Below are 72,089 nucleotides of genomic sequence, written 5' to 3' on the forward strand. Positions count from 1 at the left end.
ATTAGATAGCTGTTCCCTGAAAGTTCTTTAATCAGATTTAGTTTTAGACAGAAATCAAATGAGATTCCTTCTTTGGCATGAGCTGTTCCACACTGGGATTGCTGGATTGAAACAATATTTTAAGACAAAATTACTTCTTGCTTAAAGAAAGCCCCCTTTTGCCAAGAAGGACCTCAAAAACTGCAAGTATTTAAGGAGACCTAGTCAGCATCTGTAGCCATGTCTTTACCTAATTATCCATATGGAGACTGTAATAACTGCTAAGCTTTTTTACAGAGACCAGAGGCTTTTTAAAGTTCAATAATAGAAAAGAAATCAACGTTATATACTTTTGTTTCTTTACCTGATGTCCATGCTGGTTCAGAAAGGAACTCGGAGCACTGAGTAGAATCACATCATCAAAGGACATCCAGATCTTAAAAGAACAAAACAGTCCTGCTCTCAAAGGGGCCAACCATTCCTCCAATACACCCATAGAGGGGACAACTGATATAGACAAGTGGAAAAGAAACCCAACTGTCTAAACAGAAAGTAGGTTGCACAGAATTTGGGCAGTACTGTACATGAGAGGGGACCACAAAATAAGCTTCTGAAAAAATAAACTTCATACTGGATATTTATAAACTGGAGAGTGGTTTTGCAAGACACATGATGCAATCCTTCTGTTCTGCTTCTAATCAGATTTGGGGCATTTTTTAAGAAGCGTATCAAAAAGCCAGGACACCTGAAAATACGACAGTGAAAAACAAGAAAGGTGTTTTGGGCCTATAATGTGTTACTTACGAGAATAAATTGATACTGGATTGCATGGGAGGAAGTGATACATAAAAAATAGGTCTTTAAATATGTAAAAGGTTACCACAGAGCTTGGCAGTGAAGTATTGTCTGTGTTCACTGTGGATAGGATAAGAAGTAATTGATTCAAAGACCAGCTAAAAATACTTCATGAATTAGGGAAATTCCTGTCTGTTGCTGTGATTGAGCATAATATCTAGGGCAGTTGTGAAATTCCTTCTCTGAAGAACAGACAAAGAAAATAATCTCTCAGGAATGGGTTAGATAGAGGCTGTCTTGTCTTCAGGAGGAAGCATGGATCTGGATAATGGATCTTTCCTATTCTACAGCAATGATTTGATATAGAATAAAACTATTTTTCATTGAAATAAAAGCAGCAGACTCTTGAATGACATGATTTTTTTTCTCCTAAGTATTTTCCTACCTTTCCCCCTGAATGCATATTTTACTTTTAGCTGTATTACCATAGACAATTTCAATGTCCAATACCATGAAGGAAGATAAATAGTCTAAAAGATCTTACCTGCTAGAGGACAAACTAAACTGATTCCTCTCAGCTTTTCAAATCCTGTCTAAGACTTCTCATTAGATACTAATGAGAAAGAGAAAAACCTGGCATTTGGGAAAATTGTGCTCTGTTCCTCCTTCACCTTCTGTGAAAATCTGGGGAAATCCCCTTGACCTGCCTGTTACACAATTCTCCATCTGCCCTTCTCTTCTCTCATGACTTCCACACAGGTCTGAACATGTGTACCTTTAGTCTATCTTGGGCACTTAACAGATTTTCCAGGACAGCAAAATGCACCTCAAACTGTGCTTGTGCAGTACCTAGCAAGTTACCCATTGACTAGTACTAATACAGAACAAAGGAATTGCAACTTGGTTTTGTTTATTTGCTTTAGTTCCACATGAATAGACAACTCATGAAGGTTCTGAAGTATTTCCCGGGACACAGGCAATTCTGTGGGCACTGGAACTAATGACTAGCTTCCAATGACTCTTTCAGCTGAATTTTCATTCCTCAGGAGCTTTATAAGACATCAAAGAAAAAGAGATTAGAGATCTGCTAATTATGATGAAAGATTTCAGTCTTTTTGTAACTTACTAGAAAAAAGAGAGAATCCACATGGAAGAGAAAACTTAATCAGTCCTATTGGCACAAAAATCATATGTACTTTATAATCTTCAAAATATCTGTCAAATTTAGCTCTGTCAAGTCAATTAAAAAACTTTCCAATGAGCTTAAAACTTCTGGTGGTAAGTAATTTACTAGCAGATGATAGACAGATGGAGAGCATGGTTGTGCCAACTTAATTTCTTTGAGCAACTAGGATTTGTAAGAATCCTACTCCAGTTGCTAGTTAATTTTTCACAGTAAGATGGATACAAAGGATGTTCTGTATCCTTAACAGTTTACTTCTTTTGACTGTGTTTATTTTTTTCTGGTTTTAACTTTTCTTATTTCAACTGTTCTCAAAACAAATTATTTTCAGTCAGAGAAATAAAGAGATGAAAGCCTTTGCAAAGATGCATCATCACTATTCTCTCCAAGTGTCTAATTTTCTGATGGAAAGCAGGTGTCTTGGGACCACTCAGGCAGTTCTGTTGGTGGTTAAAGCCGGTTCCAGCTCTAGACATCTACTGGTCTAAGTAGGACTGTACTCACTTCCTACATCTGTGTAAGAGCAGTCAGAACCCTGTCTTCCTTCCAGATCTGTGTAATTTGATAGTCTGCATGTGGTACTAAATACAGGTTAAATAGAAGATAACTGTACAGCCTCACACATATCACTGTCTTAAACTCAGATTTAAGTTCACCACTGATTACAGATTTTCCTGCTCAGTCTAATTTGCTGCTGAAGTTTTGCCATTAACAATGAAGCACCTGAATCCAGTGCTTCTAGGAGTCTGTGTAAGAGCTCCTTTATTTTTCCATCATTTTCTATAGGGTCACAGAGCAGCTGAAGTGGGAATGGACTGCTGAAAAATGTCTAGCCCAACCCCCTGCTCCAAGCAGAGCCAGCTGGAACAGTTACTCAAAACTGATTTTTGCTGTAGTGATGAGGTTTCTTATATCCAAGCAATGGCCTATATATATCATAACAGCATTACTAAATTTCTAGGAGGTGACTTGTATCTATTCCAATATTGTTAATAACTCTAAAATTAGCAATGTCAGGTGAGTGCAGCTGTTAGGATCCAGAATCACAAGCATTTGGGTCCTTCTGTCTGATCAGAGATTTTTGCTTAAGCTCAGAAATAAGTCATTAATGAGTCATTCTATTCAAATGCCTTAGTGCAGGGATGTGAGTCAAACACAAGGTCAGCTTGGATGAAGTCACTCCAGTGAACACAGGCAGTGAATCCTCCTGATTCCACATAGTCAAACAAACACCTGCTCTCGTCTTCCTGGATAAGATTAAGTGCACCTTGAAAATAATGATTTTATTTATATCCCACTAGGAGTTTGTAAGATAAATTTTCTCACTTAAAGGTTGTACCAGGAAGATATGGAATAATTATGATTTTATATTCACTTTTGAGTAGATCACAAGAGGAATGTTGTTTTCCCTCTGCATCCAAAAGAACAGTTTTTAAATTCTTCTTTTAAGTCTTCTTTTGGCTTGGACTTGAGCTTTTCAGCTTTACTTGTCCTATCTTATACATCTAAATTAAAAACAAAAAAAATTGTTCCAAGAAAAGACTGTTTTTCTACACTAACTGAAAAGAATGCATAAGAAGTTAAGCCAGGTGTAGGTATCTACTCAGATTAAATGGTTAAATGCCATTTCTGGTTGGGTTTGGTAGTTGGTTTTCTGGCCTTCTCCGTCCTCTCCCCCCCCCCCCCCCCCCCCATTTATTTACCATAACATCTTCTGTCTCACACATCTGGAAATAAATCTTTACTAACAGCTATATCTGCAAATGGGCTGTTGTGGTACACAGACCAAATGGAATGGCCAATCCTTTTTGAGCTGCATTCCTTTGGGAAACTTAACAGTTGCCCTCAGCTCAGCATTAACAATCTCCAATCATTTCTGTTTTCATCTCTAACAACCCTCAGTATTTCCTAGCTATGAACATGGATCAGTGGCCTTCATACTGTTCTGAAAGTATTAAGAACAGTAGAAGAGAAAAATCTCCCAAGCAAAAGGAATATAAGTGAAGATTGCCATCTCTGCAAACTCACTCTGAGGAAGATAACGTCTGTATTTTAGGCATACATCAAACTCTTCATTCTGCTTTTGCACAAGGGAAGCAGGAATTTGGCTTTCTGGTTTTATAGTTATTTAATAAAAAATGCACAGTAACAAGGAAAGCACACAGCACAGCAGCTCCCCAGGGTATCCTGCCAGGCATCTTAGGTGGTTCAGACACTGGCTGATAGTCTCTGCAGACTAGACCATACATTTCTGCAAGTACTGAGTATGACCTGGGCAGAGGATTTTTCTACCTCTGCCCACCTCTTTTGTGTGGTTTGTCAGTTGCTATAAAATTTCGCGCAATTTTATGGCTGCTGCTTTTCCTGTACTCGTTCCTCTAAGCCACATCTGGAATGTTACATGTCTGCATCTGACAGATTTCTGCTGGCTTTTCAATAGATTTAGCAAAGTGATATTGGCATAAATACTATAAAAACGTGGAGGCCCCTTTGCAGTACAAATCATCACAATATGTCTCCATCTGCCACTGAGTCTAAAAGTTTAGTACTGATATTTTTTGTCTGTGACAATTTTGAGTCAGCAGCTATGCTGCTGTTAACAGGAATTGTGCAATAAGTACATTTTTCATTGTGAATTGCATGCTAAGCCCTGTGCACGGGAGCATTTACTTTGAATATGTCAAAATACAGTTTTGTCTGTACATTGTCACAAGTGCTTTTTGACTGACTCACAGGGTGAGTAAAGTGAGTACAGTTAGTATCATTGACTCAGTAATCAACATAAAACCTATATTAATAGACTTTATTAATTGAGTTTCCCAAGGCTTTATGCCTCAGAGTTAAACCACACAAATTCAGATGCACTCCCTGCTCCTCACCGTGCATTATCTTAGTCTCACCACAAGGGTTGGACTTTTCCCTTCCTCCATGGCAGCATCTCTGGCACTCATGAAGATCCATAACAGCTTCTAAATAAGCAAAAAAGCTCTCTCTGACAGTTAAATAATTCTCTTTGTAGTACACAAAATGTGTACAACACAAATGTGTGAATATTAATGTGTTTCATTTAGTAGGAAAATAAGGAGGAATTTTTTTTTGTGATTTACTCCCTGAAGCAAAATATCATCACTAGAAAGGGAATGAAAAAAAACTTTTGATATATAAGGTTATATAGATTATACAACAGATGTACTTGCATTCACAGTTTTACAAAAAACCCCTTGGCTTAATATACTTCAGGAAATTAAACTGAAGAAAATTTAGAAATCCCTAAAAGCTCCCATCAGGAACTATTTTTTGATGCTATTGGACCTGGCCAATAGCAGTAGCAATTCCTACCCACGGCATTTTTTGTCATAATTTTTTCATTTTTTTCCTTCTCAGAACCTGGTGGTCTGTAATGCTGAATGATTCCCACCACCTTGGCATTGCTATGCACTTTTGAGATTTGTGGCAGGTAAAAAGGGGGAGGATTTTCTGTCTTTTCTATATGTTACTCTAAGAGAAATGGAAAAACTTTTCTTGCAATAGGAATGTCACAGACATAAATCTGTGTCACAGCCCCAGATGATGAGATAGAAAATTATGGTTATGGTAGGAAATTAAAATGCTCTGAGATTGTTTCCTTTTGAATGAATAACTTTTTCACAGTTTCAGTTTTATTTTACATTTCAAATGCAAAACATTTGCAAAATAAGTGTCAAGCTTTTTGCTAAAAAATGATGTATGAGTCTCAAAATTTTGAACATGTCAATGGAAAACTGGCAGTCATGATAAGGCAAATTGCCAACACTGGCTTATTCCACAAGGACACTTGTATGTAGACTATTGAATGAACAGTAGAAGAGGTAAAGATACTTCAATTTATTACCTTATTAGTCACAGTGAAATGTTTACAGTTTCTTGCAAAAATGAATCTTTATTCTTGAGAAATACCAGTTCTGTGTCTTGAATTGTTTAGATGTCACAGCCCAAAGGTTTTCCAAGCCATTCCCCAGTGTTAAAACTTTACTAGAATATGGCAGGAAGGGACACAAAAATGTGCATTGATAATGTCTTTTCCATATCCATATGGAAATGCAGCATCAAAATTGGACAGAAAAGTGAACTTGCTCTTTATAAGAAGGCCATATGTGCCAACACACATATTAATTTCTTTTGAAGCTATAGAAATTAATGCAACTGTTTTACAAAAATCTTTTATTTCTGAAAGTACTACAAAAAACTAGTGGCTGCAGTCTGTTTTGGGAATTGTGCATGACCTAAGAAGTTGATATGAAATAATAGCTGATATGAAATAGGTTGTGATTTACCAGCCTATTACCTGCATTGGTAAATCACAATATTTAATGCTTTGTCAGGAGGAACAACAGAGGGAAGAAAGTATGTATATAATTAGGGAGCTAAACAATTCACACTCTTTGAAAAATAGGACCCACCACATGATGAACTTGTCCTGGACAGGAATGCAAATGCTCAAGCAATGATCCTCCTAGTATTATAACAGTACAGTGGTTTGCACTGGAGTTTCTCTAAGAACACTTTCAAGTCATTCCATGCTCTGGGAGCACTATGAAACCCCAGCTTGTAGAAGGAAAAAAAAGCAGTGCTGGCACAAATGCTCCAGAAATAAGCAAGTAAGACTGTTTAATTTTAGTCCGTATGCATCGTTAAGAAAATAAATAAATCTTAAGTGCAGTATTCAGGTGCTAAATCTGTAACTAGATTGTACACAGATGCATTGGCGTAAGGCTAGGGGAACGTATTTTTAGTACAGGCAACACAGGCAACACAGAATCCATGGAGCTGATCTGCAGACCTCAGTGGGTGAAGTGACTCTCCGTGCCCTTGGCACAGATTCCCCCTTCTCTGTAGAAGACTGTACCCAGGACAGTGTAAGCAGGACTTCTTACCTTGGCTATTTCTTTGGCTGCCATGGCAGGTTAAGTGGATTCGTGCCACAGATGCCAGGTTCTGATTTCAGTAACTCAGTTGTATGTCCCTCTCATCAGAAGGCTGTTAATGCCTTCTGGAAGAGAACTGGGAGAGAACAGTTCTTCCCCTCCACAGAAGAGTCAAATGGTTCTGGATAGAACATTCCTGCCCAGGGCATGTGATTTCAGTAAAAAACAGACTTCATATCTGCAGTTAAGAATGGTTGCTAATAACAAAAATAATCTCCTCATTTTTATGTTACTGTAGATGGAAACAGGAAAAAAAAAACCAACCCTAAGAACTGAAAAGATTACATGAAAGACCCCTCAATCAATGCAAAAAAGTGGATATTATCCATGCATCGTCAAATAATATATAGTAAATATTTCACTCCCACTTTGAAAATATTCAATAGATACTATTTGTCTCAATAATAAACTCAGATAATATATTGAATACCAGGGTCATTTTTTAAATTAGGCATTAGCTCCAGAACATTTTTCTGTACTGAAAACTGCAGATATGTTTGAAAGTCTGGACCTAACAGTGTATTGGTCTCAACCTGCCAAATAGAACAAGTTAGCAGGAAAGAGTTCTTTTCAACTATGCCTCCAGCACAGTGCCCCATGGCTGATTGAATAACTAGAAGGTAAATTAAGATTGCCTGTCTTAATTTCTCTTAAAGGGATGTCGATTCATTTTTAGAGGAAATTCTGAACAGGAAATAGCAGGAGCTGATTTTTTTTCATATTGTTGTCATAATGACTTGTGCCTTCATGTTTTAAAACAGATGGTCTTGTGATAAAGTCATTGCCCTAGTGTTCAGCATCTCTCTGATCAATTTCTGTTCAGCTACAGCTTCCCTTTTCTTTATGTTTAGGAACAAGAGGATATTATCTTCTCACACCACAGCAATGGCTGATGCTAGGCATGAAGAACAACAAGTTTCTTGATTGTCCAGTGATGGACAATAGAGTTTCTATGCAGAGTTGAGAAATTCTTCTATCTATAACCATGAATGGTTTAATTTCTTTCCATTTTATGATTAATACTGATTTAAGGTGTATTTCAAGTTCGTACACCAGTCTTTGGTGGAGAAATAAAATAAGTTGACCCAAAAGGATAACTTGTCATTGTTGACCATTTTAATACTGTTAAATAAACAAAGAAAACTATAAAGTCTTCAACAAAATGCAATTAATTAAATCCTATGGAGGAATTTGGAAGTGTAGAAAAAAATAATTGTCTCAGTGTCCTCTGTGTAAAATTAAATTTGTTTCCTTCTCAAATAAGTGGGAGCTTTACATTGATAGATAACAAATCTGAAAAAAAGAGACTCTTTATATCTGTATTTAAAAAAATACTTAAAAGGAAGAACTTCCAAGAAGAAAAAAACAAAAAAAAAAAAGTGACCTGTTGCCATTTTACTGCCTGTATATGCTCCATTTCTTTGAAAATTGGGCAGATCTTAATCTGAGCATTTAACTATGTTCTGGTTTCCTTCCTTCTGCTTTACAAGCATTGGAACTTTTAAAATGGAGAACTGTTGTTCTCTAGAGCAGTGATAGACAATATCTTTGGAACTTAATCTCACTTGAGAAGGCAATTGATCTTCCAGCTGTCACTAGTTTCAGCTCAAAACACTGTCCCTATTCCTTCAGCATCCAGGGTGAGCTACTGCATATAGTTAAACCCCCTGGATTACATCCACATCCAGATGGGTGGTCCTTTGCTTCTGGCTGCAGAAACCTAGACACTGAGCTGAATCTTTGAAAACTAGGACAGATTAATTTTCTTGGGCTCTAGCTCTGAGTACTCCAGAAAGGAAGTACTCCAGTCTCACCAGCAAGGAGTGCCTTAACAATGTCTTTCTAGTGGAGGTTATTGCTATTTGCAGGAAGGCAGAAGCAGCAGCTCCAGGAAGTACACTGGATTGAATGATCAGTCGAAGACTCCCTTGAAACTGAAGCATGAAACTGAAACCATTAGGTTTCTTTTTCTTCACTAATATGAAGAAAAAGCATTGACCAAAAATTATCCTTTCCAGCTGCTAATGGTGCCTGCAGCTTGCTATCCTTTCATTTGTTTTCTTTTCCATCAACACTATTTAAAGAGAAAAAATCAGCTCATAAAGGGAGTATCACGACTATCTGCCAGAAGTTACTGAATGACTTGTAATCTCAATTACTAAAATAATTTTCTAAATTAAAAGTTACCTTATTACAGCTGTTTCTAAGATTTGAAGTGTGGTTTGTAATGCAACCCTCCAGTTTCCAGAGGCTGGTGCATTTAACAGAGCTGAAAAGAATTCAGACATGACAGCAGTGTCTAAAAAGAAATTCACTTGCTTCTAAAAGAGAAACACTTCTAGCTCTAAATATATTAAGAAGAACAGGTAATGCTCAGTGATAATTGACAAGGGTAAAGGTTGTAAGAGGTCTGTCCATATCATTTGCCTGATTCCAACTGTGGCCAGTAGCAGCTGGCTAGGGAAGCATTAAGAACAAGCCAAGCACAGAATGATACTTAACCTTTGCAAAATATGTAGATTTTTCTCTCTGTGTATGCATGTGCATATACGTAACATATCTGCACGAGAGCTAAAATGATAAATTTGGAGAAGGCCATAAACATGGGGAGCATCTTGTACCTACAACAAAATCTCAACAACACAACAGCTGATCTTTTCAGTAAGCAGAGGAAATTCTTCTACCTTTGATGTACCACATGAACCCATTACAGACACTTGCACAAAGCAGTAAAAGCAAAGTAGGATACTGTTTTTCTAACACACAGCTTTATGATGAACTATATGCTATTAATTTCTTTCCAAAGTCTGTGAGAAATCAAGCCTGTCAATGAAATTAAACAGCAACAGACCTGAAATTGGTAAAAAGGAAACTTACACCATACAGAATGTATAATCAATCTCCAGAGCTCTCAATAGAAGAAGAATTGGAATTAAAAATCTGGGATATTTTTATGAATAACAATATTTTCAGTTATGTTAGTGCCAAATAAACCACGCAGGCACAAAGGCAGACCCACCCATCTTCTGCCTGGGGCTATTATGTTTTCCTTCTAGGAGTGCTAATGTATGGTTTTTAATGATAAATACTTGACACCTTCTTCTAGTGAATTTCATATAGGCATCTTTCAAGAAGCAGGATAATAGATTAGAAGAACCTTTGATTTAATCAGCACCAGGTTTCTTTTCCTTCAAAGCCCCCCTTCCTCATCTACAAGGGTGGTCTTCTCCACAATGGAAACAATGCTGTGCCAAGTTATTACATAGTTATAATTTTTTTCAAGTGGCTTTAGAGAGCAGATGTTCCCATGCAAGCATGAGAGCTCTTGCTCTATGGATGTCTGCAGCACAAACCAAAGACTGAATCTCATCCAGCTATCACTCAAGCAAAACTCCCACTGAGCTGACCAAGATGAGGGTTTGGCCCTCTGACCGTGACAGTCTGCGCAACTCCTGTCCCGTCGTGTGGCCAGCAGGGAGTACACACGTATGTTAGTATTCATGATATATTATTTGTGCTGCCTGAATGCAAAATCCCAGGTATAATCCTTGGGTGGAATTTTTTTCCTTTCTTTCTGGAAGAAACCATGGCAAATTTGCTTCTCTTATAATGGACAAATCCTTAAATATTGTGAGTTCATCTTAACTTTTCAGGATTCAGTGGCTTATCCAAAGTTTATCCAAAACCCCCACATTTTAGAAGGGGTCAAGAAGTCTCATCAAAACTTAATTTTAGGAGGGTTTCAGGATTTCATGATTTCCTGTTTTTCCTGACCCAAAACCAGTTAGATACACACAAGATATAACAAGTATTTTAAAGGTAAGCAAATTATTTTAGTAGGTGGGAACATGATGCCCAGGGAAGTGAAAAAAATTCTGCCTAGTATTACTCATATATTAGTGGCAGAATCCTCACCTGCTCTACTCAGCTTCCCCTCATGAGAAAAAACAGCCTCTCCACAGGAATTTCAGACCTTCTTCCATACCCATCTCTTTTTGGGAACCAGAATGTGCAGACACTGTATAATTTTTAAATATGTATTTTTACCAGATTATGCAAATACTTCCGAGTACCTTCAAAAGCCTTAAAAAAGGTGGCTAGACCAATGGACACAGGTCAGAGGATGCCACTGCTTTAGGTGAACCTGCTCATTCCCAGAAATTTTGCTTTTTTTGGTCCTTCCTTCTGTTTTTCTGAGAGACCCTGTATTAGTGCTAAAGTGCTGCTGTTATGTTTTCACACATTTCCTGTCATTTTATTTCCCTGTCGTTAGTTTTGTGGGTGGTTTTTTGGTGCCATGAATTGATTTTTTTCCCAACAGAATCATAAATAAATGCTCATGTTCAAAACTCTCATGAAGATCCGTACCAGAGAGCTTACAAAACTCTTGAGAAAGTGGAGAATGAGTTCTTGGTCACACTCTATTAGCTAAATAATGTCAATAATTGATGTCCTTGCAGATGCCTACAAGACTGAACATTTGTATCGTTTTAAAGGACTTACAAAGAAATGTACTGAAGACTACATGGCTTTCTTGTGTAATGTTTCAAGTACTCTCATGGGAATCAAAAGCCAAGGAAACGAAATAGTTGGGATATTTGTAAGGCCAATAAAAGTTAGAACTAGTGTTCACAGTTCAAAACTGGCATTTGACATGCTCGGCATTCTTATTTTTCCTAATGCAATTCAAATTCCCCTCCCTGTGAGTTGTTTATATTCATAGGAAAGATGTCGCATGCTAAGAATTATTTTCTTGTATTTTATTCTCTTTGGTCTGTGATGATTCATTGGTTCCCGAAATTCTCCAGCAGGAAGGCAATCCCCACTCACACCAACAAATCCCAATGACTCAGATGGGACTCAGAGAAGCAGCAGTTGCAAAATAAGATATATTTGTTCAAACATATGGGCCAAGACACAATACAGAGAAGCAGGACCAAAATTTCTCATTCACAATGCTATAAATAAAATTTGTGATTGTTTGCCAGATAAAGACTTCATGGGGAATGATGTCTTGTCAGAGATCCTAGGAAGCCTGCTGTTTACAAACTTAAGACAGTTAGTGATTTTTTAGCAAAGCAAGAGATTTCTTGGTTTGCTTGAAATGAACTGGTTTCCAGCAAGGCAAGAGGCTTAGCTAAGGGCTTAGCAATATGGAATATTTTCTTTAAAGAAAAACTGTAACTATAAAAAAGGTAAAGAGATTTTGGATTATAAAACCTTTTTACAGTTTATTTCCTATTACTAATTTCTTAAAATATATATATAAAAATGAGGATCTGACTAAATGACTCAGGACGCCAATTGATAAATGTCTGTCCTTGTAAACAAATAAATAATTATTTACAATCTTTGGCAAAACAAAATGAAATTTCATCAGTCTCACTCTCTCACACACACTTGCAAGGAAAAAAAAAAGAAAAAGAAATTCTAAAAACCCATCATAAATAATTTACATAGAATAGGAAAATTATGATACAGTCCAAATATTAACATCTTCATCCCTAAACTGATGTCTCTGTCTGACAAAACAAACCCTACGCAGTCACTACTCATATTTAATGAAGTCATCCTCCCTTCCACTTGGAAACTGGGGATGCCATTTGAAACACCAAAAAGAAACTGAAATATTTAAAACCTCATGAAGAGGATTTGTGAAAACAACAAAAAATCCAAAAGAAAAACCAGCAACAGAACAAACGGAAATAAAATTAAAAAATATTTGATAATATGAATACTATAAAATGTGCAATAAAGCCAGCAACTGTTGATTCCTTTCTAATGAATGTAGCCACAAAATCTATTTCAAAGGAGAAAAAGTTGATTCAACATTTAGCTCACTGTGCCCTAGAAGAAGGCAGAGGTACTGTATTCTTCCATCAGGTATTGCATCTATGAATAAAATTACACCAGCCTGTGTTCTTTTTGTTAACATACTCATACATCTAAAACAAAACAAAAATGTTAAACATGTCTATACTATTGTTTATCTGAGTAACTGTTGTATCTGTTTAGAATAAACACTGGTACCCCTTCAGCATTATTTAAGAAGTTCTATATACAGCAGACATAGGTAACAATATAAAAATATTAAAATTAGGATATATATTAAGGTTCCATTTGTAAATTCCTTATTATTATTATTCATTTAACTTTAAAGTATACATGACTAAAACCCATGGAACTATACTTAAGTGTAGGCCAAGCTTTGACAATATCTACATATTGTGATATGCTTTTGAAATTAGCTTTAAAATACCATTATTTGTGAATGTATTATTGATGGATTATATGTTTTAAAATCAATTATCAGAGAGGGTAGCTTGGTGTGATAATCACAATAATTACTAACAAAATATTTATAAATGGAACCTTAAATTCATATGTTACCAAATTAAGTAATGGCATCGTTGCCACCTTTTCAAAAACCCACATCAGGATTCAGGATGTCAAAGTGCTTTTTGCAGCAGAGGTGGAAAAGTGGTTCAGGTTCATTTTGCTCCACATAGTCACGGTATATTCTTTATTACAAGGCAATGCAGAATATGATGAAAACAGGGCAACTGGAAATAATTTTTTGGAAGTCAGACAATAGTGATAGCTTCAGATGTTTAAATGAATCTTCCCTTTCTCCCACATGAGAGTTTCTAGTTCAATTCTGTTTGGCCAAAATAAAGCCCCTACTAAAGAATGCTTTAGGTTGGAAATTTGACACTTTTACCAATAATAATTTTAAAGAGTGTTACTAAGAGCATCCTTATCAACTAAGCACCTTTTTGAATCAAGCAATGTTTAAAATTGATCTTTAACAGCCAAAGTAATTTTCACTGTTGGTGGGGCTCTCCATTACTCTGCTAAAATTAGACCCAGAAGCTCTGTGTTACTGAAGTCCAGTCTTGATCAGAGCTAGGAAGTGTCAACCATGCACCCAAAAAATTAAGACACATTTTTCCTCACTTAAACATAACAACTGACAATCATCATCCCCCCTCTTTTTCTCCATATATATAAATACATTAAGTAATTACATTTTTATATGTAAACGTCATTCTTTAAAAAAGACAAGTAAACAAACAAGCATGTTTTGCTAAGTTTTCACTCTACAAAAGTGTTGTAATCTATCAATCTGCTTTTGCTTCAGTGGTGGGTCCGACGTTCACGTTTAGGTTTCATTAGTCCTGGCTGTGAGAAGGCACTTGGGTGGAAGGGTGGCTGAAGCACTCCTGGCAGCTGGGAGGATCCCGGAGAGTGGAGCATGAGGAGAGAGGACAGGAGGCACACAAAAACAGAAACTGGGAGTACCAGGGTGTACTGAGGTGTCTGGGTTGCATAGCATCTACAGTACTTTGCTGGTAATGCAGCAACCACTGCTCAAGCATCTGAAAGAAATGGGAAAAATATATTAATTGTGACTGGGGGCTTTTTGGTTAGGAAGTCAATCAAAAAAGATTTCCACCATGATACACTTAAGAGATGCAGCACAACACTTTCTGTTCTTCATTTTCCTGCAAATGGGAGGACATTTATATAAAACAACATGTGCCTACATAAAGAGACAAGCATGTGTATGTGCAGCTATGTATCTAGCTGCACAAAATAATACCAGAAAACCTGGAAAAGCATTATCTGTATTTCAAAACATTTCAGACAAGGCATTACAGACAGACATCCTCATTAAAGATATCTGCTCTCTTTTCCGTGCCTCTTGAAGGAGGGGTGATCCAGAAGTATCTTTCTGCCTGCAGGTCATACTGAAATAGCCTACAGAGGACAGTGGATATATAGAGAGAATTCTAAGCAAGTCTTTCTCAGAAATTTCTACCTCATTTTTTCCAGGTGGATAGTATTAAACATCTGGGGTTTATTATTCAAATTGAGATTACTCTACGGGCAAGGGGCATTCATGGCATTTCACCAAAGGTCTTTGCCATGCTATGATATTACAGATTGCTTTTCATTTACAGGATACTTTTCATTTAGACACTTTTTGCTTGTTCCACAAGTTATGATGAAAGGCTTAAGCGTCTCCCAGACATTTTTTGTAACTAACCTCTGCATTCATATTTGAGGTCAGAGAAATAGACCATCTCTTGAGAGAAGACAAAAAGACCTAATCGTCCACCAGCAAAAGTTGTATCATAGATTGGTCCAGAATCCACCATGACTTGTTTCCCTTCATAAACCAGAACTCTGTAAAGAAGAACATAAATTAAACAAAGAGGATAATACAGTATCCAGTATAAGAGCTGGTAACAGTCTGTAAAACCTGGAACAGAATTAATTTTATAAAGACACCAGAAAACCCAACCTCATTGCAGGGATCAGTTCTCATCTCTATCTCACACCCACGTGGCTGGCAGCCATAACACATTAATCAGAAGCCGTGGGACTGCTCCTTTAGTGTTTTCATGCACACCATCTGCAAAAGATTTCCCAGTTCTTTATTTAGAACAGTCATTTCTCCTGGAATGAACTATGTCATGTACTAGCATTCACTGATAAGCCCCTGTCCCAGTGAACTCAGGGGTTAGCACATGGCCTTCTTGTCACATCACTGAACAAAGCTGTCTTTGCAGCTGTGTGAACAGCTGATTTATTTATCTTTAGGTTCAAGGCCAGCATGAGAAATTGGAAGAACCATCCCTTTAGATTCAAACAAAGCATTAAATGGAGACATGCTGAAACTCAATTTCAAGCATTTTAAGAGCTTAATGAAAGCTGGAAGGATTCGGACACAAAAAGCTACACTAATCATAAATTGGAAAAGAAGAACTTGGTTTTTTGGGTTTTTTTTAGTCTTCCAGGCATGGACCCTGGAGACAAAAGACCTCGAAAGTCAGCACTTCATTTTCTTTCTTTATCAGAGACTGCATTTCCACAAACTTGGATCCTCTGCTTCTCCTGGGAGACCTTGAGATAGTCTAGATTTTTAGGCTCTCAGTCTCCTTGGCCAAATGAGAAATTACTCTATAGTTTATTAATTAGACTAGCTTTTGGAGTCAGGGATTACTGTCCTGCTTCAACTGACAATACATTAGTTATATACAGCAAGATGGCTTCACATGAGGATGACAACACTTGAGCAGCTTCCTAGAACTCAGCAGTTAGGTAGGGGCAGATTTCTGTTTAGACAGAAATACATGTCCAGCACTTGTAATAAAGTGTTCTTTTCCCTGAAAAGTGCACAAAGACAATTATGGAACTGCTCCCTGAGATCAGTATTTAATGGATGGTGAAAAAAACAGTAAAAAAAAATGACAGATTTTCAAGTTCATGTAATCCTATTTAATATAATTCTCAAAATACCAAGAATGCAAAACATATGGAAAGAGTTTAATAGTTCATTCAACCCATCAAAAAAATTACATAGCTCTTATCATGTTCATATGGAATTGATATTTCTGTACAAATAAATTGTTTCACAACTTCATTAGTGAAAAAAAAAAATTAATTCATTTTATATCAGAACACCCTAACATATGAAGGAATTTAATGCCCCAAGCCACAGAATTTGCCATGCTAGATTTATCTAATGTGACACCAGTGGTAACATCTTTTGTCTGACACTATGTAGATTCTGTAAAGGAAGTTACAGGTAACAGCAACATGAAGGAAAAAAATAAAGTTTCTTTTTGACCTTTATCAGTCAATGCTTTGTACTGCAACACACTGAAGCATAAAGAAACTCTCTTTACAAAAAACAGGTAACTTAGTCTATCCTAATTTGTCTACACTTTGTCTTTCACAGACAAATGAAAACCTCCTGCACATAAGCCCAAGAAAGACCTTTGGAGGTAAGGTCTGACTCTACCCCATGAAAAATATCCATTACAGTTCCAGTAGTAAGGAGAAGATAAAACTGACATGGGCAGTTAATCCTCAGTCTTTGGAACATCAGCTAAACAGCTGGGCTATACAGAAAGTCATTTGCCACATCTCCCTGTGTGCATTACAGATGTGCTCATGGCCACCTCTGCAGTGTCTTGTGTAAGCCACTACAGGAGACAGGATGCTGAAGTAGACAGGCCCTTGGCCTACTTCCCTGAGGCAATGCTCATGTTTATAATTATTTTCATTCACTGAAATTCCTCAGGCTGGGGAGCAATCTCATGTTCTAATCTTGCTTTGAGTTTTGCTCAGGAATTTTTGGTCTCCTTACAGAAAAGCTATTGAGAAAGAGGCCTATGTTTTTTTCTTTAATTAAAGAGTATTTAGCTGATGTAAATATTGATCCATCCAGATTAAATTAAATACATCTGAAAAGAAAATTATTCTGAAGATAATAAAATGTTCCCAAAATGTTGGACAAACTGTCACACAAGTAACAATTATCAGAAACAACAATGAAACTGATAACATAGCTTTTAAATCAACAGCGACAAAAGCATTGCTACTAGAAAATGTAGAGGTACAGAAATATTTCTTACTTTATTAATCCTGTTTTAGGCCTATGAATCAAGTGCCACCTGTAAGCAGTATAATCTTTCCAGCCAATGTTCTTGGGGTCATGCCACAAAGTACGCACCTACAGTAGGAATACAAATGCTTTATTAGAAACACACCATGCCCCAGTAACTCCACATCTACCACTGTAACTGCCAAAGCTTATTTTCTGCAGGGTATGAAACCAAAAATAGTTTAACATTTGACTGTATCATCAAAAGGCTTCTTTTATGGGGTGAAAGTAATGGAAATTTCTGTCTTAAAGTGTTGATCAGTTAATCACCTGCAGTTTCATAGCTAGAGTCACTGAAGACTGTTACAGCATTGAACCTTGACTTCCCTTATGGCGTCACAGAATTGGCCAAATGGGAAGAGACCCACAAGGATCATCAAATCCAACTCCTGGCCATGCAAAGGACCACGCCCAAGAGTCACATCTTGTGTCCAAGAGTATTGTCCAAATGCTGTTGGAACGCTTTGGGTTTGCACATACACACAACCAGGCTGACAGAGCTGATGCTGAATGAGTGCCTCCAGTGAGGGAGAGGAACTGCAGCTTGTACAGATGTTACTGCCTGTGGCTGCTACTTGAAAACTTCCTCTCAGTGACAGTCCTGTCAATTCCTATCCACAAGTGAAGCCCTACTAACCTAATTTCCAAAATGCACAAGTTTCTTCCATGCTTGGACCCTATTTGGAACTGCAGCTGTTTTTCTCTCTTTTTTCAATATCTTTTCTCTTTTTCTGTCACTGTACTCTAAACCATGTATAATTCAAACCAGCTGGAACACCAAAGAAGCAAGTGCCAATACAGAAGTAACAAAGGATTCCTGCATAACTGAGACATCTCTCTCATTTTCCTTTTGATCATACCTCATCTTACCTTTTATGTGATTGTCTTTAAAATACAATGCATGTGTTACTATTGACACTACTAATAAGGGAATTAAGGAAAAACTGATAAACAACTGCAAAAATTGAGGTGTGAGAGGGAATTATTTTTGAAAAATGTTCCTTATTTTTAAAACATTAGTCATGCACTGTTGGCCTAAAGTTTTAAATCTCTCACCTGTCCAGGGGTGTTTCCTGTGTGCCAGAGAGCATTTCGTAAGTGCTCACCAGTACCAGTTGTTGAATTCACTACTTTGAGTGACACACCAGAATAGCCATAAGCCCTGGTGGGTTTGTCCTCCCAGTAGGTCTGAGTGACCTGCTTCCACATCAGAACGTAAAACCGACTGCTGGACTGGTAGCCAAACACAAAGCCGGCGTAGTCATCGTCGCGGTCTGTGTTAACGTAGAACGTCCCGCTGAAGTCAACAGAGCTGAACTCATCGTAGCCTGGAGGAGGACAAGAGGGACAAACCACTGAGTTACAATGCTGGATCCAGTTACACACACCCAAGAGTCCCAGCTACAGCCTGAATTTTGGCAGGAGGCATAAATGGTATTTCCCTGTTTCCTCACCTGTAGGAGAGGAGGTGATTACACTTGCCTGCATGGAGGCTTCTGGAGAGAAATAAGTGGCTTACAAAGAGCATTGAAGACAGCAGGCACTATACCTACAATTTTTTTTTCAATTGAGTATTTTATTTATGTTATAGTCAGTGATGAGATGAATGGACAAAAAATGCAGACAGCATTGAGCTGTATATACTTAGGGCATACACACTGCCTCCATCATTAGTCCAACGTTTCCAGCAGCAAAAAGGTGCATTTATGTACCCCTTTTCCAACCTTTTCTATCATTTTATCTACTTTTTTTCCTCTTTCCTTATCACAGAATCACTTGTTAATTTTCCAAAGATGATTACATCTGATACTCACCTACAGCTATTCCAGGATCAGAGTTAGCAGTCTGCACCAGCTCCTTGCCTTGGTGGCGAATAACCCAGTTGGGATCAATCTGTGCTGTTCCCTTGGGGTCCAGAGGGACCATCTGGAACTTTCTGAAATCAGTTTCACTGATGGCATTGTTTTCAGGGCACACATCATAGATATCTGGAACATTGTCGTTGTCAAAGTCATCTTTGCAAATATCACCTCTGCCATCACCTGTAAGCAATGTGAATAAGCAGAGGCAATTTTTAGCAATTTATCTGGCCCCAGTTTATACACCACTTTGGAATCAGGGTGGGAGAAGCTGGAAGTTTGCTGTGTCGATGTAATTCACTAATGCTTGCATTACATTTTCAGTTTGATTTGTTCCAGATGTGGATACAATACCACATTTTAATTTGTGCTGTGCAAGTCAATTCAAAGAATAGCATTAAAATCTTAATCTTCCACACATCACTAAATATCATACACTACTAAATATTATATATTCTTGATCATATTAAACTATTTTTCAGACTCTTATCACTGTCTTAAGATTCTTTCTGCAACAACCCATCTAAGATGCCGCAGATTGCAGATGTGTCACCTCTACACCAAAAGAAAGGGAGGAGAGTGTTGCAATAAAATATGCTTAGCCACTCTTTCACTTGTAGGTAAAACAATTTGGCTTTTAAATAACATAGTGCTTCAGAAAAATGCATGAGAAAAGAAGGCAGCACTACATCCAACAGGACTAGCCTCAGAAGAATGAAAAAATTACGTTTTGTTATATGGATTGCAGGAAGTTTTTTAGAGAACAAAAAAGTACAGCTCATCTATAGCTGTGCTTCTGCTCAACACTTTTACTACACTAAATATTTTAGAAAAGCTAAAAATTATTTCCTTTCTTAGTTTACCTATAATATTAATGGACACCAGGAGACATGACTTGCCTCAAATAGCAAGAAGTGAAAGGAGGCATCTATTAAAAAAACTCATGTCAATGACTCCATTATTCCATGGCATACAACAGCAAAAAGACCTGAAAATAATGTAGAAAAGCTTGACTAGACAAGCATAGAAACAAATTCCCAAATGGCTCCAACTTTTACAACAGAAACCACTGGATATTGGATTGGGTACTAATGCAAAACCAGTGCTGCCAACTTTGTTTCTGTCTTCACATAGCAGAGCACCTGTTTTTTGGGTTTTTTCCCCCCAGTGTTTATGACTGCCCTAAGAACATGGGAATTAACACCAACTCATTCAATGCTGACCTATTACTAGATGTTTCACAGCAAAATGGAAAGCTACATTACCATGAGCAATCAACACAGCATTACCCAAGTATGGAGCTTTCAGACAGAAAGCAGAATGGGTTTTAGGCAACAGCCAAAAGAGTAATTAGAGAAAATTGAAACATCTAGTGTCTCAGGGCTCTCTGCAGCTCAGATATGTGGTAAAATGGTCCCATTTTCCACCCAGGATATCTGCCATAGACAACTCCAAATCCTGACCAGCTGTGTGTTCCTCCACCTGTTTGTTTTAGCACTCATTGGAGAAAAGGAAATTAATTTCCTATTTTGTTTCCTTTGCCAAATCAAAGAGATAATTCACAGAAGAATCTAATTATTCACTAGAAGTCCAGCTGATGTTCATTTGGTAGTGAGTTGCTGCTGACAACATTCATTCCCTGTCAAGGAAAGTTAGAAAGTGTTTGTTTATCCAGTCACATCCAACAGCTCTCTCCAGGGCCTCATCTTTACGTGCAATTCTGGGTTTTATTTACCCTTTTCCAAGATTTCTGTTGGACCTGCTGCTAGTGACAGTGATGAGCTGGCTAAACTGATTAAATATTTGCCTTTTCTGAATCATTAATCCATACATCAATGTAGTTTCCTTTACAAGAACCAGGTAATGGATAACTTAAACTATCTCAGCTTGGGGTCACCCTTATTCTGGATTTATGAAATTAAGGGGCTATTCCAGGGACTACCAAATACAAAGATATCCTGGACAAATATTATAGGACTGTAGGTTATATAAATTAAGAGCTACTACTGACTATCAACCAGAAACTTCCTCCTGAACAGCAGTTGTCTTACCAGGAAATCAGACAAGGCTCAGCATTTTATCTTTCTAAATGTACATAAAAACATATTGTGTAGGTAATAAATTCTGCTCTCAATTTCTACAGCACAGCCATGGAACAGCTCCAGCAAGTTGTATAACTTGGACCAGAAATTGCTTACCTGCATTTATTGCAAGGGTCATTATTGTAAACATATTTGGTGGTTTTTAAAGGATCATAAACATTTTCAAAATTAAAATTGTAATTGTGAAACTATTTCATTATTTAATAATGCCAAGCACAGAGAAGTACTGTCTGAGGTGACCAAAAACATTTTACCAAAAAAAAAAAAAAGGCCAATTACATATCCCTTTTTAAACTGCGACATGTATATCATCAAAAAATATTTAAAGCAGTCTGTAAAAAAATTTTTGAGAAAAGCTGCTCAGAAGTCAATTAAAAAAAAAAACAATTGACTTAAAAAATCCTGAAGAAATAGTCTGTTTTTCAAAACAAAACCGTAGTAAACCACTTTTTTCATTTTAATTTTCAGATGGAAAGTGAAACAGCTTACTTTTTCTTTTTTAAGACATTAGTATTTCAAGCTATTTGAAATATTTTCTGACACTTTTAATATTTCAATTAAATGTAAAAATAAGAATATTAACAAAAAACATGGATTGTTTTGGTTTTTTAAAAAAGGTTTTCTCCTGTAATTAAGTATGTGCATGTTTGAGCTCTTGTCAAAGACATTTCCTAATGCTCTAACCCTTGACCAAACTGAGCAGTTCAGTTCCATATAATTCCTGGTGTCTCAAATGTCAAAAGCAGCTCAGTTTGATGTGAAGCCTCTCTTCACCAGATGTTAATACTCCAAGATCAAAATCAGACACTAAGAACTAAATGAAATTCATATGACCTTGCTCTTACCATCTGAGTCCTCCTGCTCAGGGTTGTATCTGAGGCGGCAGTTGTCCCTGTCATCTGGGACACCATCATTGTCATCATCAGGGTCACAGGCATCTCCTTTACCATCCTGATCGTGGTCAGCTTGGTTAGCATTGGGGATGTAAGGGCAGTTATCCTGGTTGTTCTGGTGGCCATCTTCATCTATGTCCTCATTATTGTCACACTGGTCACCAACAAGGTCATTATCTGCATCAGTCTACCCCAAAAAAAAGAATTGTACAGAGTAATTTTATTATTTTTACTCAATACAGAAGTACAGCATGGTACTTAACTGCTCAACACTTCTCTTCAAGGGCTTCTGTAGTGACAAATATCACAATGACAACTGTGCTAAAAGCACAAGCACAATCTCAAGCTAGTATGACAACTTAATTTTCTATCACTGGGTACGACCTTGTCCCTGGATACTTGCAGGGCAGGGCTTTACTCGCAGATGGATTAAAGCAATCATCACCGTACTTCCCTTTTATCTGATACAAAGGGATCTCACAATATGAGATGTAAAAATCTCATATTGTGAGCAATATGGATCCAACTTTTCAGCTGTTCAGTACAGGGAGTGATAGCTATCCCTGTGGTCTTTTCTCTGCCCTTGTTTTGATGTTACCACTAAGGAAACTGAATTCATTTACCTGGTCTGGATTATGCATCAGTGGACAATTATCACACTGATCACCAACTCCATCACCATCTGTATCACTCTGGTCTGTGTTGTAGACGTAAGGGCAATTATCTCTTTCATTAAAAATGTCTAGGGGAAAAAAAAACAACAAAATATTGAAAAAATCAAAATAGTACGGGATACAACGCAGACAGCTATAGACTGTAGGAATCACCAGTGAAGAAGCAAGGCTCTTAAGGGGCTCTTAAGCTTTCTGATTGCTACAACATCATTGCTACAAACAATTAAAACTAATATTAAAAAAAAAAATTATGGTATCAATTCCATTTTCTTATTACAACAAAATTTTCTGTATGTATTTACTGACGGAAAAATAAGGGCTGATTATGTCTTAAGAATTTAGGTTTTTTTAATTGAATAACAGGTAAAGGGGTGGGGTAGTTTTCTTTTAATAAATTGTTTGGGATTTTATTCCCCTACTCTAAGAAATGGCATAGAATGCACAGCTACATCAGGTTCAAACTTCTGAACTTTTGTATAGAAACAAGTGTATTAATATTCAGCTGCCTCACCAGTAAATAACTTAATTTTACCAGAACATGTGCATCATTAATTGTATAGTGTGCCAAATTTTCAAAAGAAACTGTTCCTCCTCAGGAAGCTTCATTACAAAGCCAACAATCTACTTCAAAATTATAAGATGAAAAGAAACAAACACATGTTGGCATATCTTTCTGGGAAAGATACAAGGACTCTTCCCTGTATTACATGGTCCCGTAAATTTGCATAATCTTTCAGCCAATAACATATGATTGGATTTTTCTTCAAATGCAGAACTACCACAAGCACTAGTATGAACCTGATGGTCAGAAGGAACCTGATGGTCAGGAGGATAGAATATCTTCAAAATGTTCAGAACCTAAAGTCCGATAAGCATTCAAATGTTTAAAACATTGAGGAAAACCCAAAACTAGATTTCTTCAACTTTTAGTATTTCTGTCTCCTCACACATTTGAAATGACACAGGGATATGATTTCTGAACAATATTTAAGTGGTTTTCCCCCATTCTTATTCTGATCAAAGTGGGGTTATATGGGAATATACTGGTGGAGGAAATAAGCACAATATTTTAAGGCATAGTAAAAAATGTGTATTTGGATTACTGTGGATTTTGTATACTTATACATACATAGAAAAGCAGATTACTTTACTATGGATATTGTCTTAACCTTGTGAATGTTCTGATGTTCTTTTCCCTCCCTAAATGGAAAAGCAAAACTCAACAGAAGTGTCATATTAGACCCTAATTACTTTGGAACACAAATGAAGGAAAGATTTTTTTTTTTTAAGATTACACTGATAAAGAAGTACTGTGATTTGTTCTTTAGTAATATTAATTGTAGTCATTTAGGGACTGCATGGGCAACCATACTACACAGGGCAGATGAACCTCAGCCTTTTCTGTCTTGTCCAACATTTTTGAGCTGCTAGACCCAATTTTATTCCACCTATAAAAGCAAGTAGCTGATCTTATTGGCCATAAAGCAAAGTGCACTTGTGGAACAGCACCTAGTTCTCAAAAGTGCAATCATACCATCTCCATCAATGTCCACAGCACATGAGTCACCCTCCCCATTGTTGTCTGTGTCAATCTGAGCAGGGTTGTGCACATAGGGGCAATTGTCACAGCGGTCACCAACTTCATCCTTGTCATAATCAAACTGGCGAGGGTTGAACAGAAGAGGGCAATTGTCCTAGTAAGAAAAAAAATAGGTTTCACAACGTAAATCACAACTCATTAGAGCATACTATGAAGTGGTAACTCCTGTTCATCTTGGACAGAATTCAAAAACCAAATATTAATCCACTATTTTTTCAATGGGCAAGCTGTACTGAAGGCCTTGGTGGTAACAGGATGGCCAGCCTGTACAAAACTGTCTCTTTTGTACAAAACATGTGAATTGTGCTCCCTATCTCACAGGGAGAGCAACAGGCATTTGAACTGGATCTGTACTCAGATCTGTATCACTGGTACATGTACTTAAAAAATCAGAACATGTTGCAAAATCAGGTCAACTTCTGCTGCATTTTATAACTTTCGAAAAACAAAAAAGAAACAACTAGAATTATTACTCTGACTTTTCTGGAACAAACTACTGTGGATATTTTCAAGTTTATATCACATATGTTGATTTTTCAATTTAAACAAATATTGAATTTTTATTGATTGTGTTCTATTGAACAAGATAATAAAATGTAAAGTTTTTTAAAAATGTTAAAATTAAATACTCTCATTTGCCAAAAATCTTTTTAACTGAGACCTTTAAATGGAATTTTGAAAATTTCCTATCATTTTAATTGAAAAGTCTGCCAGAAAAATAATTCTTATATTTCACACATTCCCAAATTGCTCATGAACTTTTTCACATGCACAAGAAAGTACTTAGTGTGAAATGCAAAGAAGAAAGAAAGAGAGAAAATCAAAACAGTAGAAGTGAGGGCTACATCAGTGGCATGGAATCTGAAGGGAGGTCATAAGGAAAAAAATCTTTAAACTTCTTTTTTCTCTGCTAAATGAAAAAACCTCACATTTAATAGGAAATCATTTTTTAGCACAATACTGTAAATTCCCCAGAAATACATTTCATATAACCAATGGCAACATATAGAGGCAAGTCAAAATCTCATGCTGTTCATAAAACAATTTCTAGCTTCAAAAACTACTCATACTAAATATTATTTCTTCATCAAATTATTTTTGTTGTTTTTTTTTTTTTAAGTTTTCCAAATAGAGACCAAATGAGCACAGCTCTTACCCAACTTTAACCATCTGAAGCTCTAGAGCATCTAGGTTGCCTCTGAAGGAAACAAAGGGGAACAGTAAAATTCTAATAACAATTCACTCATCCTAAACATGTTCTGAAAAGCCAGGGTGAAGCAAACTCTCAAAGTGCCTCTATCTTTTTGTTGATTGTACAGGGCAACAGTTTTAGACTAAGTGGCTATCTTTTAGACTCTGCAAGTAAATTAATTTGTCTTCTGGGTGGATCTGAAGGAAAGTATAAACCAGGCTAGGTATTTTTCTCCCATCATTTTCCTTTGATAATGGCTGTGTTTATAGTTGTTTCAGAAAAAAGTTAGAATGAATACAAATAACATCATATATATAATATTTATCAGCTTTTCAAATACAGTAGACTTGTTATTCTCCCATTACAATATAAAAAATCCAAAACTACTTTCCATTAAATTGTTTTCACGTACATAACTGAACTCAAAACTGATACAGAGAACAGTGTTCCTGGGGTTTCCCAGGCTGCTTTGCTCTGCACAGTACTACTCTCCTTTGACTGAACACAGCTTCACTCTGCACTACCCATCATTCAGGGAAGGAAGTGCAGAATAACTCAGTTGAAGTTCTGAACAATAAAGTTCACATCTATTGTAATGCTTTTCTTTAAAATCCGATGTTTAGGTCAAACACACTGCAGACAGCTTACTTTGTCATCTTCGACACCATCATTGTCATCATCCTCATCACAGGCATCTCCTTTGCCATCTTTATCAAAGTCTTCTTGGCCAGAGTTAGGCAGAAGAGGGCAGTTATCCTGGCCAAAAGAAATAATCAATACGTTATGCTTACGTTATGTCAGGATAACTTGCCTGGGCAGAAGAGTAGATACGGTACACCAGAGACTATAAAACCAGAGCAATCAGCAAAGTACTTTTGAAAGTGCCTGGTTTTTTGTTGCCAATTCATTTGCTGCTTTCATATTGTAAAGTAAGTGAAATGCAGCTGCAAATCATCTTATTTCCCAGCTGCTATTAGTGTGACATTTCTAGTAAATTTTAGAGGGAACTAGCAAAGAACAAACACACCACACGCACAGACATGCACTCTTACACCAACTTTTTGCAGACAATTCATGAGATATGTTTGAAGATTACAGAAAAAACCACCAGGTTTTGTTGCCAGAAAAATAAAAAACCAAGCCAAGAGAAAGTCTTCAGAAACAGCTGTTCATATGGAAAGTTACTACACAGCAATGGAAAGTACTACACATCAATGAAGGGGAATACTCTAAGAAAGGATGTTGAAAAAAGTGTCTTTATACTGTTCTGCAAAACAGTACCTTTGCACTCCCGTGGCTTTAAAAATAAAAGTCAAACAGATCTCTTTATTTTGTAACACAGCTTTGAAAAGAATGATTATTTTATATAAACAATTCTTAAGTTACACTGAAAAATAAGTAAAATAGCTTGCCAAACTTTTAATATGCTTTTTTTTTAAATACTAAAATCAGCTAAAATGGACTTCAACTCTACCACTTGCTATGAATAAATACATCTGTGAAAATACACTGTTATTCTCATTTTTACTCATATTCCACATCTACCTCACCCAAAACTGAATCTGTCAAAAGAGTGCACAAATATCTCCTTTGTGCACTCTAAAAAACTATTATAGTAAGGTGTTTTCAATCTCAGTGGTTCTAATAGTGCAGACAATTTAAGAAAAAGAGTACTAGAAATATTGTGATAAATATCAAATCCCCAAAATTTCTTATCAAATGCCTGTGAATAGTCTTGACTATCCACCTCAACACTGGTTACCAGTAATACAAAACCTTTTTTTAAATAATGAAAAAAAATAATCTCAAAAGTAAGTTAATTTTCAATCATTATCAGCTCAAGGAAAGAAGTTTTTTTAAAATCAAATTACTCAGCTAGGATATTTTGTAAAGAACACAAGGGCCTGAAAATTTGCGGTATTATTAAGGGGGTTTTTTGGCAGGTGGAGAGGTTCTCTTAATGAAGTACTTGTATCTATTAGATCAACACATATTACACAAAGCATTAAACAATCTTTGGAAACATGTTTTTTTCTGAATGGGTTCAGCATGTTGTGTTTAACCAAAACTAATGCTTTGTGTTACATCAAGAGTGAACACATGCAAATTCTGATGACAGGAACTGAAAGAAATATATATGAAGTGCAACAGCTAAGTTGGCTGAATCTACAATGAACAGACATCAATTGCAGTGATGAAGACCAACATTTGAGGCCCAAATTTCCATCCATATCTGAAACTCTTTGGCTGATAGAGCCCAGATTCACACAAGTTACTTATTCTCTCAAACAGCCTGATTTCAAACTTTCCTAGTCTCTTGGTCTGTATTTGTTTTAACCACTATAGTAGTCTAGAGTTCAGTCATTTTTGCATTTCTTTCTTTTTTTTTTTTTTTGTAGAAGTTGTTAGAACCTCAAGAAGATTTATAGGCAGATCACTTTAACACAGAAAAGGAGTAAGAAAAATGTTTCGGGTCTGGGAAAATTTTCTCAGAAGAGAAAATCTTACCCTTACAGCCATGACTAATTTAGCAAGACACTTGAGCTTCTGCCTCAAGTGATATGATACGATGATCATATGCAGGTAATCCAGTGTTGTCAGTGGCCCCATAGGTAGGCATTTAAAACTGAATACCTGCACATGCCTTCTGCTCTGTCAAAACTCCTCCATCCCACTTGCTTAATTTGCTGCAGCAAACAGTGTATGCGCCTCTGTATTGTGCCTGTCATTCAGCCATCAGCAAGGCCACCACTTAGAACTAGGATCCAGGGAATTGCCTGTCAGGGGGTGCCTTCACCCCTTAGCTATTTGAGCCATTGTTAAACTGGTAGAACAACTTTCAGTCTGGTTTCATACAGCATCAGGACAAGAGCTACAAGGAGGCTGCTCACCATTTTTGAGCAATTCCCACTGGAAGGAACCTCAGGCCATGAAACCAAGAAGGACTTGGTGTGCTTCAGATGAGCACAGAACCAGGTCCCAGGGAACATATCTGGTGAACACAACCTACTAAACCTACATGCCACCATTTTTAGGCTCCCTGATGCTGTTTTTTCTCATTGGTGTAGTAACCTTTCATTGTTCACTACAACAGAACAGCAAGATTGAATAGGTAGCATTTGCCAGATGTAGAGCCAATGGGGGCAGGCAGGTCAGGTGATTCCCCTTGAGAGGGTGAGAGTTGGGATTTCACATCTCTGAAGGGCAAGAGAGGCTGAATCTCTCATCCTGTTCCTGTGAGCCTTTGCAATAAGGAGAACACCTCTAATTAGTCACATTCACCCCTCTCTTAGGCTCCTATTGTTAAAAATTATCTCAGGCTCTGAATCCAGTTGTCACAGTGTGGGGTCTGCTTAACTCTTTAAAAGGAAGGGTAGTCCAAGACAGCATTTTGAACTCCAGCCCTTACATGGCTGTCAGTGTCTTTTTACAAGCCCTGCAGGTAGGATTTCACACTGGCCTGGGCCCTGAGATCCCTGTTTGGTTCTCACTAGCTCTGTGCCTCACACCCATGCTTTAGGCAACTCCTGCTCAGTGTGCTAACTCCATTCACAAGCATCACGATTGTCCATGTGTTCTGAGTAGGAAGAAATCCAAGGCACAGGACTCTGGATTTAATTTTGAGAATTCCTTACTGTGTTTTACCAGATTAAGTGAATACATATTTCACAATCTCTTAGAAAACCAGCATGCTGTAACAGTCAAAGCTTACAGAAAGCACCAGCTTAATGAATTAAAAGGGTTACTGACAACTATCTAGGAAAAAGTGGAAATGTTGTTAATACATAGCATTTTTATCAACCTTTTTTACCTACCTTCACACAGTGGTACGTTGCATTGGCAGCACAGACCAAGTTGTTATTAGGCCAGCCATCCAAATCTGAATCCTCACCACAGATGCGGCCATCACCAGCATAACCTGTCCTACATTCACATTTGTACATTGGATCACTGAAATGGCCCAGATAGATGCACTCTGCAGACTTGTGACAGCTGTGCGTCTTGTCCTTGCACGGATTCTCAGGTTCACAGACCTATAAATGATGGAGCACATTCAATGAAACCTGATAATCACAGCCAGCTGTATGTGCCTCAGCTTTGTCAAAATCAGACCAGTTATTTAGAGCTCTGAAGACAGGAACTTTGTTTTGATTGTGGTTAGTAAATCATACTGCTCTCTCAGTTCACAACTCCAACAAATATGTACAATGAAAATAATTAAAACAAACCACTGGAAAAATTGGACATTATTTAAAAAGCAATTAAAGTGGTTAACAATTTCAGAACTTTATCTGCCTTCTTCCAGATGTCATTAAACCCCAGAAATTAACTGCAACAGAAAGGAGATTGTTGTACTCACCTCTCTTCTTCAGTGTTTTGCCTGACAGTATAAAAGGACTATCTTATTTTCTTAAATCAAAGAGACCCTAAGTAATTCTTGTGTTCACCTCATGTAGGTTTTTTTACCTCTTCCTTAACACTATATTCTTCATTGACAGTATTTGAGAATCTTACACAGATGGTTCACATGTAGAATTCACAAGCTGAGTTAACCACAGATTGATTCAACAGTAACAAAGAGAAGGCAAACAATGACTTCCACTTTAACATTTTTTGTCTTTTCTAGGAAACTGTAGTCTTCAACCTCACTTCTACTTCCTGCTGTCCTTCACCACTGATAAGCTTTGGCCCAACGGAATTTAGGGAGTGAGAACGTCAGACATGTGTCTGATAACACTGAAATTAACAGTGTCATACTCATGAAAAAACAATCCTGATTCTTCAGTTTCCATTCTCCAGAACAGGTATGTTAACCTCAGAGAAAGGAATGCAAAGCAGGGAAATGTTTGCTCCTGGAATTTTAGGCTCATTTGGTACAACTGTGCAGATGCCTTCAAAAAAAAAACAACAAACTCTTAAAAAAGCCAATCCCAAATTCAGTGTTTTGTTACTCAAAACAAGAATATTCTGAAACAACAGTCAGTTATTTCAAGCCACTTTTGTTTGGTACCCAAGTTTATCTTATGCCATTATTCAAAGATCTTTCAGATAAGAATTACTCAAAGCCTTCAAATTCCCTTCAATATCACTTACTTGCTTCTCTGTCTTGGCAACTTCAAGCCCTACTCCATATGGCTGACTTCCTTTATAGCGTGGAGGACACGGCAAGCAGTGGAAGCCCGGATTTGTGTTCACACAGCGATGGACCTGATTCACTTTAAAGCAAACATCTGACACAGCTATACACTGCAGGTAAAAAAAGAAAAAAGGAGAAAACAATTAGATGGCTGTGTAATTCACAAATAATGACATTTTCATGGTGATTTCCTGATGTTAATGGAAACAAAGCCAATACCTCATCAAGATCCTCACAGAAGGTACCATTGCCAAGGTATCCTGCTGGGCATGCACCACACGACCAAGACCCATCCGGGTAACTGTTGCATTCTGCTCCAGGAAAGCAAGGATTTGACAAGCACCCATCTGGCAAAGACACACAAAATTAAGTAAGGAGCATAAAAGGCACATAAAACTTAATTTAAGAAACCAGGATTCTCTGATCATTAGCTTAAATCACATTTGATGCAATGGACTCTTATGAAACCCCTAAAGTTAGGGGTTTTCAGCGCATTTAAGACTAATTACTATTGATTTAATAAGAAAAAATTACAGATTGCTACATCTAGTTGAATACATTACAGCATACTCAATCCCTATTTAAGAAAGGCATACTTGTTCAAGAAAGTTGGTATTGCAAATACATAAAAAATCCCACTAAACAGCACTTAAAAGAGTTCAATGTCCAATGAATGTCTACAATGTCTACTGAAACAAAGATATACTTAACAGATTCCTGTAGTGTCACTTCATAATTACCCATTAAAGAGATAACAGCAATAATAGCTACTCAGACTGAGTAAAGAATGAACACCAACCAATTGGGCAATCCTTCTTATTGCACATATCATGCTGCTTGGTGTCTCCCACACAGGGCTTTCCTCCATACTGTGGCTCTGGACTGTTACAGAGGCGAGACCTCTCACGAATTCCTCCTCCACAGGTGACAGTGCAGGCAGACCACGGAGACCAAGGACCCCACTGGCCATTCACTAAGATGTGCGAAAGAGCAGAGAATCACAGGCAATAAAGTGGGGACATCTGGTGCCAATGACAACAATCCTTCATCAGATCCCTGACTAGAGACAGTTCCACACTATGTACAGTACTGCCATCATATAAAAATGATGGCAGATGTTTGCACTGAGATAGCAATACTTCAGAAACAAACCAATGAAAAATACCCAACTGCTTCATAGGCATTTTTGGGCCAGTAATTCAAAACAGCCTGCCATGCCCACTAGATATGCAAAGAGAAAAAAAGGAGGAAAAATTATATGAAAGGAAAGTGAAAGTGTATGGAATGAAAGGTCTCTAAAAAAGGTTTAAAAGTGTAGATGAATAAGAGAATTATAATAGCAATTAATTGTGTTGAATATGTAAAAAATGTATTCACAAATATCAAAGAAACCTGACTATTGAGGGATTCTATGTCTACTCCTAACAAGTACAGAGACAGCTTCCTTTTGGAAAGGAAGCGTTTATTTTTGATATGCAGAGACATATCAGTAAATAGGAAATTTCTCAAACTCTTAGTATTTAAAGCCAAATTATAACTTGGGAGGTTTACAAAACCTCTGACTGCCTTGTTGCCTTCATTTTCAAAACACCCTTATGTGTTATTTAATTCATAAGATAAAACTATTTTCCATCATGGAAATTCGCTGCCATTTAGATGTGAACAAAGAGAAGGAATTCAGCTGGAATATTATTGTGTTGCTTTTGATTCAAGACCACAGACACACCTGGACATGGAGCCTTCTCACACTTCTCTGTTTCACGCCCATTTCCCACACAGTTTTTCCCACCCATCTGGGGAATAGGAGAATTGCAGAGGCGGATGCGGGTGATGTTTCCCACTCCACAGGTCACTGAACAGGAAGACCAGGGAGACCAGTGACTCCAGCCACCATCCTGACGTACTGCCAGAGAAAAGAGCACAACTCAAGCAAACAGCCCACCTGCAGAAGTAATACAAACTCATTTGTGAGGCTAGCCTTCTAATAAGCCTCTCACCACATCTGATCAATGTCCCATCTCTTTCCCACCATTTCACTTACAAAGCCCAGGTACTGAAGAACAGCTTTCTTAGGAATTTCAGTAACCAATGTGTGACTAACAATTATGGCAGATGTTTTACTTAAAAATAACCTTTTCCAATGAAACAAATACTTGTTCAAAATGCACATTTGGACATCTAGCAATCTCAGCTGCTTTATATTGCTTTAGGTACTATATTAGCCTGGATACCACAGGTAACTTGCAATAGCATTAACTACACTTCTGGAATATCATCCTTGTAAGTGCATTAAATATAAAAGTAGTTTGATATTTTTCAGAAATCTTCCATGATTACTGTATTCCTAGTAAGTTAATGGAATGGCCCAACAATCATTGAATGACAGATGTAAACAGCCTTGAATATCATGTTTACAAACTAAGTGTTATCTCCAAACTGAGTTCAAACAAAAGACTCTAGTTCATAAGCTTAAAGAAAGGATCACTCATCTTTTTTTTTAAACATAGCTAAGCCCAGAATGTACATACCTATTAAATTGCCAGGAAAGGAAGGAATATTTGAGAGGGGAAAATTGGCAAAGAATCTAATGACAGCTACTTTAATTGTGCATATAGGATTTCTCAAGTACATACTGTCCTAACTAAACTTGGTTTTGCTTTGAGACGTCTGAAGAAGCTTTTAAAATGGAACAAATTTATTACTTACTGCGATGGTCACATTTCTTAAAGCTGCACATCCTTGTTTGGATGTGCGGACCTGTGCAAGCACTCCTGGTGACATCACACGACCTTCCTCGCATCTGTGTCCCAGAGCCACAGGTAACTGAGCACTTTGTCCAGTCTGACCACGGTGACCAGCCCTCCTCGCTGTCATCAGCTGCAGAGCAAAAGGTAAAAAGTGCTTAGCTTTGAAAGTTGCTCTATTATCCTATTTAGAAGATATTCTCTTCTCTTTTTCTGCAGACCATGTACTTTAACATTTAGATCTCTCCTTCCCTAATTTTGCTTTCCCAAGCTGCCACTGATGTCACAGAATTCTGGTGTAATATAATGAGAGGTTAGTTGAAATAAGAATCCTGGATCTTCATGAACTTGTGTGCAGTGTGTTTGCACAAAGCACTGATCTTTGAAGGAAGAATATCTTGCCTCTAGAAAGGACCAAGCCAAAACCTGAGTCCAAACTGCCTTTGGATAAGGTCAGTGTGACATGTGGCCCCATCTTTGAAAGCTGCGTAATGGTGAACATGACTAAGAGCACATTGTAAGCATATGCCCTAAGCTCTGAATGGGAAAAAAAAAAGTGAAACATGACGGGGGAGAAGCATATTTTTAACATTTTATGCCCAAAGTAGCTAAGCAGGTTATCACCACAATTCTAAGTAACCAATATAATCAATGAAGACAGACCAAATCCTTCTGAGGCTAACTTCAAGCACCCAAGTTATTTTGTATGATCTTTGTATACACACAAGTTCTATATTTGATCTTACCTGCCTTGACATCTTACTTGCTTTGAACTTTCAAAAACACTAGCATTTATTTTAAATAATGCCAAAGACTGACTATCTTTCTTCTCAGCCAAATACTCACAATGAGAGCAGACTGGACAGCATTCACCTTCAACAAAAACTGGATCGGCACAGGAAACTGCTGGACAGGTGATTTGATTGCACACAATTTTGGAATCCTAAAGGCAAAGAAATCAATTTACTGATTTATGCTCACAGAGAGGTAAATTAAGGTGGGCATCTGGGGAAGTTTCATGTGGAAATGTTTTGATTTATTCTATCATGGACATGAAGACTTTATAAACATCATTAAGTCCAGCCAAGCTGTAAGTAAATAAGATCTGACACGGACAGTTGAGCAGGAACTCCATTTCTGCAGAGAATATTTCCAAAACCTTACCTGGCAAATGCACTTGGTGCAGCTATCCACAATCCAGCTTTCATTATCTGCAAAGACACGACCATCCTGCCAGCAAACCGGCTGGTTCTTCGTTGTTTTGTTAGGCCCAATCAGTTCCCACATAATTTGGTTCTCTTCTGACTAGAAGATGAATTTAATGAAATCAAACTGTGTATTTCATAAGCAAACTGTTTTAAACAGACAAAACTAAGATACGACCAGACTAAATTCTTCCATCAAAAAATTTGGTTTTATATCTGTAAGTAAGATGGTCTTGAGTACTGCAGTCCCGCATAGCAATTCTTCTAGGAATGGTACAAACACAGCCACACAACAATTACAGAAATCTGCTCTTAGCCATTTTGCTTTACTCTAACACAGCTCATCTTTAGGTGAGAAGATTTCAGCCCTGACACATATGACATACTAAGAAAATTTCTTCAGAAATAATTAGGTGATTCAGAATAAGAAGAGGGGAAGACTTCAGCAAAACATCGCCATCATACTACAACTATAAAAGTCCCATACATTTACCTGCAGTTTAGGTACCCCATGCAACCACTTATTGAGGTATTCATAAATGGTGTAAACATGGTAAAATGGCTTTAACAGTATGCAAGCAAGGTTGGGATTGCTAGCTTTCAATTTCCAAACCTGTAGAAGGATTTCCTCTGTGTATGAGGGCATGTGTGTGTGTGTGTGTGCTCTTTTAAACCCAGTGTGTGAAAACCAAGACTTGATCAAAGTGCTATACTCAAGAACTACCAAACTAGTCTCAATGAAAAGAGACTCTTTACATTACCTGGATATACTAACAGGTGTTCATATGCAATACAGAAATTTCTATTAAATACCCCAGCATAAAATAAGGAAGGAAAGAGCACAGCACAGCAGACCTCCATCAGCCCTCCAGACTCGCAGGTACCTACCACTTTCTGGAGGTTGTCAGCCAAGTTGTTCACCACGATGCGCAGGCCGGTGAGCTCAGTGAACATCGACCCCAGCTCCTCACAGGAGCGGTCGCAGAACTCGGCCTTGCCTGGTTTCTCACCCACGTACTCCGTTGTCACAGCAGGGCTCAAGTGAAGGATTTCAGTGCTCTCGTTGATGGTGTTCACTTCAGCTAGTGGCAAGAGAATGAAAGAGAAGAGCAGCATATACAAAGCTCTTCCACAGATTACAGATTCCTGTTGAAATCACAGACTGGCACCCATAGGTAGGGTTTAAACACATCTATTTTGGCACAGCTTCATGCTTATTATACCCATGAATAAAAGAGGGGTTAGATGTCAGCTGGCTCCAATTATAGGCTTTCCCTTTTCAAAATTAAGAGCCAAGTTGTGTCTCACATGGCCTTCACTTTAAAATTGTTGGCACTGCAACACATTCATTTATGAAGAAGGCTAACAAAAGGATGAAGTATCAAAAAAGCAAACCCATTTTATCCACTGAGACATAAAAAGTTTCAGATTTTTTCATGACCTATCACATTTCCTTAAGGCAGAGAAAAAGGCAGGAGAAAGAGTTTCCTTGCAGAAAGTCATTGTCCTTGTTCTTCCATAAATTCCATGGTTGGATCAAATTTGGACCATTATGCAATGTATACCAAACTGGGCTGCTCTATATTGCACTGCCCAGTGTTAAGCTCAGAGAAGCTGTTATAAAAACAGTTTCATTCTGAAGCGAAATGGAGGTCAAACTAAGATCAGACAGATTATTTAATTTGTCACTCCAAACACTCCTCCAAAAAAGCAGATTTTAATTAAAACAGAATTTTGCATGCATTAGACAGGGAGAACTGGACATGTTCTAATATAATTTTGAAATACTTCCCTGTCTAAATTAAATTCCTGAAAAATAACATAGCAGAATGCATGGTTTTAATTAATAAAAAAGCACAAAGCACTTAGATAACTAAATAAAACAGTCTGTGTTCTATTAACCATTTGAATCTCCATCAGGTAAATAACTTATGGATTCCATGGACACTTTCTCTAAGGACTCCATGAGAAACTCAAAGTTGGTATCAGCTATATAGCAATCCATACTTCTCCATCTCTTAATAAGGACTTCTTTACCACATTTAGGGGCACCGGAATAGCTCAAGGTTACCAAAGAGGGAAGACAAGCAAAGGATATAGCAATTTAAAAAGAAAAAATCAACACAGGAACATGTGCCATAAAACATGTGTCAAAACCCCAATATCATTCAGTGTTGACAAATCACCAAAGGTGGCAAATCTTCAGAAATGCTAAGGGCTTCATTTGATCCTTTACCATACAATGTAAAGTGTTATATATAAATATAACAGGAAATGAAAGCAGGAGCAAAGTATTCTTCATTCATTTGGAAGGCTAAAAATAAAAGCACAAAGAACCAACACACAATATGATTAAGTGATTACTTCTCGACCAAACTTAAAATTATTGGCTTGATGTGCCTTTAAACTAGCTATGAAACATCTGCCACTAGCCAAGGCCTACAAAAAATTGTTCTCAGTTTTCCAAAGTTGAAGCAATTGTCCAGCTTCACTTACAGTATGGGAGAAAACCACATAGCAGATCAGAACTCTGTCATAACAGCTTATTTCAGCTGCTTTTTGATTCCCTGGAAAGAATGCAATTTTCCTACCACATTGGAACACTAGATTTTTCAGATACCCCCACAGCACTTCTCAGATCATTAATTTCATATTTTTCAAGCCAACATGGAGTATGCCTTGACCGGAACATTCTGAGGACATTAATAAAGTTGCAATCTCAGCAGGAAACATAAACCAAAACTATGTTAGAAGGACTAAATCCTCACTTCCTACTGGTACTTGGCAGTGACTGAAAGAAGATGCCTGGGGATCACTGGGAAATCAGTTCTCTGCTGCTGGCTTCCTGCTAATTTCCTAAGGATCAGATGATTAAAATGAGAAGCCAGGAGAGTAAAATGTGCATCCTCTCACATATGCAAATATCATTCTATTGATATAACTCAAGAAGGGATTTTATTGATGTTCCTATTTAAGTGTGTTTTTGTCATCTTTCCTATCCAGTGCAGTGTATAAATCCTGCCTAAAGGATCAGCAGTCACCACACTACAGACATACTTTCCTATCCTCAACCAAACAGCAATCCCAAGCCACCATTTCACCATATGTCACATTCCCGTATTAGGCTTAAAGATACATTGGGAAAACAGTCCTGTCTCCTTTTGTGTTCTAGGGCTGAGGGAACTTCATTGGTAACATCAGCCTTGCTGTCATGGGACACTAACACATAAATATGTCATCTTAATGCCTGTACTTCAGCTCAATGAGTCTGCCATCAAAATGGGAAAATATCTTGTGGTCAGTAACATCATTCATGGCTTTTCAACTGTGGAAATTATCATTAGCGGCATCCCCCAAGTTTCAATACTGGGCCCAGTCCTGTTTAACTTATCCATCAATGACTTGGATGAAGGGACAGACTCCTCAGCAAGTTCACAGATGACAAATCTGGGAGTGACCAATACCCCAGAGGGCTGTGCTGACCTTCAGAAGGACCTCAACAGGCTGGAGAGAGGGGCAGAGAAGAACCATTCTGCCCCTCTCGTCATCCTCAGCTATATCTGAAGTGCTGTGTCCAATTCTAGGCTCCGTACAATATATGGAGCTCCTGGACTGGGTCCAACCACAGATGACAAAGTTAATTATGGGATTGGAGCCTCCCCATTATGAGGGAAAGCTGAGGGAACTGGGTCTGTTCAGACTCAAGGAAAGACAACTGAAAGGGGATCTCATCAAGGTGTATAAATATCTAAAGGGGATGGAGCCAGGTTCTGTTCAGTGGTGCCAAGCAATAGGGCAAGAGGCAATGGGTAGATCCTGATGCACAGGAAGTTCCACCAGGATACGAGGAAGAACTTCTTTACTGTGTGGGAGACCAAGCACTGGAACAGCTGCCCAGAGAGATTGTGGAGTCTCCCTCACTGGAGATATTAAAGAATCATCTAGACACAACCTTGTGCCACATGCTCTTGGATGACCCTCCTTGAACAGGGAGGTTACACTGATAATGCCCTGCAGTCCTTTTCAACCTGACCCATTCTGTGAGTGTGTAATTAATCTGGATAGGCAATGTCAGACTCTGACATGCACATAAAAAATGCACTCTCAAGTAATTTTGATGGCCTCACTGTGCTATTAGTTCTTTTCTGTTACTGCACAAGAAATTTCAATATTCTATTATTCTCTTGGTGTTGCAAAGTAAAAGAAGAACACTGTGAACTGAATTGTTTGCTAAATAATTCCCAGTAAGGATAAAACAAAAACTCCAAATCTGTATAATTAATAGCACTGAAAACTTGGCAATTGACAGATGTGATAGCAATACGTTAAGAAAATATTATCTGTTGGTTATCGGCAACTTACAGCTGTGCAAGAATTCCTCCTAAGGTATGCATTAGCATGAAGTATTCAATTAATCCTTTAGCATCCCATTGGTTTCCTCTTCATAGTAGAGGTATAATAACATTCCATTTCTACTTGGTGATATTTTAAAACATTTAGTACTCCTTTGAAGAAGTCAAGATCTGCTATCATTTAATTTCTGGGTTTTGCATAAACAAGGAAAAAATTAAGTTCAAACTGCTTAACTGGTTTTCTATATACCATGTATTTGAGCAAAGTAACAGAAATAATGGCTTTTCAGGTGGCAGGAGCTTCAAACAAAACCCTGAAGTCCTGTCTTGTGCACCCACAACATTCCTCTGACAGACTGAGCTGGCTCTGATTCTTGACTGAGTTCTTGTCAGCTACAAGCACTGGGAAGTAAAACAGTCAGCACCGCCAATAAACTCGAGTACAAAACCTTAGCACATATTTGACAAATTATCCTAATTCTTTTATGGGGAATCCACTACACACCCACACACAGAGTGCTCCCCTCCTGGCAGGGTAAGCATGAACTGGACTAACAAGAACACGTCAGCCCGTAAGATACAAGCCTTCCATCTCTCTTCCTTTGATTTCTTATTTTCCGGAGACTGTTTTGATTAGCAATACTTTGGGAGTCAAACCCAAAGCCTCTTTCAGTTGAAGGTATTGCCAAGGAATTCAGTGTCTTTAAGAATGGCAGACAAGTTTGTGGGCTCATTGACAGTCAGCAGGAGAATTCAGAAGCAACACCACCTGTCTGGTGTGCAATGAATTGCAGAAAACTCATATAAGAAAATATGTATTTTCCTACATATGCTTTTTTCCCTTTCATTTCTACTAATTTATTGCTCAACACTTTTTTTCCCAGCTTTAAAACAGAGGTTCAGAGTTATAAACCTAAGTAACTGAACTAAAATAATAGGCTAGAGAGTAGAAATGACATAATATAAACATATAAGTTCCCATTACTACCAAAAAGCAACTTGTTCTCCTTTTCATTTCAAAGGGATCTGTTGCCTGGTTTTAGGATAATATTTCACAACTGACATTTCTGATTTTCAAATTCAACTGAACAGTATTAACAAGATAACAAAAGCCTTACTTGACTGGCTTCTTTGGCATCCTTTCTTACGCAGAACATCCTCTATCGAAGTATCAAAGATTAACTGAATATTTTGCAAAAGACCCTGTAATAATAATTTTAAAAAGCAATTAAAAGCAGTAAGATCAATTTTTGAGTAACTAATAATTGATCTGTCTCAATTTGATGCCACTGACTGGATTCAGACAAAAGCAAATACATAAAAAACAATCTACAAGCATTAAACCTGACATACAGGAAAAAAAAAGTGGTATAGCTTTGTTATATACGATTTCAGTATTATAAGCCACAAATATAGGTATGTTCTGAAACATGCAATAATAAAAGATATTAATCTGCTACAAGCTCAAATCTTGATTTTCATAGTGAATTTTAGATTTGTCATGGGGTCAAAGCCAACTTTTCTGCACCATCACCACCATCACACTTTCATGCTTAGCCAGTCATCTCCATGCACCACAGTTCACTGCCTGCTCAGTTGTGCTGACCCTACTCTGAGACAACACTCTAAATCCAGACTGGTATCAATTTCACTTGGGAAAAAACCCTCAAAAAAAAAAAAAAAATTAAAAGCCAGATTGTTTCAATGAGCCACTTAGCAGTACAGCTTCAAAACCAGTTGTATGAGCACCACTGGTGGAGTAACATAGTCATGGAGGCAGGAATGGAGAGGCTTTGGGCAAGAACTTCTGAAGTCCCCGCCAAGATTGGTCATCCCATGGAGCCAAACTCCAGCAGGTTCAGGCTCTGGCTGAAAACTTGATGGCACAACATGATGAGAAAGAAAAGGCTTTTTGAAATTTTTGGAGCCATGAGTTCAAGTCTGACTTCAGCTGTTACTGAAAAAAAGCTATCCTTAAAGCAGATAGGCCAGATCACATCACCAGTTAATGGGGCAGAAGGTTGCTTTCATTTGATAGGAAAACCAAAAAGCTTGTAATTGCTTCATGTCAAATGTTTTCCACAAAAAGAAAAATAAACTCATTTACAGGACTAATCAAAACTTTTTGTTATATTTCTTTTCTCAGATTTTTCCTCTTTAAAATTTAAACTGAAAAGAAACAGTCAAAATGGTAAAACAGGATGCTCTGTTACAGGATGGACCAACACCACATGCTTCAGCTTCATTAAAAATTTTATTTTTTTCTTCTTTCAAATAGAAAAATAAAAATATTGACATGTTCTCATTATTTGAATAGATTAATTCAATGTAAAAACAGTTCTTCAAGAAATTTGCAAAAAATTCTACAAATCACCAGAAAAACTCAACATCTCTAGAAGTCTTACATCTGGAAGAGAAAAGGGATGGTTGCACAGAAAACCCAAAAATTGGTTTTGCACACTTTTTCTGGATTTAGACTTGGCTTTGTCCTTGCTTTCAGGAACCCCAAAAATCATACAACACAGATCCAGCAATTAATAAAAGCACACCCTGAAGAAAGTCTGCTTGGGAACACCTGTGACCCCATCAAATCCAAGAGGCACTGGGACAACAAAACTGCACCCACTGCATCTTCCCAAACTACCTGCAGTTACCTTCTTACCACAGCAGAGACCCGAGCTTCTGCAGGTCACCTACCCTGAAATGATTCTCCCGAGTGGACCCTTTCGCCACGTACAGCCTGCTGCTCTCAGCTTTCAGCTGCTCATAGAAAGGCTCCTCCAGGATGAAGCTGTCAATAAGGTCACAGCCAACATAGAGGTTGTAGTTCTCCCCCGTTATCTGCACAGTGAGGTTCTTCCACTGGGAGTCAGCAAGGTCCACATCTTCCAGGGAAATCACATTCTGGAAGCCATCCACCCAATAGATAAGGTCCAGGGTGTTGGCCCGGCCATTGGAAATGATCTCAAACTGCCTCTCACTGATGCCGGGACCCTCTAAAGCAAGGATAGTGCCTCTAGATTGCCTGTCCTGCCTCAGGGTGGCTGAGAGGATAAAGCCCTCATTCTGCCGTATTAGTTTTAGGATTTTTTTTAGTTTCTCGGGCTTACATGGAGGTATATGGTCAAACCGAATGAACCGGTACGCTGGCACAGTGGGGTCTGGGCCCCGGAACACCTTTGCTCCAATTGTCTTTCGGTTTATGTTACTGACTTGAAGTAAATCAAAGGTAGTCTCCTCTTCCTTGTCACCATCTGAAAAAGTTAACAGCATGTGACAATGCGCCTACAAAAAGTTTTACAAGAAACAGCACCGTACAGTACACTTAGTAACTGCAATTGTATGACAGGCATTAAGGACCAGCAGAGTAAACCCAGCACTTTCTGGCCTCCACAAATGGAACTGCTCCTACAAGAAGGCAAGTGAATCGTATTTTCTACCTGACATTTTCATTTACATGAGAATTCTCCCCATGTGTACAAACTCTTTTCATTATACATTTGCTGCAATAGCTTCATACACTATGGCTTCATATTTTATAGCACCATATGGTACATACTCTTACACATCAATCTATTCTGTAGGCCATGTATATGCCTAGACATGGATTCATGCAGCAATTCATTAATTAAATATTTTTTTATATATGATTGGATAAGGAACTTGAGGCAATTTCTACATTTTGATTACCAGATAATGGAAAACCAAATTATGAGAGTCCATGTGCCTACATGACGACCAAAAAAAAAAGAAAAAAGAGATTTACTTTTAAAGACTGTAACCAAGAAATCAGATGTAAATGAGGGTCTGGCACTGTGCCATGCCAATTTGTAATCTACTTATATTTGGTCTGTAGATGTCTATTTCTCTATTTTTATCTTTTTAAATTATCAGTGATTCTGGTTATAGTACTTTCACCATACATTTCCACCACACAGAAAAGTATAACATTAATTATTTCTGGGATTATATACATTTTCATAAATAATTTCTAAAGAAAGCAATTTTGAGATATATTGAGAAATCTTCATTTAGCACTGGCAAGGTATTTTTTCTACCAAAAATATCCCAGGAACTTCTAAAAAAAACCTTTATGATTACTTTGCCCAGTGTAGTTCAGGTAAACCAACTCTTTACAATTTTTAACTTTGGGAGTTAGTCTGTATCCAGTTAAGAAGTGTCGGAACTTACCCTGAGCATTTGAGGAAACCCACAGGGTTATCAAGACAACAAGCCACAGCAATCCTCTCCTCTTCAGCATAACTTCTATGAATAAACCAAAAAGTAGTAAGTATTAGGGAAATTATATTTATCAGTTATAAATAGTGCCATTTTCCTCATGAAATGCCATAAACAGCAACTATATATATGTATAAAATGATTTTTTTAAATTTTGATTGATTCTTGTAATGCTTATTCTGGGTCTATTGTTGATGGCCGAAGTGAAATGTGACATCAGGTGAAGGGAAGAGGAATTATGGCGATGTCCTTAATAAAAAGGAAAGGCATACAAAAAATATACATTATTATTTTCTTAATGAAATTTCAGTAGCTGGCATAGAGACCATACAACACTACAGGAGATACAGCTTATTGCTAGCACATCCTTACTTTGGAGCACAATATTCAGCCAAAAATCCTTGTAGGATAATGGGATCTAACCTGGATGTCAGTTTCGAGTAATAGGGGTACTTCTCAGTACCTTTTTCAGTGCCAGGATACGAACACTCTCTTCCATATATATAAAAATAAGTACAATCCTCTGTACCCAACCACAGCTGGATGAAGTGACTCTTAACGTGATGCCGGGCTTGCCCTGTAGCACTGTGCAGTTATAAGCCACATAATTGCATCTCCATATGTGTCTCACAATGAATGGAGCAGAAGCATTCCCCGGAATGTGCAGAAATCCAGTTCTCTGGGTACAGCCAAATAACTTCAGCACTGCCAACTCCACACATTACTGCAAGTCCAGCGCTTCGTGTCTACATTTTCTTTGTTCTACACGGAACTTTTACTACCTGGCATCATCTCCAGGGTACCATCGCTACCGGCAGCCGCCAGGATGCCTCTCTCGCCTCTCTCACCTCTCGAACCCGGGGGCTCCCGGCGGGACACACCGTGCCTGGGGGCGGCCGCGGCAGGGCTGCTCCAGGCAGGTGCCCGCACGCACCGCCTGCCCCGCGGCTGCTCCCCGCACCCCGAGTTTCTGCGGGGCCGGCAGCCCGGCTAATGCCCACGGGTTGCTCCGAGCGGGCTGACAGCCTCCTCCGCCCGCCGAGCGGGCTCCACGGCGGGCACGGCGCCACCCCGCCCTGCGCCTACCTGGCATCGGGGAGCCGACGGCTCGCTGGGCTCTGCGGGACGAGGCCGGCCGGGAGCGGAGCGGGATGGACGCGCTGCTGCCGACGCCGTCGCAAGTCCCTGCACGGCCCCGCACTCCGCGCCTTTATGGGCTGCGGGCCGGGCCCCGCTGTCAATCAGCGGCGCCGGGGCGCGCCCCCGGCTCGCCCCTCCGCGGCGGTGACACAAACCCCGCCGCCCCCTCCCCACCTCGCCTACCTGCGGGGCCATCGCCGGCCCGGCCCGCCCCCGGCGGGCGGTGCAGGGGCGGTGCAGGGGCGGGCAGGGCGGCAGCGGCCTCCCCGCGGGAGCGGAGGGGCGGGCAGGGGAGCTGAGGGGAGCCTTCGGTCAGTGTGGCGGGGGCCGAGCGCGGCGGAGCCCCCGGGAGGCGGCGCCAGGCCCCGCGGCGGAGCAGGAGCGCGGCCCGGAGCCACCGTCAGGGCGAGCCGAGCTCGGTTCCCGCGGGCGAGAAGCGCGTCCGCGGCCCCTCCGGCCGGCCCGGCTCTCCCGGGGACACTTGTCGCTTGAGAGCTCGGTCGGTGCTCCTGCCGCCAGCGCGGCAAAATCCGGCCTTCTCCAGGGTTCTGTTATCATATTTTTATCCTTTTTACTTTTAAATTGTACAATAGCCTAAAGTCGAGACTTGCCGTCCCACGGTCAGTTGGCAAAGTGCTCTCTGGATGTCAGCCAGCGGCCCCTCAAATGAGCACAAGCACCTCGGTGCCGCTGTTCTGCGCGAGAAGCCCCCTCCCCTTTTCGTTCCGTGGAGGGCGATGAGGGCTTACTGAGGCGTGCGCCGTGAGGAGGGAGCCTTAGCCAGGACTTGTGAAAGAAACCTCACTCTTGGGCTGATCCTAGACACGTTAGGAGAGCTGGCAACTCTCCACAAGCAAGGACAACCATTGAATTTTAAAGGTCAACGTCCTGAGGAGCAGCCAGCACGGCTTCCAGCATCACGCTCCACAGAGAGCAGGAGGATGCATCTCTGTAGTAGGTCTACACACAGAAGCTGCCGTGACACGTGGATGCATTTCAGAAGTCAAAGTAGAAGACCATGATCCCAGATGCTGAGTCCTCAGGTGGGGTTGCAGAGTATCTGTGAAAGAATTCTGCCGCTGGTGTGAAGAGGTATGGATTTGGCTCAGTTGCCCACAGAATCCAAGAAATGTAGCCCTGTCAAATGCATAGGTGGACAAATTTCACAAATCTTAGCACACAAAAAACCAAAACTCAAACAAAACCAAAACATTCCCCCCCCCCAAAAAAAACCAAAACAAAACAAAAACCCAAAAAACAGAGCCCAGAAAGTCATTAACTTCACCCATCACAATTTGAAATTCCAATAGAAAAAGGTGTTGATATTTCAGAGCTCAGAAGACTTCAAAAGGCTCAGTCTGTCACTACAGCAGAAAATGCCAATGCAAGCACTGCTCCCTTTCCGTTTGCCATGGAAGCTCCTTCCAACTTGGCTGGCCTTGGCCTTTCAGGGTAGCAGGAGCCAAGGAGCCTTCCCCTTTCTCACAGGATCCAGGGGACTGAGCCAAGATAGGAGGGAGAGGGCTTTTTTGTCTTCCTAAAACATTTGGTTTTCAGTTTTGCAAAACCTCAAGAATTTTAAAAAATAGTTAATGATGTTCACAAAACCTCAAATTCTAGTGGGTTTACTCATTCCCCCTGCTATATTAAGACTTAGTCTTTATATCTATATATGTAGCTGTGCGGTGTGTTTTCCACTAGATTGAACTGTGCTGGGATAACTCTCATCAGGACGCTGCTCTGGGATTACAGCTGGAGAAGAGAATGCAGCAAAGTGTTCAAGAGACCAAGAAGAAACAAACATCTTTGAGATAATTTCATTAATTACTTTTACTTTTATATGGAAAGCCTTTTTACAATAGAATTTTTTACGTCAATAAAATAACAATAAAGAGACAAATTTTTTTTGTCACTTTCTAACCAGCTGCCTCATAGCAAATCTTTCCTTTCAGTCTCTGAGTGCTCTAGGAATGAAGGATCGATAGCATATTGTTTTGAGCTGAGTGGTTTATATATAGGATGATGACCTTTGAGAAGACAGTTTTGATTGTAGTCTTTCCACAACCATAAAAATGCTTGCCTTGCTCACTTTCCCCCTGGCCACCTTGGAAGAGGTAAACATTTTCTTTCCAAGATTCCTGATGGAAAGTCTCAAGGAAACAAACACACTCTGCTTGGCGCAGCAAGCCAATGTACACATGCAAGCATTGGAATAACATTCACGTGTCTCAATTTACCTGATTTTTCAGTGCAAAGAGAAAGTGAACAATGGTAATTAGAGAGATTGTAAAGTCAGATTTGCTAATATATGGGAACACAACTGAGGTAACAATAGATCTCACACTGATGGTTTACTGTGTTATTTTACCCTTCACTGCTTCAGACCAGCACATCGGACATGAGCACAGGTCCTTAACTTCTCATCTCCTTATGCACCTCCCTTTGCCTTTTTCAGTCTGCTGTTTTCCTTCTGTACTAGCCCTTGGGACTTTCCATTATGGATCATGTAAACATCATACAAGGTAACATACATTACTGAAAATCGCTGGAGAATGTCAAGATTCTGGTATGGCACTGTCTCAAAAAGAACTGTAATTTGATGGATGCCCACCAAATATTCCATGGTTTTGCCTAGGACTTTATTGCTGTTGTTCTGACTGAGCTTGACTTTGAGGAAGACTTGAACTCTCTTACATTAGAAGGAATCCCAATAAAGTGGAATATGCTTTACATGCTATTTTTTTTCTTTTACTGCTTTTCTGATAAAATTGAAACTTTGTGCTTTTGGCATGATCCAAAAGACAGGTTCTGTGACTTTTACTGGGTGAAATTCTGATCTTTTTTTTCCTTTTCTGACAAAAGCACCCCCACTTGCTGAAATAGATCTGTTTGCATTAGCATGATAAGATCCTTCAGGTTTTATCCTGCAGTCCTGGATTTCATCTCATAATCATTCTTACAGAAAAGCTGTCAAAAAGCCATGAATAATTTTTCTTTTTTTTTCTTCTTGTGGTGGAATTTGGTTTTCATAATTCGCTGTATTGAGGTTCCAAAACTGAAACAGGTAACTTTAGATTAGTGTGCAACTCAGTCACTGAGTTTTTTGAATGAGCTAGTAGGAATGAGGAGAGAGACCTGAGTGCTTCCTCTGATAACATGTTGTAAGCACTTCAGCTAAATGCATATTTTGAGTCCTGGAATGGAATACACAAGGGAGAGTGAATTCATCTATGATGAGGGAGAGAGGTAGTTTTGACAAAGTTTCATGTATGCTTTAGTTTAAGTTCTGGTGCCAGATAAAAATGAGTATCATAATTAGGTACTTAATCTTCTGCTCTTTGTTTCAGAGGAAGAAGTGTTTTGCTCTTGTTTTAAACCTCCCTTAAGTAATTTCCAGGTATAAAATAAATCCAGACACAAATGCTAATGCATTTTGTCAGAACAAATGGCCATCGACTGTACACAAGCACCAGTTGGTATGCTGTTACAATAAACTTGTCAAAGAGGGAAATACTGCTACCACCCGTTTGCAAACTTCTTCTTTAGTTTAAAAAGGGCTGTACACAAAAACTTGTGCAGTGTTTCAGCAGGAAGACTTTGAATGTAAAGCTAAGTCCATATCTGAGTGTTTTGCTACGTTGGTTCCTACATGATTTAACTGGTGTCACACAGTAAGCTATGGAAAGAGCCATATGTAAGTGGAACCCAAGACTCTTAACTCATGGTCAGAAACTTGGATCTGGAAACCCTTTTTATTTACTGATCATGCAGTACATATGACAAAACAAATATCCATCTACAAACAGTTAACTGTGTCCTTAACCATTTTGCAGAATTTTTGTACTCTCTCCCCACGTGAGCTGCTGAACATAGTAAGAGTGCCAAGTATATTCAGCCTCCAAAAAGGAACATTCCTCTACCAAGTGCAGTGCAAATGACCATTGAAAATGCTCTGTAAATCCCATGTTGCTGCTCTGGGTTAAAAAAACCCCAAACCTTTTACCAGATTCAGGACAGATTTATTACCCAAAGACCTGCTTTATTCAACTTTGTTACACAGTTTCACATTCTATCACAGAAGTATTTACGTTTTCAGTTACAACAGGAAAAAGTCACTAAAGCACTGACTTTTAAACAGCTAAGATTATCCTTACAGGCTGTAATATTATAATTCCTATTATATTTCCAATACCATGCTTTTTGTATGTCAAATGGGATTTGGTCTGTTTTATCTACATATGTTCAAAGCCAACCCAATCTCCAAGTTTTTAAATTATTTGGATTAAATCCGTATTTAGAAGTAAAACATGCTGAAGTTGACAGTAGCTTTAGCTGAGGGGTATGTGAATACAACTAAAATTATGACTTCAGCGGTCCAGCTGGATTTTAAAAGTTGTTTGGGGGAACAGATGCCATTCATTTCAGGAGGACGTAGCGCCAAACTGCTTTTGAAGGCTTGGACCTAGGTTCTTTTCATTTAGTTAGGTGAAACAAAATGCCAAATGCTTACTGAGAGCTCAATGAGCTATAACAAATGTTTGAATGATCTTAGTCTAAAAAGAATTATTTATTGCAATGAGGCCCACCCTTTTGTTTCATCAGAATTATGTTTGGTCCTTGCCTTACCTGCACAACTGCCCTGTGAAATGTGGATTATTCCCACTGCTGCATGTGCTGACTGTTGGGGGTCTTGTCCTGAGTGGACTTAGGGTGCAAACACAGGAGAGGACCCCTTTTCTTGGCAGACATGCAGTCCCTTGACCAAAGGTGCTGCCTCTACTATGCTTTCTCTCTCCTTCCACCGAGGGCCTGGGTATCTGAACTCTTCTCCTGGGCCCCATTTTTCTACAGGTACAGCAGGTTGGCTGGCTGGCAGCAAAATACGGCCTCACCAGGTACAGTGTGTCCCTGAAACATGGGATTCACAGAGTCTGGAGAGACTGGGAGGCATAACTGGGTAGAGAAACTAAATGGAAGAAAGCTCCAACAGGCCAAGAAAAAAAAAAAAATGTACTGAAAAGAGTTGAAATTGATTGCAAAAACTTTGAAAGGCCACAGAGAACAGTCTGAGGGTTTGATATCTCTCCATATGTTCAGAACTCCCACAGATGGAGTCATGAGTCCCACAGGATGAAGTGAAGAGATGAAAGAAGGCAATTCATGAAACTGCTACTGCTGGCTGTGTCTCTAACTGGAAGAAAGAACATCATTAAGCTGTGGCCTGATAATGATTATGAAGATTAAAGCTGAACAAATAATTCCCATATTATTTTTTTTGCTCTAATATGTTTTTGCCTCTTTTTCCCCCCCTAAGAACATCCACACTCAGACCACATTTTCCCCTAGCACATTAATAATCTGGGTGTGGTCATAGAGCTGTTACTTGCATTCTTGATAAATATTTAAAATCCAACTCATCTTGCTTTGCTGTAAATGGTTAGAGGAGTCAGATGGCAGCATTCATGCTCCCCAGTTAGCACACCATCACTTCCCAAACAAATACTTGGCTATACATGTTAAAAGCAGGACCTTTTATGGTACTTATGCTTGCAAACATCCATTTTGCTCTGAAATATCTCTGAAAGACATCATCCACATAGAATTAAATAATTTCAACCATCTTCTGAAAGAGTTCAAAGGTAAAGCAAGTAAGTTTTACTGTTACATTCTGTGTTCCACTGTAGTTTTCTCTGCTCTTGAAGAGGGAACAGGGAGAAATTTGCTCTGATGATAACCATAGACTACTCAAAATGGAGTGCTGGAAAAGTACATTTCTTACAACACACACCAGGAACAAAGCCATGTACCTTCACACATATTCATTGCAGATTTGCCACTTCTTGCAAGTTACTAGCTTTTAATCTATTTTTTTATTTATTTGTGATTAGCTTTGTGTTTTGCTCTATTCAAGGACTAATTGCCTTCACATTCGTGATAGACTACAAGGAAACTGCAATTTATTCCCCTTGCTATGAAAGATTCTCTTGCTATTACTATACTTGTTCTCTAACAATAAGAAAATTGTAAGCTAAGCAACAGAGTTATAATTCAACCTATACGTGGTTTACTGATATTAATATTTTTACTTGTTTACTCACTTTACAGAAATTACCTGCATTTTTCCCAAGTGATACTGCTTTCTTAGCATTGCTTCACTTTCCTTTCCATGAATGCTTACAACAAGGTGTTGGAAATGGGGGCACAGCAATGGAATGCTACTTGGTCAGATGAAGAGGCACGTTAATGTTTATTATCATCTTGCATTTTATTTAGTTAGCTATTTTATGTTTCTTAAGGTTTGCTTCTATGAAGCCCCAAGAAAAAAAGTTGGCTGTACTTCAAGAAAAGCTCTGCTAAGCATAAAGCTTCTAATTTTTCTTTCAGCTAACTACATAATGCATCTTAAATTTGCATGACAATTTGCATGGTTCACAGCAATAAGGAAAAGAGAAGCAGGGCTGATGATTGTGGCTCTTTTGCAATTGGATGAATGATTTGCAGATGTTGGGGTGATCCTGTGTCACATGTTGCTGGTGGTGGTGGAATCCTGCATGCTGTAGAGGTTTGTGTGGGGTTCTGTTAATGCATTTGTGTGAACACAAGTGTCTAACTGTCCAAAGTCATGTCCATTGTATAAACCTGGTAAGCTCCCTGTGTTACTCTATGTTGAAGACATTGAATTTCAGACTCAGCTTGGGTGCAAATATGTAGCTTTACTTCTTTTTGTTTTGGTTAAATATATACTACATGTTAATCCTGTCGTCCCCTTGTTCAAATACAGCAGAATGCCTTTCATATGCTTTTAATTTGCATTTAATACAATTTTTTTCTCAAAAATGATATAGAAAACAAGCAATTATTCACTTAATTTTAATTGTTTGTACTGTTATTCCTCATTTTTCTGTGCCCACTTAAAAGTCTAATCCTTTGCATGTTTATAAAACTCTACCCAAAAACCATCAGCTCAATAACAGCCATCAGAAAAAGTTGTGCCTGAGGCAGTTTCCTAGCTACTTATCTGCCAGCCTGGATGACTCATCATTCAAAATTCCAGCTCTTGTAGCAGTCTTTATTTCCTCCAATTTAATCGATAATTCTTCATTTGACATAGAATTAGTAATTTAGCTTCTCGGGTTGAAAGGTAAAACTAGACACCACCTCTAAAAGAATGCGTTTCACTCTGTAAATGGAAGTGGTGCAATCTCTTTATCCAGCCTGGGGTTCCTTATATGGAGTAGAATATATTCAGCCAAATACTGCTTCCAGTCTCTTAAACCACCTTCTGAAGGGATGGATGACACATAACCAGAGGATGAGGTTATTTGCACCACGTGTCCTTAGTGGCTTTCACAGAGTTGCATTTTTATGCTGAGGTGTAAACTTGTCTTTCCACCCTCCTTTCTCCTCAGAGACATGCAGCACTCCAGTGTAAATAGGATGTAAATTTGAGTTATGTCTCTATTGTTATGTGTTGCTTAGAAGACTGCCGTGATACGATCTGTACACTGACAGCTTCAACACATCACAGAGAGACAAAAACAGTTAAACTTAAAAGTTTTTAGTTCAAACAAGCTTGAAAGACATCTGGCTAATTATGTGGGTAGTGTTAGCCATAGGTGTATAAGTTGCACCATTGCTACTGTCTCTGTTAAGAGGGTTTCTATTATCTTTTAAGCATACAGTAAGCATACAGCTTCTTCTCTTGGTAAGACACAGTCTGACTTTGGCTGATAAATCTACAATGGTTAGTTTTAACAAAAAAATCAGTAGCTTCTAACTGCCTTATATATATATATATATATATATATATACAGTTTTCAAAAGTCAATTCTATGGAAGAATGCAAAAGAAAATTATCTCAATTTATTGTTGAAAAAAAGGCAGTGAAAGCTGTTTTCTGAGGCTTGGCTGGTTAGAATGCTGATTTTCTTAGAAATTCAGTCCCAGATATAATTAAAATGTCATCAGACTTCTGCATCACTGAGGTCCGTGTTAGGTTGAACACACAGCCAAAAGGAAATGTGTTTTAGAACTTTCATAACAGAAGGCCAGCCCGAGATCTTCTTTGATCTTTACTGGATTGCTTTATAGGCAACCTATTTCACAACTGCATTTAGTCATCTGTCTTCATGATAAAAAGCACATTTGGTGTGTGTCTGTGCATTGTAAAAGTGGTAAGCAGGTCATGGCACAGCACCATGGAAGGAGAATTTTAAAACTAATGAGACTATGCTTGCTGAGAAAGAAAAAAATGTCAAATAGGAAACTGAGATTTTGGAAAATTCCAATTGTGATGTATTGAGAGCTGCCCTAACTATAAAAATTTTTTTTTTCTCAGTTAACTCAGAAGCTGGTTATACAACACTTAGCTGTACAACTTCTAGTCTTTCTGTGGTCAGCAGAGAGACACAGGCATTTCCAGAGGATGACTCTCCCCCTCTTAAAAGCTAGTCTGAAATGAACAAGATCCAAAATGCTTACCAAAGACCAAAATTAACAAAACATGACTTTAAAAGTTGCAGTGACGGTAAATGACTGAGTTGTCAGAGTTCACACATTGTTCTGATAAGCCTGAACACAATTTTTTCCTTAGTGTTGCCATGTATCCAACATTTTGAAGGGCCTCTGGATCTATCCTGCTTAATCTCTCAGATAATAATTTGTTCTTTGGCTACCAAGTTGTTACCTCCTCTCACAATTCAACATGTGGCCAAAAGAACAAATGTGAAAAATGCAGATAATGAAATTTAATAGTGAAGAACAAAGAAGCAATGTCTAAAATCCCCAAGGGAATGAATGAGGACACTAAGTTCATAACACAGAAGCAGAGAATATTCTAAATTCAGGTATAGATTTGGATGTTTAAGTCAGTGCTGGAATCAGATTCTGAAGGGGAGTTAATTTCCTTAATTAAAGGAAATTGACCTTCTAAGCTCTGTTAGAGCAAGATAAACCAAGACAGACAGGCTGGAAGGGTGAAAAGTGCAAATTATTCCAGCTCTTGTACCACGCCTCATTATTTAGAAGTTCTAAAAGTAATACATGACCCAATGAACACACCAGGAATTCCTTTATGTCAAACATTTGCCCACAGGTTGGATCATCAGTACAGACTTCTGACAAAAATTGCAGATACCAAAGAGTGGGAAAAGCAGTGGCTGAGTAGTGATGTGGGCTTTGAACAAGGATAGTCCTACCCTTTCCTGCAGGTTTCACACAAATCTCTCTTGGGAGTCATGAACTCAAATTCCTAAAAGTTCAATTCCGCAGTAAGGATGCTAGAACTATCTATAAGAATTCTCTATTGAGTCAGTGTCTCTCTTGGATGTCATTTCTTATTCTCCTGCTCCTATATCCAATGTCTTTCTCTTAAAGAAATGCCATTATCTGTCCCCCATATGTGACATCAATCACATGATGTCCTTCCTGCCTTCATCTCTCATCTAGTACACAAATGTCCTTCTATCTCCTGACCAGCACTACTTTCCCTGACTCCTGACTCCCCTGATCTGATCATCAAAGTAACTCCCAAACTACTTTCTCAACATTTCCAAGTGAAACTGCTTCTTGCTCTTTTAATTGAATTTTGAAACTTTATTCCAAAACTGGGGATGCAAAGATGCTTCTAAATGATGGTTTTTATATGAGTTGAAGATATCAGATGTAAGATGTGCTTATTCCTGCTTTATAAACAACCTTCCCAAGTTTTTTCCCTCATCATTTCTAAAAAAATATCTCTGTGCAGCCTCAAAACCAGAAAATTTTAATTGAGAGTATTAGCTTAGGAAACACTTAAAAACTAACAAAAAGAGAATCAAATTGCCTCAATGCTGAAATGTTGATATCTACACTGCCTGTGACATTTCTATCACGTATATAGCAGTTGTTACTGGATCCCTTGGGATAATCCACAAGTATCAGATTATCTACACTACCAAATATTAAGCAAACAGAAGAGATTTATGTCAGTAGGAAATAGAAGTTGGCCTTCACTGTGTAGGAGTGTTCCTAGGAAGGGAGGATCAAGGCATTTTTCCTAGGCAGACCATGATCTGTTGAGTGATTATTCTAATAAGAAATTTATCTCTAAATCTTTGCCTACTCCAAAAGGTTGAAGTTAAGAATGACTAGGGGGAAAAAAACTGACCAAACCAACCCAAAAACTGACAAAAAACATCCTTGAATTCTGTACTGATTAAAAAATCAATTTGGACTTATTTTAGACACAAACTGAACTGGCATCAATACAAATCTTAAAGCCTGAAAGAAAATCCACAGTAAATACACATTCCATATTTCAAGCAGGCAACATGAAGAGAAAAAGCGATCCTCATTGTATAAACCTCCAGAAGTAGAAGGAGTCTTGCAGGAAAACTTAGATATCCCAGAAAAGTTGCAGGCACATTTCACAAAGTCATAGAAAACTGCTCACAAAGTGAAGCTGATCCTTTATATTGTTCAGGAACATTTTGCATGCCAGACATTTTTTTTCTTGTCAGTTCTATGTATTCAGTTTGCATAAAAATGCTCGGCTACAAGTAAAATCTACAGGTGAAATGTCTGATGTTTCTTGCACCACAAACATAGAAGATTTCGTTTTGTTGGTTCTTTCACCCATGAGACTTGGGAAGTCTCAAATGGTCGCTACTAAATTGTATCCTAGAGACCAACATGAAAAGAACTTCTCAACTTAAATGGACAGCCATAAGTAACTCCTCATTACAGCTGCTTTTGGCAGGAGTGGGAAGAGGTCACTAAGCTCTACATCAAACTGGGAAGTCATGCCAGGAAAACATGCATTTCTGTAGTTGACACAGCAGTGTGCACTGTCTCAGCATTATGGTGTATGGAACAAATTCTGATGTCCCTACTCAGTTTTAATCATTCTTTAGTCAAAAATGTCACAGAATGAAACAGGAACAGTGCCAGAATAAAGACTGAGTTACATATGGGATTGACAGTGGTTTACTGTTTCAAAGATGACTATTCCAAGTACTCCAATATTCACATACAACCCTGGCTGTTTGGAAAATTGTTGGACTCCTGAGGCTGAAGGTAGGGTTTGTGTCCCAGGTCCAAGGTTATTTAAGCAATTGATTCCAAAGTGCCCCCCTCCCATACCCATGGAACAGCACACAAAGCCACTTGATCCTTCATTTTCTATGTACGGCTGAGCCTCAAATCTTGGCTCAACCTTTCTCAATAATGAACAAAGACCTTTTGGATATGTGTCAAGCACATAATAGACATGGCCTTTTAGGGAAAGAGGTGGTGGGAAGGAGTTCACATAAAAACTTTCTCAAGGTTCAAGTTGGAAGTTCAAAGCCAGCGAGGAAAATGAACCGAAAGAAGCAACACATTCATGTTGAGGCTTTGTTTGTCTTGAGTAGCAAAGGAGCTTCACACATGGACTGACTCAGTGTCTGTAAGGCTCAAAGAGACAGTAAACTAACTTCAGTTTTGGTGCGTTTGGAGAGCATGCAGGATTCCTGCCACCTGTCAATGGGTGTGTTCTGGGAAGTTTCCCATGGTCACGTACAACTGTACAGAATGTGCAGGTATCTGTGCACTGAGCCATGGGTTGTCCAGTGACAGAAATGAGTTATGCCTACTTTCTGGCCTGCAGGCTGCATTTCTTTTCCAAGAAAATGAAAAAATGAGAATACATGAGGTCATAAGGAAGGGCTAGAATTTGCATGGATGCTGTTTGAAACATTAACTACATTAAATCATATCATATTTTGAGTTTGAAGGGACCCACTGAGATCATCAAAGTTCAACTCCTGGACCTGCACAGGACAGCCCCAAGAATCACTCCATGTCCTTGAGAGCATTGCCAAACAATTTTGGTGCTGTCAAGGTGGTGCTATTACCACTTCCCTGGGGAACTGTTCCAGTGCCCAACTACCCTCTGGGTGAAGAACATTTTCCTAACAACCAACCTAAACCTTCCCTGAAACAACCTCAGGCCATTCCTTTTGGTCCTGTCACTTGTCACCACAGAGAAAAGGTCAGTGTCTGTCCTTCCTCTTCCCTTCACAATGAGGTCTCCCCTCAGTCTCCTCTTCTCCAGGCTGAACAGACCAAGTGACGTCAGCCACTCCTCACAGAGCTGTTCCTCAAGGCCCTTCACCATCTTCATTGCCCTCTTTGAGACACTGTAATAGTTTAATGTCTTTCTTACATTGTGGTGCCAAAAACTGCACAAAATATTCAAGATGAGGCTGCCCCGGTGCAGAGCAGAGCCGGACAATCCCCTCCCTTACCTGGCTGGTGATGCTGTCCCTGATGTCCCCCAGGTCAGGGTTGGCCCTCCTGGCTGCCAGGGCACTGCTGGCTCATGTTCAACTTGCCACTGACCAGGACCACCAGGGTCCTGCAGGTACCCTTCAGAACTGTGCAGGGTTGCTCTCCAACCTCTCATTCCCCTCTCAGTCTGCACATATGGCCAGGATTGCCCCATTCCAGGTGCAGAATCCATCACTTCCCCTCTAAAAATGCATACATCTGGTATGTGCATGCAGAGCTGAAAGCTTGGAGCATACAAAGATGCCATAATGTAGCTATAACCCAATGCATATAAAATCAATTTTGCATTTCTGGGCACAAAAGACTTTTTCAAAGTGTTTGAAGATCTATATATAGATTCTAGTTTTAGAATTGCTTTCCACGGAAATTAACACTGATGAACTAGCTAGGATTATCCTGGCATACTTCCTGACAAACAGAGCTGAATATAAACAAGGCACGAGTCACTAAGTTGTGTGGTCAAGGGATCCATCATACAGATCCTGTAGAAAAAGCTCTTCATAACTCTTCCAGATGCTTCTCAGATGTTTTCTTGGGATGTCAGTGAAAGAGGGTGCTACAGAGACAGAAGAGATTAGGTACATTAATTGCATTTCTTTATTTTTATACGTTGAAGTCTCTATTACATTGGGTAGCAGTTTTTGTTTTCTAAACTCTTGAATAGCAAAGCTCGGATAATTTTTTTTTAAATATAGTTAAGACAAAAAAATTTTGATACTATATCTGTTTAGAAGTGTCTTGAAGGAAATTTGATATTCTAAGCAAACGTATCATTTGTCTCTGAGTTCTAACCAGTCAGACAGCCACTGAGGAATTCCCATGGCTCTTTCAAGTCCATGCAATTTAAAAATTACAAACCATGGAAAGTCGAAAGTCTGCAAATAGTGTAAGTACATCAATCCCCTGGTTGTTATGTAATGCATATTTTAATTGAGAAAAAATGTTATTGATATTTATCATAACTGTATGCTTAAATATTGTGGCTAGCCAACTGTGAAAAATATCTCCATCAGCTATTTCCTTTCTCTGTCATGGTTTGCAGAAGTCTTCTGGAATATTTTAGACAAGAAATATGAAACTTCTTTTTTACATATTCCATTAGGACTATTTCCTCAGTCCAAGAAAGTGATGGATGATAAGTTGAGCAGGGAGTAGACTCATCTAGTCAAATGTTTGTTGGCTTGTGTCAGAAATCTTGGGCAAAATCTTGACAATTCTGCAGAAAAAAATACAGATGCATATCAGAAAAAAATTGCCTGGGGAAGGAATTAAAGGTGTGAAGCATTCTCTTTGTATATAGGGGTTCTTTGGCTGATGTAGCAGTACAAGCAATTTTTTCATTGACTAGCTTTTTGGATTTGGCACAAAGAAATCTTTACTGACATGCAGTGATTGATGCTGTACATGACAACAGTAAAATTCCCTTCACTTTCTCTTCTCTGTCTGCATGAGTGATGACTGTAATGACTCTGTTCTTTCGTTCCCTCCTTGAATTGCTCCTTGCCGTTGCCAAGTTGCTTTGCACCTGATTTGTCAAAAGAAAATCTTCTCTTTAGCACTCAAAACTACCAAAAGAAATCATCTGAGGTTGGTTCAGTGGTTTCCAGAACAAACCAGTCCTCACAGGCTGCGTGTTGTTTGCTTTCCTTATTCTCTTGTTATAATCCTTTTGATTACTTCTGACTCCTTTTCTTCTCTCAATTCTACATGTCATGGTCATAGATCTAATAAAAGTTTTGAAATTAAATAAAATAATGCTTTTGGACCTGCACAGCACTCACTTCTCATTAAACACCTCTGAGAAGAGTCTGAGAAGTGAATTGTTTGACACTAAGAGGAATTCCCTGCTGGGAAAATGACAATAGGCAGAAATGACACTTGCAGCTTCTTAGTTCTCCCCAGATGAGATCCTTCTCACACGAAGGGCAGGGTTTCCAGATGTCACTGTCTCCGAGGGAAATGAGAACTTCCGTTTACATGACCCATAAAATATGTTTCACTTCAGTGCACACTACTATGCCAGGAATGGAGTACAGCATCAGTTCTGTATCCCATAGCCTTAGGGGATGACAAAATATGGGCTACAAAGAAAATCTGCGGTGGGTGAAGTACAGTTCAGTGGTTCAATTCATGTTACGTTGAATCTCAACATTTGAAATCAATTGAGGAGAGACTGATTATATTTAAACCCTGGATGCCCTTTCTAAGAAGAAAACAAAATGGTTCATTAGAAAAAAAGCCAAACTAACACCTGTGCTCTCTGAATCTAGCAAATAAGTGCTCTTTGATATACTTGATACAACCAATGAAAGATATGTGACTGCCATCTACTAGATGACCTGAAGGCTGTAAGGAAAAAGCACCACTTGTGTTCTGGATAAGCTCAGCTAAAGCTGTCTATACTAACTTAAATGTCAAGTCAGGCAAATGCACATTCAAGTGCTAGATTTTGCTGAAAAAAATATTGTAAATACAAGCCAGCATTTTTTTTCTAGTCACTGAATTTGCAAACAGGAGAAGCAGAATTTTCCCATTTAAAACCTTGAGTACAATTTAATTTGGCTTTTCTGTAGTGACTGTGTCAAGGCTGGGTCAGTTTACTACAACCGAGGAATGAACCTGATGTGCACTACAGAAGAAGTACAAAATAAGTACAGAAAGATTTCTTTCTTACAAAGCAGCAAACATTTTCATTTGATGCCATTGGATCTCCATATTCCAATTAGAATGAGCTATTTATTAAGCACATCCCTCTGAGCCCATTTTTAAAGTTAACCCACAAACATGGTCTTTAGTCGGCAGATTTTCTTTGCTTCCTGCCCAGATTCAGGAGTAGTTTGGTCCCTTAACAAAAGGCTTCCTGGCTTTTGAAAAGTCTGGGGGTTTAGATGTGTCCAAAACTCATTTTGCCTCCTTTTTGGTTCAGACACTGAAATGAGATCGAAACCGTGATGCTGGCATGCACTTGCATAATGAATCTTGAGACCCCTGAGGGATGCAAACAGGAACCAAGAGTTATTGATATATGAACCAGCATGCTGTAGGTGCAGGGCCTGGGGTAACTGCAGTGCTTTCTGTGATACTGGATAGAGTTACCTCTGTATTTCCAGCTGTTTGTCCAAGTTTTGTGCACAGAATAATTTTAAAGGCTATATGGAGCTGTGGAAAGTACATTAAGAAAGTAGCAGCTCCTTAAGTACCTTCCCTGCCTATGCACTAATAAAAAGACCATTGCAATACTTTCCTCCATTTCCCTTCCTTCATTTGCTCTTAGTTCTTCTATTTGTAGTTGCCACATTGCCCTGCACATGATTAACACCCAAATCCTATTTTTTCTAAACATAAAAAAGGAAAATGTCATGAGTTGGGGCTGCTATTTGAGGAGGCAATAAAGAAGTTTGCTGAGAATTGAGTCAGTTTTCAGAAGCTTGCAAAGGGGGAGGAATGTGTAGGAGAGATGCAAAGATCAAAGTTATGCGTAGACCAAACATGTGAGAAAGGTACAGGGTCTAGGTCATTCTTCGCTAGCAACAGAAATTTCTTTTTTTTATTTTTTTCCTGAAGAAGCTGTTCTGCTACTGCAGTCCTAAGATTCAGCTGTTTGTGAGCTAGGATCCTTTGCAGTCAGTTGGAATGGCTGATGCTGGCATTCCTCAATAGCAATGATAGTGACTGAAAGGAAAGGTGAGTTACAAACTTCTCCTTATATAATTGTAAGATTTGCAGCACAAAAGCCATCAGGTCATCTCTTCAGATTGAATTCAGCATGAACAGCATGTGATGTTTCCTTAAAGTGATGATCTACAGAAGAAATAAAATAAAATAATAAAATAAAATAAAATAAAATAAAATAAAATAAAATAAAATAAAATAAAATAAAATAAAATAAAATAAAATAAAATAAAATAAAATAAAATAAAATAAAATAAAATAAAATATAGGCAGAAAAGGAAAGATTGAGAAGTTGGAGAGAGAAAATTGCAGAGAGGAGAAAAAAAAAAGTAAGGCACTAGAAGTGGGAAAAACCCATTAACAAAATAGGTGCTATAAAAAGATTTCTTTTGCTATGCATTATTTAAGAAATATTTCTCTGGCCTACTGGAAAAGCAATGTCATTTTTGGATGGCAGTAATGTTCTATCTGAGTCAACCTGGTATGTACCATTACCCCGTATTTTGAGAAATGCCATGTCAGGAAGTAAAGACTTCATTTGTGTAGACATGGAAAGGAAATCATAAACCCCATTCTTTCCACTCATATTTTTGCTGAGTGGAATAAGGCTCCCTGTATCTTACTGTCTCAGCCAGATAAACATTCATGTTATTTCACAGACCTGAACAGAACCCAATCTCCTCATGGGCCATTTGCCATACTGTCTGACCATATAGTCCAAATAAGCCACAAATACCAAACAGTGAAAAAATAGAGAAAAGGATTCAGTGGAAGAGAGTGAAATAAGTAACTGTATTCTATTGTGAGGAATAATCAGAGTTTCTAATTATTTAGTTTCTCAGCATGGTGCTGGTGATGTTATTATGCTACAAAAGAGACATTCTGCCAGTTGAAGAACCTGGCTGGTGTTTTGATTATAACATGGTAGCAGCATTTTCTATAAATTTGAGTGGAAAGACAGAGGAAAAATGTAAATCAATCTTTTCACTTAGATCTAGAAAGGTGGACTCACAGAGGTTTTCCAGTTCTAGGTATGACAACAGAACTGTCATATGACAACAGAACATAGTCTTTACTGTCATAATAGCAAATGTGACTTGGACTAAAAAAGTTTCTGAGCAAATTAAGTAGTCATTTTATGCCACCTTAAATCTCCCCACAGATAAAAGTAACACACTAGTTTGGTTTTTTCCAGACAAAAGAGATTCAGTTTCTGAGGCTCTGGGTAAGAGGGGAGAGACACTCACTCTTATTTCTTCTTTTCCTTCTGTTCTTCAGTGATTTGTGAGGGAACAGAAAATAGCACGGCATCAATGGGAAAAAGGGAGGAGTGGCTCTTTCTGAGAACATTTCCATACTTTACATGGCCAATGAATGAAGCAACTCAATAGAATAAATCAAAATGCTTTAAAGAGATGCAGGACTCTCCCCCACAGCTACTCTAGATTATACTGAGTGGCAGTTACACAGAGGCTAAGCACTTAGTATTCTATAAAATATTTTTTCTTAAGAAGTTAGCCCAGCCTGAAAATGAGACAGAGAGTGAGGGATAGAGTTTTTGTGAATGTATGCATGCATGCATGTAAATAGAATGAAAAGCAAAATAAATAAAAATTAATTGAGGCCTACTTGTGGAATTTGTTATTGGGTTAAAAAAATATTAAAAAACATATTCCCTATGCTTGAGGGAAAAATAATTTAATGCAGCTTTTCACAGCAATAGCTAGACAGATCAAATACCCACATAGGTCAGGGGCACTAGATGTTGTTAAAATGCAGAAGTACCATGCCTGTGGCTTCCCTCATGTGTCTACCAAGAAATAGCAGGAACATGAATGGTGTCATAACTTGTGTAGAGTGAAGAAATAAAAAGCAAGTATTTCCATTTCGAAAACTAAATTTTGCAGAGAAAAAAAAATAAAGATTTCTTGCACAACTTTCCTATGTCTTGGGGAAAAAATTCTCTTGAAACCACAGTTTTTTTCCCTCTCAGAAACCTTTTACTAAAAGTAATAATAATGAAAAAAAGAACATTCCTAAGTCTGGAAAAAAAACATTTAACCTTTCTAAACATAAATCATCATGTCTCCCCCCTTCGTTTCTCTAGCACAGAGCACCTGCTTTTGCTTTGTCCGGCTCTGGCTGCATATTAAATCTCCTGACTTTTTCCTAGAGAAGAATGTGTCTTCTCTGCAAACTGCCCTGCAGTCAGCACTTGGTTTGCAAGAGAAACATAATCTCTGAGAACCTTCAGAGAGCAATCCAACTTCCTAAATCACATAGGTCTAAGTGGTGGAATTGCTTTAAAATCCAAGTTGGTTCTTGTATTTGATTTGGTTGGGCTTTTTAGTCTAAGTTTCATTGAGGAGCCTCCTCACCCCCTCACTGTGAGTTGGTTTTTATATAAATTGCAAAATGAGAACATGCCGATGTCATCAATAACATATTTGTGTTGTTCATAAGTTTGATAAACCTTGTTATTGCTGTAGCTCTATGCCATCTATAAAATGTTTGCATGCAGGTTAAAGGTGCTTTTTTTTTTAGTTACTCTTCCAGAATAGCTTTTGTGCTTGAACATCACAAATGTTCTCATCTTCCATACTCTGCAGATAAGCTGAAGACTCCACACATTTCCAGTCCATATGTTTCCAGAGAGGAAGATATGGCAACAAACACAGACTCTGGGAAGTAGAATTTGCTCTTTTTTTTCCTTGTTGCTCATTAAAATCTGCTCATACATTTCTCCAGTACTTTTTGTTTTTTAGTATTTAATTACAGAAAGGAGGCACACACCAGAAGTATTTGTGTACCCTTGTGTACACACAATTTCATTATCAAAAGCAAGGGCAGACAGCACAATTGTCTCCCTCCTCCTTCAGTTTTGTAATGGACATTTTTCTTCTGTTCTCTCCACTTCTCCAGCCACTCTTCAATATGGCTGCAGTGCTCCATCCCATATATATTGCATGCTAGCAATACCTAGAGTGCAGATGCCCCAGCACGAACAGTATTTCATGATCTTGGGTATAAAGTTAGTATTAGTGACACAGCAGACTGCAATAACTTTGAGTGATGTTTAATTCTACTCATCTCCATCTTCTGCCCCTTTTTTTCCTTCCACATTATATCCCATTTCAGGAAAGCATATAAGCCAATAAATAGAAAACTTAATAGATTTATTGTTTTCAACAAGTTTACCCATGTGCATGAAATTTAACATGTGCTCAAGCACTTAGGTAAAGCTGCCTTAATGGCAAAATCATAATTACTGTCAAAAGCCCTGTGTTTCACTTAGAAGTGCATAGTTTTAACTGTGATTCTTTCACTTGAGGATTAGCATTTTATAGCGAAAAGAACAAATATCTGTGTAATCGCTAACCAAATTTCACATCTGCCCACCAATAAAAAAACCAGTTTCATTGGAGAAAATTCTGTGAAGTTGTTTTCTCTTTGCTTCCAACCTCTCAAATTGCTGCTATATGAGGTAGGCAAGCTGTGGCAACTCAGCACATCCATCCACCTATCCATCCATCCATCCATCCATCCATCCATCCATCCATCCATCCATCCATCCATCCACTTTTGTCCCCTGCTTTGTAGCATTAAGAGACATTTTCCTGTCAGATTTGCATCTGCTGAGTCAGATACAGCATGCCAATGTCAACTGAGGTCAGGGAAAGTTCTGTAGAAAATGCATATTGATCAAAAATACCAAGAACATATAGTGACTGATATCTTTGAGAAGGAGCACACACTCCTGTAGGTCACTACTGTTTACTTGAAATTAAAGTTCCAAGAAAGCCCCTTGTTCTATGTATCATTTTGTTTCTGACACTGTTCAGTGTGTTGGTTTTCAAGTTTCCTTATGTATATAAAAAGGGGAGAAACTGGCCCAGCTAAAGTTAATAAGAGAACTGCCAAGCTGCCATGCATTTTAGTACAGCTAGGAATTCAAGCAATGATCATAATGTGAATGCAAAATAACTTCCAAAATGATAGTGCTCTTCTAATGTTACAAGTTAAAAGGCATAAGCCAAATCATGTGTTCTTTGCTGCTTTTAATCAGTAGTGTGAAAAAAGAAATGGCTAAAACAAAAAAGAAGATTAAAGGCATCTGACTGAACACTTTTGTCATTTGCTTTCTGTAATGTGTATGTTTTATCGAGCCTCAGGTTCAAGAGTGTTCATTTAGATCATACTCTATATTGTGCTTTATTCTGTCTGAACATTAGCTCTCATTTTCTGCAAATTAGTAGCAATGATGTTATTACACATTTTCTTGTGCTTTTATGTAAAGATTGCATAACATTTTCTGATATATTCCTCTATTTCAGTTGGTGACATAATAATCTCATCCCATACTCACTTTATAGACCTAGCAATTGAAGGAGCAGATTAAGATTTTTCATACTGTAAGGTCTTTTCAGTCTCATTTATCATGAGCATTTTCAAGGAAAGAAAGAAAGAAAGAAAGAAAGAGAAAACAAGCTTCTGTTTGATCTTTTCCCCAGACATACTTTTTTCCCAAATGGACTTGAAATGTTTTACGACCATTGTGTCAGCCCATCACTTTGCTTTGTGGGTAATTAAGTCATTACAATGACACATTATTTTACCATACAACAGACAAAAATGCCTGCCTTCTGTCAGGAAACTGTGAAAGGCCAGATGTTTCTAAGAGTTCAAGCAGTATCACAGAGTTATCACTAATCACAGGGCTTCTTTGTGTAGGAGAAAGTGAACCCATGAAGTCAATGTCAAACTTCCTACACAGTTAACCAACTCCATAAACTAAACTATGGTTTATCTTTTGAATTTAAAGTGACAGAACTTAAAGCTAGGCAGAGATGAGAAGTATCTGTGGCTTTCATGTCTCTCACATCAGATCTGTGTACTGCTATTTCCCTAAAACATATATATCCAATGAAAAATCAATTCTGGGTACACAATTTCAGCCCAAGTATTCAGGACAGGATATAGATTGCATGCCAGCTTTATGCTTTTAACCCAACAGTGTGCCAGCTGTGGGAGACATATGATATTCATATTGGCATAAAGCTTGAATGATTTAGACAGAAACAGTTGATTCAATGTTAAACTTGGAAGGACGAAATTAACAGACTGGAAGTTTTTTGATTAATTTGAATCAGAAAAATGAACACATACCAGGTTATTGCTTTGTATCCTGTGGTCTCAGCACTTATTAATTGGAAACCCCAGAAGCAGCTTATTGCTGGCCAGAAAGCTTGTGAATTCTAAAGGGAACAAGGAACATCTGAGCTTTGGAGCACTGATTGCTTACCACCTAGCATTCCAACACTGATCTACCCTTTGTGCTCCTATTTAATTAATTTTTACTTTAAATGGTTCATTATGATGTTGGGCAAAGAACATCGAGGATGTATCATGGTGAAATATCATTGAAAGGATTGGTTTCTACCTCGTTGTTAGCAGATATATGTGTTTACACTAGGAAAACAATTCACTCTAGATCTTCAAGTGATTTGGTTTGAGTTCTGCAGAACTTATAAAACAAACAACTACCTTGTGATAAGCAAATATTTTCAATATACATACTTACCAGGAGAAGAGGAGAGAAGGGATGCTTTAAAAACAGCTGCTTCTCAAAAAGATTCAAAGTCCCAAGCCAGAGCTCCAAAATAGTTGTTTAGAAGCCATTTCTCTTCAAACATGTTTATGTAGTTACAAATGTACAGTATTTCCATATGATGAAAAAATATTTATTGCTTTGTTTTATGCAGTAAATATTTCCATGTGGACAAAAATATTAAATTTCCAAACATACAAATGAGTCAATCAGCTGTAATTAATTAAAAATGCAGGATGTTAAAGTAATTTTTCTCAATTGTGTTGTTTCTGTTGCTTAGCAGAAGGAAGAGATATTTTGCTTTCACTTGGGCAATGTGAAAATTACAGTGGCATCTGGATTGCAGTAACTTTTCCAATTTAAGGTTGAAGAGTGTTTTTCAGTATATCAATTGCTGGTCTTAGTTGCAAAGTAAGGTCTGTTGGTAGGCAAGGGCTTTTGAATGACAGCTGCCTTTGGGTATGAAAGCAGCAAGAATTGGTAGTCACTGCTACCTATAGGGAAAATGTCTTTTCCCTAGCAGCTGAATTACTGTTTCTGATTTCTGACCAAAAATCATAGTCCTGTAATCTAGCAGTAGGTGCCCTTGGGGGAGCTCAGATTTTGTCTTCTTATGTGGTAGGATGTGCAACTTTGACAGACATTATATAGGAGCAGGAGATGTGAATTCTGAGTGCTCCTGGGGAGCTCAGAAACATACCTTCACTTCTTTCCTTTTAAATGTTATACACTGGAAACAGCAGCAAGGCAGTGAATTTTGCTTTCTACACAGATGATTTCACTGGTGACATGTCCCTCTTGTTGCTTCTTCATCTATGTTTTCATCTTCCTGTTAGTATCAGAAACAAGGCTTTTAGCAGTGGCTGGAGCGGGAAGCTGAGGATGAAGCACAGCCTGCACTGCACAGGGGCCAGAAGCTTTGGGCAGCACTTAGAAAGAAAACTGAAAGATGCATGGGTTTGTTGCCTCCACACTCCTCTGTTCCTCAGGACGAGATGCCAGGTTTTCCTTCATGCCCACAAAGCCTGGCTGAAGATGGTGTCTTAATAGTAGAAAGACAAAGTCAGCAAATCAGTATGAAATTTAGATGAGCCAAGAGCACAGGAACCTTATGTGGCTGGTGACCTTTTCCTTTCCATGTCCAGTTGGTGGCAGCTTGGCAAGACCTTGCAGATGGAGCTTGGCCACAGATCATTGCCTGAGGAACTTTGCCTACAGCACTCAGCTACAAGAAATGGCCTGCCTTGCACATTGTACCAAAATTTGTCTCAGTCCTTTCCAAGAAAATGCCTCACATATCTAAGGCATTCTAGAAGCAGTAATACCATACATGTTCTTGTTGATAGAGACACTGCTAGCAGCTGTTCTAGGAGTCCTTCTCAGGACTTGTCCTGAGTACGCCCCGACACCTTTGTTCTGCCGCAAAGGAAGAGCTGGAGACCAGGAGTTGGCCCTGTTCTCTTGGGGCTGCCTCGGATGTGGGTCCCATCATCCTGCTTAGTTTTCCTGCAGCCATGTCTGTCTCTCATTTCCTTCACTGAACCTGATCTCAATCATCACCAGCAGGCCCTGTCCTGGCCCATCCTCAGCCCATCACCACCCCCAGAGAGGCACTAATCCCCCTGGCTGCGGGGTAGGATGGGCTCTGGCTGCTAAGCCCTGCCCCAGAGGTCCCCCATGGGGAGTCCCCACCTTCCCCCAGAAGCCCCTGGCCCCAATTGTCCTCTCTTATTCAGCTGTGCTTCTGCTTTGGCTCCAGCTCTTGCCTAGTCCCTTACTGCCAATTTCAGACCATTTTTCCTGGCAACCATTGTTATTCTGCCATGCAGTATCAATTAGTGCATTACCATTGTTCTAAAGAAAACAACAGCATTATGTATTCATCTTTATATGGATATATCTGTAAGGAAAGATATACAAACCCAAAAATTATCACAGATTACATTGACAGTGCCACAGATAACACTGTGTTTGTCAGAGAGTACTTTTGAGGCCTGATTTGCAAAACAGAGACAGCCAGCAGAAATCAGGAAGGGGGATGCCATGGTTCTCAGCAGATAAATGACAAGTGGATCTTGACTGAGCTCAGAAAAGGAAGAGTGTTTATTGCGCGAGGGCGTATCTGGCCCGAGTGTCCGGCTAGCCGCTGTTACGAGGGAGGTGGCCGACACCCCCGGCGCATATACTGCCAGCCCCCCTCGGCGTCTTGGCCTCGGGCTGAGCTGGATGCGCGGTGTGGACAGAAGCGCGAAGGAACGAAGGCAGAGGTGACTACAGGCTGGGGACTAACTCCGGTTTATTGAGGGTTCGATGGCAGGAACAGGTAGGGAGGGTGCCAACCAGCAAGTGGCAGGGAATGAGGGGGGAGGTACAGTTTTAAAAACAAGGGGTGGAGAGAGGAGGGGAGCCCAACTAGCCAATCGGGGAAGGGCACAAACATAATTGGCAAAGGAGACGAACCAATAAATACAACATAAAGGAGGGGCCCCGGGACCACAGCCAACCACAGCCCCCAGAGAGGAGAAGATTCTGGAAACCTGGGAGGAGTGGGGGGTGATTGACTGGGCCCAGGGAGGAGGAAAAACTTACTTATAAGGAGTGTAAGGGAGGGGTAATTACATAACAAGGGGAGACTGGCAGTTGAGGGGGAAGGGGGTAACCAAGGAGACCAACAGTCAGGGGAGGCAGTGGCGGGAAAATCAGGGGAGGGAGGAACCATTTTACAGAAAACTGGGGGGGGAGAATACATAAAATGGGGAAATAACTGAGGAAATTAAACAACACACAACAACAGTTTATCACTTGGAAAAGGAAGAGTGTTTACTGCTTACAAAGCACACTTCGTTCACTGTGTCCGATTGCACTGGGTCATCATTCGAATTAGGTGAGCAGGAATGCAAGACTGGCCTAAAAGCTGTTTAGTCATATTGGAAAAAATGCACATAATGATGAATATTAACCACACATATCTGGAAAGTTTTTTTCAGCATCTGCAGATTACTTGAATTACAGGCTTTTGAGTAACTTGTGGTCCTCCCATGATCCTTCCAAAACATTCCAGGCAATGTTTGTATTTATAATTTATTGTTAGATATAAAAGCAGCTACAGATTTAGGTCAACTGTCTTGGAATCCTATAAGATTCCAGAAGAAGGACTTAGGAAAGCATAATAGATGTCGCACCATCAGCATCACGAGTTTCAATGTAGTTCAAGGACTTTGCAGGCCTAACATGGGGTATGAATCCAAGATTGTATCCCTGAAAGTTTTTGCTCCTGCTGCTACACAAACCTGTGGGCAGTTAAACTGCAGGAGCTGACTCTCTAAAACTCCCTAGGTATGTCGTATTCTCCTGAGGAAGTGTGGAACGTTCGTTTTCAGGGTACATCAGTGCCTAAATCACTGGGACCAGAATTAAAGTAATAGATGTTTCTTTGTCTAAAAATATTAAGAACCATAAGGGCTGAGCTCTGTTGCACACATCACAAATACCTGGAAGCTACTTGAAATAGCCACAACTGTGACTGTTTTAAAACCAATCCCTTTACATAATGACATGGCTATTAAAAAAAGGGAAACAAATGAAAAACAATTAAAAAGCCAAGGCATAGTATGTAGAAGGTGTGGTTTTACTCTTTTCCAGTATATATAAAGATGGAAGTCCCACACCAAGCAGTGTTTGACACTATTATTTTCTGTGTTAAAAATGAAAAAATTGAAAATAATATTAAATAACAGAAAGCAGACAGAATAAAGCAAAGGAACTTTATATCCTATCTCACAGAACATGTCACAAAAACGTGTAATGGCTCATGCAGCATGTAACAGGGAGTTGTATTTTAGAGTTCAATAGAAAATGGGTAATGGTTTTATTTGTATAAGATTCTTGCATAGAATGTATGTGAATAAAAGAATTATAAAATTGAATTCTTATCCTACTTGCTAAACTGGTCTGAAGATACTGTGGAATTTCTTTCTAATGACACTTGTGACTTCATTAGAAAGCTGAGTAATTTCCCAACATTCCTTTTTATTGCTGCTAATGAACTATTCACAAAATAGAAGTTGAAATATATTGTATTTTCTCTATGACCATAACAAATTCTGAACAGGCATTGACAACCACACAAATCTTCCACTTAGGAAAAGATGATTGTTTTAATGCCAGTTAATGTAGACTGAGAAAGCGAAATTTTTCTCCTGACTTAACTGTAAAAGTGAATGTTTACACTACTTATACTCAGGAGATAAGGAGTGGCACCTCCAAATGGTAACTGATCTCACTTATTTTAGGCATCAGAGTCAGGACAGGATGAATCATACTCTGGAGTTATTTGTCTGCTGCACTGACAGTATGGACAGCCTATACACGTAGCTTGGGGTAGATATTTATTTTCAAATAGCCAAAGTCCCATTCAACTAATCCCATCCCAAATCAATCCTATCAATTGTATTTGGCATCAAATTAGAATCATGCGAGTGATCCTATATAAAGTTTCAATATACTTAGAGCACACATTTTTTTCTTTACCAAAACTGAAATGAAATACTTCTCAAAGTAATTTCAGCAATTCCAATCACACCTCTTTTCTTGTGATTGCTACCAAGACAAAGTCAAAGAACACAAGTCTTGAGGGGTCTTTGTTGATTTCAGGTCAATTTTATTCAAATGTTACCTCAAGCTTTTTTCAAATGTTACCTCAAGCTGATTTTTTCCCCTTGTAATTTTTTTGTCTTAACTTCTTCTACCCCCTCTGAGTACCTTCCTTTCATATGTTCCATTCTGGGCTGTCCTTTTTTTTTGAATCATATTTGAATTTGGCCCCCTCTTCAGCTACTCCTTTCTTCGAGGATCTTAAATCATACTTAAAGTCAGTCCAGTTGCTTCTAACCCAACAGCTCTGAGCCCTATGCGTGTCTCATATTATATTTGCTTACTTTACTGAAAAATACATGTTTTATCACTCTGGGAAAGATTACTGAAAGATTTTATAAGTCTATAAGAGTAGTGAACCAATTTTCCAGTAGCAATCCATGGAGTTTCTATAAAAGAGAGTATGAAAGGAGTTCTTTTAAGAATTCTTTTTCTTTAGGAACTATGAAATAGAAATTAAAAGAAGCCAAGCACAAATTAAAATACATAACATAAAAATTTGAAATGCATTTTTTCTCTTAGGACTAGCTCAGGTAAAGGAACAAACCAGGGTTCTTAAATATTGTACATACAACTTCTCTTATTCAGACATCAGTGTGAATCTGAATGTCTTTAGGAACCTACAAACCCTCCCTGAGGTCAATAAACTATTCATGTCCCTGCATTTATATACTGCATGTCCCTGCATGCCCATACATTGACAGTGGAGGGGATGCTTTCATCTGTGTTTTTAATAATGATAAGCACAAGTTGCTCTGACCTCTTCAGGGATGGCCATGTGATTAAGACAATTAATGTTTCATTGACAATTATTTTTTGGTTGGAAGGAGAAGAAATTTTGTTCCACAATCACTGGTTGATAGATTTGATTTGCATATTTGACTTGTGGTCATTTTGGAAAACATTACAGACATATGAAGGCTCCTGGTAGTTGCTGGTTAGCTGGAAAGCCTTAGGCACAAGTGAGCTGGTGTCACAAAGAACTGAAAAGACGTCTCAAATGGTACTAGGCACAGATAACCAAATTTGTTTCTTGTAATTTTTCAATCCACTAATCTGTGACAGATGTCAGCTACACTGCTTCATTTTGCTGTCAGCCAAGATAAATATTTTTGGGATGAGCTTCACAGAACACGGTAATGGAAAATTGTTTGGAGATATTATGAAACTAAAGAATAAAAGATGATTAAACAAATCTTGGGCCTTTGTAATGTGTTCAAGGATAAGATCCAAAAAAAGTATGTAAGCATACAAATTATCATTGATGTTCCCAACTCCAAGATAAAGAAACAAACACCCTCTCTAGCTTCCTGAGGTGCCTAAAGGCCACAAA

General features: G+C 38.6%; 1 protein-coding gene across 2 annotated transcripts; it reads right to left on the reverse strand.

Annotated features, from left to right (window-relative positions):
* Nucleotides 1-11,796: 11,796 nt before the first annotated feature.
* THBS2 (thrombospondin 2) lies at nt 11,797-44,666 on the reverse strand. Of its 2 annotated transcripts, none has more exons than XM_059468291.1 (22): nt 44,461-44,666; nt 43,327-43,398; nt 41,833-42,389; nt 40,254-40,338; nt 35,672-35,865; nt 34,743-34,883; nt 34,425-34,521; nt 33,541-33,711; nt 32,561-32,737; nt 31,634-31,807; nt 31,054-31,181; nt 30,792-30,944; nt 29,513-29,731; nt 26,346-26,453; nt 24,440-24,599; nt 22,855-22,973; nt 22,184-22,418; nt 19,192-19,419; nt 18,434-18,705; nt 17,349-17,446; nt 14,972-15,111; nt 11,797-14,300 (listed from the first exon to the last, which is right to left on the reverse strand). In XM_059468291.1, exons 1-22 carry the CDS (start codon nt 44,465-44,467, stop codon nt 14,293-14,295), a joined length of 3,543 nt encoding a protein of 1,180 aa, XP_059324274.1. In that variant the 5' UTR covers nt 44,468-44,666; the 3' UTR covers nt 11,797-14,292. The 2 variants fall into 2 exon arrangements, with proteins under 2 accessions (XP_059324274.1, XP_059324273.1); XM_059468290.1 differs by having other exon boundaries at nt 43,327-43,401; nt 44,461-44,542.
* Between the last annotated feature and the right edge of the window lie 27,423 nt (nt 44,667-72,089).

The sequence above is a fragment of the Ammospiza nelsoni genome, chromosome 3, assembly GCF_027579445.1.
Source record: "Ammospiza nelsoni isolate bAmmNel1 chromosome 3, bAmmNel1.pri, whole genome shotgun sequence".
In the NCBI taxonomy this organism is placed as follows: domain Eukaryota; kingdom Metazoa; phylum Chordata; class Aves; order Passeriformes; family Passerellidae; genus Ammospiza; species Ammospiza nelsoni.

Excerpts from the sequence above, each read along its gene's own strand:
- THBS2 (XM_059468290.1), bottom strand. Across the intron at positions 35,866-40,253 it reads ATGCCAAAGAAGCCAGTCAA|CTGAAGTGAACACCATCAAC; the intron begins GTAAGGCTTTTG and ends TCTTGCCACTAG. Across the intron at positions 31,808-32,560 it reads TGAGAAGGCTCCATGTCCAG|TGAATGGCCAGTGGGGTCCT; the intron begins GTGTGTCTGTGG and ends CGCACATCTTAG.